This window comes from Talpa europaea (genome assembly GCF_964194135.1).
Source record: "Talpa europaea genome assembly, chromosome: 1".
NCBI lineage: Eukaryota > Metazoa > Chordata > Mammalia > Eulipotyphla > Talpidae > Talpa > Talpa europaea.
This window is the reverse complement of record NC_140073.1, coordinates 144262614-144333693: the sequence shown is the minus strand read 5'-3', so window position 1 is coordinate 144333693 and position 71080 is coordinate 144262614. Positions and strand designations below refer to the sequence as shown.

Here is a 71080-nt window from a genome sequence, read left to right as displayed (position 1 = left end):
CTGGTGAATCCTCTCACCCTGGCCCTGCACCTCTGGCCTGTACCCCAGTTCTTGTATGCATAAATAAATAAATCTTTTAAAAATGAATATACTTTTACTATAATTATTTTGAACAAGTTGTTATCTGTTTGATCAGTTCAGAAAAAAAAGAAAATTTTTATGTTACTTACATTCCTTCCTTTTCCAATGCCCTTCCTTTCTTTATGTAGATCTAAGTTCTTGATCTAATTACTTTCTTTTTCTCTAAAGGCCTTCTTTTAACATTTCTTGCAAGACAAGTGTCTTGGCAACAAATTCTTTCAGTTTTTGTTTGTTTGAGAAAATCTTTGTTTCTCCTTCATTTTTGAAGGATAATTTTACAATGTGCAGAATTCTAGATTTTTTTTTTTCAGTCAACACTTTAAATATTTCACTCCATTCTCTTCTTTCTTACGTAGTTTTTGGAGAGCAGTTGGATGTAATTCTTATGTTTGCTCCCCTATAGTTTGGATTTTTTTCTTTTCCTTGGATTCCTTGTGATTTGAAAATAATATTCCTAGGTATAGTGGGGGTTTTGGTATTTATCCTGCTTGGTGTTCTCATAGCTTTCTGGATTTGTGGTTTCATGTATGACATTAACTTGGCATAATTTCAGTCATTATTTCTTCAAATATTTCTTTTGTTCCATTGTATTTTTCTCCCCCCCCCCTGCAATCCTTATTATGTATATGTTATACCTTTTGTAGTTTTTCTATAGTTCTCATTTGGTCCATTTTGTTTGTTTGTTTTTTCAGTTTTGGGAGTTTCTGTTGAGCTATCCTCAAGTTCAGAGTCTTTCTTCAGTCTACATATAAGCCTATCAAAAGTATTTGTTCTTGTTACAATTTTTTTTTTATCTTTAGCATTTCTGTTTGGTTCGCTTTTAGAATTTCCATCACTTTGCTTACATTGTCCATCTATTTTTTCATGCTGTATATTTTATCTTTTAGAGTTCCTAACATTTTAATAATAGTTGATTTTAATTACTGATCTCATAATTCCATATTCCTGCCAGATCCAAATCTGATTCTGATGTTTAGAATACATGGGATGTAATTATAGTTAAGTGTTTTAATGTCCTTTCTGCTAATTCTAACAGAAAACAAGTAGCAAGTTGATAACCAACCATATCAAAAACTGCATTAACAGTAACTGAATTAATTATTGATAAATGGCAGAGGCTGTCAGTTTGTATTAAAAAAAAGACCCTCCTAAGAGAAACACACTTTAAATATAAATATAAAATAGGTAGAAATGAAAGGATTAAATATATGGATCATGCTAACACCTTTTAAAAGCCAGAATGGCTATATTAATATCACAAATTTTCAGAGGGAAAAAATAGCCAGAAATAAAGGAGGCCATTTTATTATAATAGGAGGACCAGTTTATCGTAATAATTTAATAATACTAAGCATTTATGCACCTAAAAACAGAACTCCAAGATCCATAATGCAAACACTTGTAAGAGTGCAAGGAGTAATCCACAGTTATATTCAGACTTCAATATCCTTCTATCAATAATTGATAGAACAAGTAAACAGAAACTCTTATGGATAGAGAAGATATGACAAACACTATCAACCAACTTTTATAACCTCCTGTTATTTATAGGAAACTCATTTTACCAACTAAAAAAAGCACAGCCTTAGAGTTAAAGGCTGGAAGACAATCCTACAAGCAAATGGCAATTAAAAAAAAAACTTTAGGAGGGGCCTCCTTGGTGGCACAGGGGTTAAATTCTCAGTGCTATCAAGCTATCACCAGCCACTGAAGTATGAATTCTGAGTTCTATCCCTGGCCAAGGAGCTGACCCACATGGCACAGCAGAGCTCTCCTGTCTCTCCTGCTGCTCCCCTCAGCAGTGCATTCAGTCAGTCTACCTATTCTGCTCCCCACTCTGTCTCTGGTGGAGGGAATCCTCTCACTTGCCCTCACCACACCTCTGGCCTACACCCCAGTTATTGTATGCATAAATATATAAAATCTTTTTTTAAAATTCAGGAATAACTATACTTATATTAGATAAAACAGACTTCCAATTTAAAATGGTGTTAAAAGATAAAGACAGATATTACATTATGATTTAAGGTCCTAATACAAGAAGGAAAAATACCCATATGTGCACCAAACTCATGGGGAACCAAGAGACATAAGACAATTACTAACAGAACTAAAGATATATATTAACAACAGCACAGTAATACAGGGGGTTTTAATATCACACAATAGCTCTGGACAGATGACCAGGACAGATAATAAATAAGGAAACAGTAGCCTTAAGTGAAGAATTAGACCAAAGAGACTTAACATATCTACAGAAAACTCCCCCCAAAATGACTGAATACAAGTTTTTCTCAAGTGCATATGGAACAGTTTCAAGATTAGATAATATCTTGGGACACAAATCAATTGTCAATAAAATTTCAAAGACTGAAATCATATCAAGTGCTCTTTCTGACCATAAAGCTAGAAATCAACTATAAAAAATAAAACAGGAAAATTATAAATGCATGCAAACTAAACCATATGGTGCTTAACAACTATTGGGTAAGAGAGAAATAAAAAATACTTTGAGATGAATGAAAATGAGAATACAAGTTATCAGAATCATGGGATACAACAAAAGCAATCTCAAGAAGGAAGATAATTGCAGTACAGGCCCACATTAAGAAGTAAGAAAAATCCCAAATAAACAACATAACACCAAACCTAAAGCAACTTGAAAAAGAGGGACAAACAAGACCCAAAGTTAGCAGAAAGAAGGAAATAATAAAAATAATAGCAGAAATAAATGAAATAGATATCAAAAAAACTATACAAAAGATCAATGAGATTAAGAGTGGTTCTTTGAGAAGATAAAATAGATAAACCTCTAGCTAGACTAACAATGAAAAGAAAAGAGAAAACAATAAAATGAATCAGAAATGATCACATGTGGCACAGGAATACAAAGGATCATGAGATTACAGTGAACAATTACAGATAACTAAATTTAATAACCTTGAAGAAATGGATACATTTCTAGATCAACATAGTTTACCAACACTAAGTCAGGAAGAAACAGAAGTGCTAAAAAAAAAACTGATCACAGGTGTGAAAATTGAAATAGGGAAAAAAAAAAAAAAAACTTCCCCCCAAACAAAAACCCAGCTTGCACCTACTTGGAGCTTCTAAGTTTTGTCCTACTTAAGAGTTTCATAAATAAATTTTTTCCTTTAAAAAAAAAGGACAAAACAAAAAGTCCAGGAAGATGGCTTTACAAACTAATTCTATCAAATTGTTTTAAAGGAGAATTCATACCCATTTTGCTTAAATTATTTCTAAAAATCCAAGAAGAAGGGCCTCCCCTGGTGGCGCAGCGGTTCGATCCCCGGCTGCTCCCCAGCCACCGGAGGAGGGTCCCACTTGGCGCACAGACCTCTCCTGTGGCCCGCTGCTCCCCTCAGCAGTGTACTTCGTTCCTTCTGCCTGCTCTGCTCCCCACTCTGGCTCTGGTGAATTCTCTCACCCTCCCGCGCTTCTGACTATACCCAGTGCTTATATAAATAAATAAATAAATATTTAAAAAAAAATCCAAGAAGGAATGCTCCATAATACATTTCACAGTACCAATATGATCTTAATACTGAAACCAGGTAAAGACAGCACAAGGAAAGACCAATACCCCTCATGAACACCGATGCAAAGATATTCAACAAAGCACTGGCCCATCAAATTAAACACTATATCAGAGGATTACACAAAATGATCAAAAGGAATTTCTACCAGGGATGCAAGGATATTTTAATATATGTATCAATCAATGTAATACATAATATCAACAAAAGTATAGATAAAAACCTAAGGCGATTTTGAAGAGATGCAAAGAAAGCATTTCATAAGATAGTGCACCCATTTATGGTAAAAATTCTACACAAAATGGGAATAAAAGGAAACAACTGCAATATAAAAAAAGGCCATATATTACAAACCAACATTCAACCTACTACTTAATGGTAAAAAACTGAAAGCATTCCCTTTAAGGTCAGGAACAAGACAAGGATGCCCACTGTCACCACTTCTGTTTTAGAGATTTTAGACAAAAACAGGAAATAAAGGAAATCTAAGTCAGAAAAGACGTAAAACTATCACTATTCGGGCCTCCCTGGTGGCGCAGGCGGTTGAGCACAGCGCTGTGAGCTGTCCGCAGCCTCTGCAGTGCCTGTTCGATCCCCGCCGGCCTCAGAGCAACCCACATGGCGAGCAGACCTCTCCAGCTGCTCCCCTCAGCAGTGTGTTTCGTCAGTCTGCTTGTTCTGTTCCCAGCTCTGTTTCTGGTGAATCCTCTCACCCTCCCGCGCATCTAGCCTGTACCCCGGCTCTTGTATAAATAAAATAAATCTTCAAAAAAAAAAAAAACTATCGGTATTCTCGGACAATATAATACCATATATAGAAAACCCTAAGCACTTTAGTAAGGGAGATGCAGGTCACAACCATATTAGAAACAATAAATAAATATAGCAAATTGGCATAGCACAAAAAATACTCAAAATCTATTGAATTTTTATGTACAAACACCAAATGAGAATAAAAGAGAAATTAAGAAAATATTCATTATTGCTTCAAAAAGAATCAAATATATCACAATTAACCTAACCAAGGATGTAAAGGACCTATACAATGAAAACTACAAGATATCATTAAAAGATTTAGATAGTGACGTAAGGAAATGGAAAGATATATTGTGCTCATAGATGGAGAACCAATATAATAAAAAAGATTATTCTACCTAAAATACATAATAGCAATATATATAATGCAATTTTTAAAAAAGATTTATTTATTTATGCAAGCACTGGGTACAGTCAGAAGCGCAGGAGGGTGAGAGATTTCACCAGAGCCAGAGCGGGGAGCAGAGCAGGCAGAAGGACCGAAGTGCACTGCTGAGGGGAGCAGCAGACGGCAGGAGAGGTCTGCACTACATATGGGACCCTCGCCTGGTGGCCGGGGATCGAACCGGCGCTGCAGAGGCTGCAGGCAGCTTCGCAACCCAGTGCTCAACCACTGCGCCACCAGGGAGACCCTATAATGCAATTTTTTAAAGATTTTTTTTATTTATTTATGCATACGAGAACTGAGGTACAGGCCAGAGGTGTGGGGGGTGAGAGGATTCACCAGAGACAGAGTGGGGAGCAGAACAGGAAGACTGACTGAAATACACTGCTGAGGGGAGCAGTGGGCGAGACAGGAGAGATCTGCTGTGCCATGTGGGTCACCTCTCTGGCCGGGATAGGGGATCGAATTCCTGCTGCAGTGGCTGTTGATAGCTTTATAGTGCTGCGTCTTAACCCCTTTCGCCACCAGGGAGGCCCTATATAATGCGATTTTCATCAAAATACTAACAATATTTTTCAAAGAAACTAAACAAAAAATGTTGAAATTGACATGGAATCATAAACGCTCTCAAATGTAATGGAGGCATTATGTTACCTGACTAAACCATACTATAAAACAGCAGTAACTGAAACAATATGGTATTAGCATAAACATAAATACATGGGTCAATGGAACAGAATCAAATTTTTACATAGTGAATTAAAAAGACATCATACTGAATGGGAGAAAATATTTACACATTGCTAGACCAACAAGGGGCTAATATCCAAAATAACATTTAAAAAAAAACTTACACAATTGCACAATAAGAAAACAACCCAAGTAATAAAGCAGATATGAACAGACAGTCCACCAAAGAATCTCCAGAAAGCCAAAAGACACATGGAAAAATGTTCGTCATCACTTTTAATAAGGGAGATGCAGGTCAAAACCACAATGAGGGGCCTCCCCGGTGGCGCAGCGGTTGAGCACTGGGTTGCGAGGCTGCAGCACCGGTTTGATCCCCAGTTGCTCCCCAGCCACCGGAGGAGGCTACCCGCTCTGGCTCTGGTGAATTCTCTCACCCTGCCGCGCTTCTGACTGTACCCAGTGCATGTATAAATAAATAAATAAATCTTTTAAAAAAAAAAACCCACAATGAGATACCATCTCACATCTGTGAGAATGATACCTATTTAAAAAAAAAAAACCGTAATAACAAGTGCTGGTGAGGATGGGGAGAAAGAGGAAAGCTAGTACACTGTTTTGGGCAGTAACATAAACTGGTGGGACTATCTTGGAAAACTATCTGCATTTACATTAAAAGATTAAACAGCAAATACTGTGTGACTCAGCATTGCCACTCGTTTACATCTATTCAAAAAACTTGAAACCACCAACTCAAAAACCTATATGGTCTACAATGTTTATTGTAACACTGTTTACAAAAGCTAGGATGTGGAAGCAACTTAAGTGCACAGTAATAGAAGATTGGATCAAGAAGATGTGGTAGGGCCTCCCCTGGTGGCCCAGCGTTTGAGCACTGGGCTGCGAGGCTGCCTGCAGCCTCTGCAGCGTGGGTTCGATCCCCAGCTGCCAGCGAGGGTCCCACCAAAAAAAAAAAAAAAAAAAAAAGGTGGTATATCCACACTATGGAATATTATTCAGTGACAAGAAATAAACAAAATGCTGCCAGTTACAGCAAAATGGAAGGAGCCTGAGGGAATTGTCTGTGTCAATCAAGTCAGAATGACAAAGACAAATATTGGACATTTACATAATGGATGACTTGACAAGGTAAAATACTTATAAAAACTATCAGTCGGGCCTCCCCGGTGGCGCAGCGGTTGAGTGCTGGGTTGCGAAGCTGCCCGCAGCCTGTGCAGCGCCGGTTCGATCCCCGGCTGATCCCTGGCCACAAGAGGAGGGTCCCACATGGCGCGCAGACCTCTGCTGCCCGCTGCTCCCCTCAGCAGTGTACTTCGGTCCTTCTGCCTGCTCTGCTCCCCGCTCTGGCTCTGGTGAATTCTCTCACCCTCCCGCGCTTCTGACTGTACCCAGTGCTTGTATAAATAAATAAATAAATCTTTAAAAAAAAAAAACTATCAGTCAATAATAAATGAAGTGCAGTTTTTGAGGTAAAGAAGAGGGAAGGGGAGAGAGTGCCAAAAGGAATAAAGGATGGAAGTAGGAAAAAAACAAAGGATAAAAGTAATGAAGTACTGATACATACGACACCGTGGCATAACCTTGGATAAGGTATTTTCATGGATAAACCTTGAAAATGTAATGCTGAGTGAAAGAAGATAGTCACAAAAGACCACATGATGTATGATTCCATTTATGAGAAATTCCAGAATTAGCAAATTGTAGAGAGAGAAAGCAGTTTGGTTACCTAGGTCTGGGGAGCTTGGAGGGCCAGGACTACTAATGGATACAAGGTGTCTTTCTGGGGTGATGAAAATGTTCTAAGATTGATTATGGTGATGGTTGCATAACTTTGAATGTACTAAATTGAATTGTATACTTTAAATGGATGAATTTTATGGTATGTGAATTATACCTCAATAAAGCTGTTTTCAATGAATAAATAAATAGAAACAAAGACCTTTTTCTTTAAAAAAAGTGGGGGAGGACATTCCAAAAACAGTCACTAGAAGGTGAGCTCCAGAATGGCAGCTTTGTTAACTATTGTGTCCCTAGCAATGTCTGCAAAATAATGAGTAATATCGGATATATTATATGTAAAAATATAATGTCACATTATAAATTAATGACTACAACATATAACTATAATATATAAAATGTGTATTATGTAGATAACATATATAACTATAACCTAATGGATGAAGGTTATGTGCAAAAGTTTTGTAGTCAGGACAAGAGCATGGCCCACTGGCTAAATGAAAGATCAGTGTTTCTGGAGTGCACTGGGTCTGACTCTGCAAATCAGAGATTTCCATCTTAATCCTAAAAGCAATGGGGAGGCCACTAACAGATTTTAAGTGGAGGTGAATCAGATTAACATTTGAAAAGTCCACTGGTAGCAGGGGAGAGTCAATTAAGACAAGGACTGAAAAGTTAGATTTAGCAACACAAAAAGTTGTTAGTGACCTTGAACAAACTTGGTCCAGGTAGAGAGATGGGGTGACTAATTTTGGGAACTGAAAAGGAAGTAGAGCTGGCAAAATTATACTACACTTGGTATGGCCTCTCCATATTCCCAAGTCTCCAGGGAAACCGACCAAAAATACACTTGGCTTGAGAATTAACAAGACATGTTTGCATGCATATTCACACACAGCCGGTTCAACAGTTGAGTCTGTTTTTGTTCAAGGATTCCACACTTCTCACCCTGATACAGAGGGAGGACAATGGCTGGAGTTATTCCTTAGTTCTCTCCCATCAGATGCTAAAGCTCTTTTATCCCTCCCCTCTTTTGGGGGGAGAATAGAAGGAGGCTGAATTATCTGAGATTTAGGGACACTTCAGAAACATAACTTGCTCCCTTTTAGCTTAACAAGCTCTCTCATTTGGACCATACACAACCTAGAACTTAAAGCCAGGCTAAGTAGACACACTCAGGTCCTACTCACTGAAGACTGAAAGTGAAAGACTTTGGAATAGGGTGAGACCAGATGTCTGAACTGAGAACCAAAATTGATGAATTCTAGTTCCAGTTCTTCCAGTCACAGTAGCAAAGCCTTGGGAAAGCAGTCTAACCTATTTAGGCTTCCATCATCTCATCTCAAAAATTAATAAACACAAACTCTGCCCTGATCAGGCTGGTTATGATATAGGGCAGCAAAGGGCACTAAAACTGGCCAAGGACATTGCCCAAATAGTTTACCAGTTACTGTCTGAGTTCTTTACCCTCATGTACAACTGCAAGACTACTCAGGTTCAGAGAACAATAATGGGATTTATTTAACAAACAAGAGTCACTGAGGCCACAAATGGCCGTTTACCTCACCTGAAGCAGTATCCAATGTTTTAAAGTCCTAAACACAAAGTCTCCCAAGATGGCGTCTTCCTAAGATGTGGTACATACACACAATGGAATATTACTCAGCAATCAAAAAAGATAAACTCATGCAGTTTGCAGCAACATGGATGGAGCTAGAAGGGATCATGCTCAGCAAAATAAGTCAGAAAGAAAAAGAAAAATACCGGATGGTCTCACTCATAGCAGGAATTTAGAATAAGGGACCAGGAAAAAGACTAATTAATACAAAGTGAAAATCAAAATCAACAAGCAACTATAAACCAGAGACACACTACGGCGGGATGGGGAGGAGGGAAGGGGAGAGGAAGGACTAGGGTCAAAATAAGGGGGGGTGCAATTGTATGGGGAATATAACCAAAATGAAAATGCATACATTTAAAAAAATTAAAAAAAAGAAAATGCATACATTGTGCAAAAATGAAAAATGATGTAAGAATTATTTAAAAAAAAAAAAAAAAGATGGCGTCTTCCTGCCATTAGGGGCCTGCCACTAGGAGTATGGGGCGGCCAGACTATAGGACGGGATCCAACTCACAAAGATAGCAGAAGACACAACAGGAGATGCTCACCGGAGCTGCTGAGATGCCCCAGCACAGCACCAGACAAATGACACTCAAAATAGCATCTGCAGCAGCCAAAGGACTGGACAAACGGCCCACACTCATGCAGCTCAGGGAGGCTCCTGGGTCTTCCCCTTTTTCCTTCCAGGCTACAACAGCAAAGCTGGGAACAATTTCAATTGCTTGGTTACCTGCAAAGCCTCTGAACTTTTCTTCTCTGAAGCTGGCTGCTGGAAGCCTCTCCATATCCTTCAAAGGCTCACAACAGCCTTCTGGAAGATTGGCATGGTATAGGGGCAGGAATGGCTGACCCCGGAGTCGCTGAAGATCCAACATCGCTGAAATTCCGAACACTGAACGCTTGGGGGCTGCTTTTGCAGTCCCTTATATTTCTTATCAATCTGCACCCCCACTGATACTTTGTTCCTGTATGGCCTGGGGCTATCCATCCCCACCGGCATTCCCCTTGAAGGGGCAACACCTGTTAACAGTCTTTGGCTTCAGCCCCCTCTAACAGTTAGAAGACAATTATGGGAGGACACATTAGATTTGTGCAGAGCTAATGTTTTTATCATTTCATGGGACCCCTTTAAGATAAAATTATAAACACAAAATTATGTACAAATGTGAATATGTATTTATAATGAGAAATGACATAGAATGACTAAGTTTTAAGTTGATACCCCCCATAAAAACACCAAAATTTTAAAAAATAACATACTTGTTAAATTAACTACCTGGCATTCCACTATCACTTTTTTCATTATGCATTTTGTCTGAATATTTTAAGATTTATTTTTATTGATTTATGCACATAAGAATTGTGGTATAGGGCAGAGGTGTGGGACAGTGAGGGGGTGTGTGTGAGAGATTTCACCAGAGACAGAGTGGGGACCAGAACAGATGGATCTACTGAAATATACTGCTGAGGGGAACAGTGGGCGAGACAGGAGAGGTCTGCTGTGCCATGTAGGTTGCTCCCTGGCCATGGATTGAGCTCATACCTCAGTGGCCAGCAATTGCTTGATAGGTTGATACCCCTGAGACTTTAACCCCTGCGCCACCAGGGAGGCCCTTTGTCTGAATATTCTTTAAAGGTCTCAAAGACAACAATTTTGTAATATTTTCTATGGAGAGAACAGAAAGATAATTCAATTTTTCCTTCCTAATAGTTGATCAAAATTTGTTCATTATTATTTTCAATTTAGAAAAGATTCTTTCCACTTCCCAACTCATTTTGTCAAATTTGGGGAAACACTAAGCGTGGTTGGTTTTTTTTTTTTTTTTTTTAGATTTATTTATTTATTTATACAAGCACTGGGTACGGTCAGAAGTGCGGGAGGGTGACAGAATTCACCAGAGCCAGAGTGGGGAACAGAACAGGCAGACCTACGAAATACACTGCTGAGGGCAGCAGTGGGCGCAGCAGGAGAGGTCTGCGAGTCATGTGGGACCCTCGCCGGTGGCCGGGGATCAAATCGGCACTGCAGAGGCTGCGGGCAGCCTCACAGCCCAGCGCTCAACAGCTGCGCCACCAGGGGAGGCCCCACTAAGGGTGTTTTATGAACTGTAAGATTTCAAGCAATTTCACATTTTCTTCTGCAGTGATTCATCTTTTCTATCGCCTCATTCATCTGCCATGAATTCATCTGCTCAATTCACCATTCTCCAGCCAAAGGACCTCTGGCACCTTCAGGTCAATCAGCTTGTAATTTAACCCAGTGGGGACCACTACTTCTAGAAGCCACTCCTACACTGAGAAGGCTAGCAATAACATACTTATACACGCAAACCATAGAAATACATCTTAATTAACTCAAATAAAAGGGGTTAAGTCTCAGCACTATGAAGCTATTGGCAGCCACTGCAGCACGAGTTAAATCCCCAGCCAGGGAGCTGACCCACATGGTGCACAGATGTGGGTCTCACTGCTTTCTCCTGTCGCACTTCAGTTCCCCTGAGCAGTGTATTTCGGTGCATCCGCCTGTTCTGCTCCCCACTCTGTCTCTGGTGAATCCTCTCACCTCTCCGCACCTTTGGCCTACAGTCCAGCTCTTGTATGCACAAATAAAGTTTTAAAAACAACAACAACAACAAAGAAGAGCATTCCTGAGCATTTAGATGCCTAAAGCCACAGCTACTTCAAGGGAAGTCACCTTGGAAGACAGTGGTCTGAACAGCTTTTCATTAAGATATCTTGGTTTTGCTATTTTTTTTTAATTATTTTTATTTATACAAGAACTGGGGTACAGGCCAGAGGCACGGGAGGGTGAGAGGATTCACCAGAGACGGAGCCGGGAGCAGCACAGGCAGACTGCCAGAAACACACTGCTGAGGGGAGGGCGGGTAGGCAGGAGAGGTCTGCCGCGCCATGTGGGTATCTCTGCAGCCGGCCTGGACTCGATCCCGCGCTGCGGAGGCTGCGGAGGCTGCGGAGGCTGCGGACAGCTTCGCAGCGCTGCTCTCAACCCGCTGCGCCACCGGGGATGCCCGGTTTTGCTAATTTTATAAAAATATGGTGGCGTGATCTCGTTGCTGAGGCCCCTTCCGCGGTCATGGAGGGAGTCTGGGCGAGAGGAGGCCGGGAGGTGAAGCTTCCCTGGGGTCGAGGCAAATCCCACCTGGCCGGAAGGGCCGCGGCTCGCGGTGGGCCGAGACGGGCGGACAAAGGGGAGGCCTCGCCGGGGGGCCGGGGGGCCGGGCGCGCGCCGGGCCCTCGCAGCCGCCCGAGGAAGCCGCCGCGGCCTCTCCCGGGGAAACCTGCGCGGAGGCCGCCGCTGGCCCTCCCGCCCGCCCGCTCCCGCGGCCCCCGCGCCCCCCGCGCCCTCCCCCGGGGCACAGCGACCGCCACCCCCTCCCCTCCGCGCGCCCCGGTCTGGGGTTTCAAAGGGCGCGCGCCCTCGGAGCCCGCCCCCCACTTCCGCCCGGGAGGCCCGTCCGTCCCGCCGGCTCTCGCGATATCCTCCCCGCGCCCGCCCTGACCCCGGCGGCCGCGCCCGCGGGTGCGCTGGGGTCGGCCGCGCGGCTGCTCCTTTGCACCCCGCTCTTCGCCCCGCCGCTTTTCTGGCAGCGCGGGTGCGGCTGTTAAGAGCCGGGAGACTCTTGTCACCCCACCGGGCGCTAGTGGGCCAGACCCGGAGCCCGAGGGCGGACGGCCGCCCTCCACCCGGCGTCCTTGCTGGGCTGGCCCCGTGGGGGCGCGGGGGGCGCGGGGGGCGCGGGGGGGGGGGTGGCCAGGAGGACTCGGAAATGGTAATGACCGCTTGTTCTCGCACCTCTGGGTGCCGGACACCGCACTCTGCTCACGTCGATTTATTTAAGCCTCGCAGTGACACCGAGAGCAAGGCGTGGGGGTTCTGCTTTTGTAACCTCGTTATGCATGTGGGGAGACCCCGACTCAAGAGGGAAGGAACCGGCCAAGAGTCCGAGAGGATAAAACCAACCCTCGACTCCAGCTCTGAGGCCTCATTACTGTGGTAGAGCAATTTCCCAACAGATTCCTCCACTCCCTCTGTCCCTAGAGGACAATGTTGCTCAGTGGAAAATATTCTGGCTTTTGGGTTCACACAGACTCAGGTTCATGTGAAAATCCAGACGTTGTCTGTGCTGTGTGATCTTGAGCAACTTGCTTCACCTCTCCGAGACTATTCAACTGACAGCCGAGGATAATACTTGGGATTATGATCAGCAGTGAATGTATATTCGGTGCCTACTCCAAAATAAGCACTCAATAAATGGAAACTACTGCTATTAATAATCTTCTTATCCCCTTACAGATTGCAGTGTTCAGTGTGTAGGAGGTGCTTAATAAAACATACGTGAGTGAGTGAATGAATGGAGGAGAAATGTGTCCAGACACCAGAAGGTGGTTGCTCCAACTAATCTCTTATCCCCTTCCCTGGTGTGGCGGCACTGCCCAAATGAGTGTGTGTTTTAACTTACCGAAGAAACATACAGAAAAGTGCACACATCTTAAGTGCACTTAAGGTTTTATAAAATGAACATACTGGTGTGATTAGCCTCCCGAAGAAAAAGCAAAATATTACCAGCCCCCCCAGAATCCTTCTGTATTTCCCTTTAGTTGCTGCCTCCCCTGCTGGGGAAACCACTATCCTGCCTTCTAAGAACATGAGTTAGTTCTGTCTGGTTTTGTAGAGGATGCAACTAGAATCCCAGCATGTGCTCTTCTGTAGCTGCCCAGATCTTGTTTCCTCACCTTCAGTGGGCATCTAAGAAGCCAGATAAGGCTGCCTCCTACCTGTTCAGAGCTTCTGCCTGCTCACGGGCCTATGGAGCCCTGTACCAGTCGCCCCTCTGTATGCCTCACCTCTCTGAAGTTAAGAAAGAATCTTCCGCTTCTTTTCAGCTCTTTCCTAGGAGATCCCATGGTTAGAGAAGGGTGACTCCTGACATGCTATTACAGTCCAGACCATTCTTTCTCCTAGGAGGAGACAGGCCCAAGGAGAGTGTGAGGTGGGATGTGGTGAGCCACAAGAAGGCCTTGCCCAGCCTCACACTATTCCGAATAGCACTCCTCCCTTTGCTCTGTCCACTGAGCCCCTTCCCCCTCCATCAAAACCGCTCATTCAGGGCCATGTGTTCTGGGGGCTCTGCTGTTCCTCCCTACAGCCTGCCACCCACCACAGTTCTGCCCCACTGGACATGTCTGTTCTTGCCCAAACCCCAATTGCTTCTACCTAAGAACATGCCTTTCAGGTCAAGGGACTTTTTGGGTGTTCCGCCTGGAGGGGGCAGTGTTGTGCCATTCCAGGAGGCAGCCCCGTGCCTGGCTTAGTGAAGAAGCCCCATTACACAGATAATATCATCAAACCCATGTTACATATGAGCGTAAGGCTCAGAGAAGTTGAAGGCATTTGTTCAAAATCATATAGTTTATAAGCGACAAGAATTAGATCTCAGAGTGCCATTGGATGTGGGTCTAGAAGGCTGGTTATTTCCTAAAGACCACCACTCAAAGAGACTTGAATGGACAAGATCCATAAATATTTTACATATTTTTTAATCAGGTCCTCAAAACAATTCCAGGAGATAGTTGTTTTTATTTCCATACAGCATGTGCAGAAACTGATGTCTAGAAAAATCATTTTGCCCAAGGTCACAAGGATAGCAAGAAACCAACTTAGGATTCAACCCCTCCCATCCCACAGCCTTACCCAAGGCCCTGCTTATCTGAATTGTGCCACACTAAGTGGAGGGATTTTAGCAAGTGCAGATGTGGGTGGACACATAGTAGAACAGGACAGTGGGGGAAATAGAACAGAAAATAGAACATGTACCACTGAGGGGTTGTCTCCATTCTCTATGACTGAAATGAACACCTGAAAATGCAGTGTCTTGAAATAACAATTTATTACTTCTCACCGTCCAGTGGATTGGCTACACTCAGCAAGGCAGTCTTCACCTGTGGTGGCTCATAGTGTCAAGTGGGGGTACAGTTGGAGACCTCTAAATGCTCAACTGAGCTGAATATCCAAGATGACTTTCTATTTTATATTTTCTCAAAGTGACTTTTTTAAAAAAAGATTTATTTATGCATACAAGAGCTGGGGTACAGGCCAGAAGTGTGGGGTGGTGACAGGATTCACCAGAGACAGACTGTAGAATAGAACAGGCAAATTGACTGAAATACACTGCTGAGGGGATCAGCGGGCAAGGCAGGAGAAGTCTGCTGCGCTATGCTAATTGCTCCCTGGCCACGGAGGATCAAACTCATGCTGCCAGAGGCTTCGAATTGCTTTATAGTGCTGTGCTTAACCCCTTGTGCCACCAGGGAGGCTCTCAAGGTGACCATTTAAAATCACATACCTGATGCTTCACCTTATTGGCTGGAACATTTTGGAAACTGACCAGGCATTTCTCTCCCTCCACACAGACATTCCATGTGACTTGCTTAGGTTTCCTGTTAACATAGTGGTATCAGTGTAGAAAACTTCTGCTTGGTGGTTGACTTACCCCAAGAGCTGACACAGAGGCTGCAAGACTTCTTTTCTTTTGTAATTGTATTATTTTTATTGAGGTAGCAGTGGTTTGCCACATTGCATATGATTTGGAAGTATAGGCTCACACCTCTTCAGATGTATAACACTACACCCACCACCCAAACACCCATAATCCTCCATCATAGTCCATCTCCTCTCTTTGCTTCCCTACCCCTCCCCACCCTTCCCCTTTGGCAGCTTCAATTTTACAATCAGATTTCTAGAGTTTGGTTGGTCTTGAGTCTCTGTTCCTTTGTTTTGTTTCTCTGTATTCCACATATGAGTGAGATTGTCTTTCTCTTTCTGACTTATTTTGCTTAGTACAATGCCCTCCCCATTCCATTCACATTGTTGCAAATGGCAAGAGTTCATCTTTTTTGTTTTTATAGCTGAGTAGTAGTATTCCATAGTGTATGTATACCTACCATGTCTTCTTACTCCACTTACCTGTTGTTGGGTACCTAGGTTGTTTCCATAACTTGGTTATTATAAACATATGAACACAGAAGTATATCTATCCTTTCAAAATAGTGTGTTTGTGTCCTTAGAGTAGATACCATAGAGTAGGATTGCTGGATCATAAGACAGATATACTTTTAATCTTTTTTTTAAAAGATTTATTTATTTATTTATACAAGCACTGGGTACAGTCAGAGGCGCGGGAGGGTGAGAGAATTCACCAGAGCCAGAGCGGGGAGCAGAACAGGCAGACTGACGAAGTACATTGCTGAGGGGAGCAGCGGGCAGCAGGAGAGGTCTGCACTCCATGTGGGACCCTCAAGGATGGAACCGGCACTGCAGAGGCTGCGGGCAGCTTCTCAAGCCAGCGCTCAACCGCTGCACCACCAGGGAGGCCCTACTTTTAATCTTTTGAGAAGCCTCCATATTGTTTTCAATTAAGTGTCAGACCATTCTACATTCCCACCAACTATGTACCTTTTTCTCCACAATCTCCAACACTTGTTGTTAAGGGGTTTGTTTGTTTGTTTGTTTGTTTGTTTTTTACAATGACCATCCTCACAGGAGTGAGATGCTACCTCTTTGTGGTTTTGATTTTCATTTCCCTGATGAGAAGTGACGAACATTTTTTTTCACGTGCCTATTGTCCATCTATCTGTATGTCCTTTTTGGAGCAGTGTCTTTTTAACTCTCTTGCCCATTTTTTAATTGTTTTTTTTTTCTTGTTGAGTTATCTGAGCCTATTGAAGATCTTGGATACTAGCCTACTATTGGATGTATTATGTGTAAATATTTTTTCCCACTCTATACAGGGGTTTTCATTTTTATGATAGTTTATTTCATTGTGCAGAAACTTTTTAGTTTGATATAGTCCCTTTTATTCATTTTTCTTTTTATTTCCCTTGCTATTGAAGTTGAATCCCCAAAGACATCATTGAAACAAATGTTATGGAGTGTTTTGCCTAATTTTTCTTCTATGTATTTTATGGCTTCAGCTCTTACATCCAAGTCTTTAATCCATCTTGAGTTAATTTTTATATGTGGTGTGGAATTGTGGTCTAGTTTTATTCCTTACATGTGGTTGTCCAGTTTTCCCAACACTATTTGTTAAAGAGACATTCCTCACTTTATACATAAATTAATTGTCCATACAAATGTAAGTTTATTTCTGGGCTCTCAATTTTATTCAGCTGATCAGTGTATATGTTTTTAGTTCAATACCGTACTGTTTTGATTACGCTAATAGCTTTGTAGTATAATTTGAAGTCTGGCATTATGATACCGCTGTTCCTTTTTTGTCAGGGTTGCTTTGGCAATTCAGGGTCTTTTATAGTTCCATGTGAATTTCAGCAATTTTTCCTCTATTTCTTCAATTTTTCCTCTATTTCTTTGAAGAATGCCATTGAAATTTTGATAAAGATTACACTGAATCCGTGTACTGCTTCAGGTAAGATGGCTATTTTGACAACATTAATTCTTCCAATCCATGAGCAAGGAATATCTTTCCATTTCTTTGTATTGTGTTCTATTTCTTTTACTAGCTTCTTATAGCTTTCATATACAAGTCTCTTTCACCTCCATTGTTAAGTTTATTCTTAGATATGTAATTTTTGACACAATTGTAAATGGGATTGTTTTCTTTCTTTCTCTTGTAATTTTCTATTTGCATATAAGAATGCAACATATTTTTGTAAATTGATTTTGTAGCCTGCCACTTTGCTGTACTAATTTTTTTCTAATAGTTTATTAGTTTCCACTTCAGTGTTCTTCATGTATATTATCATGTCATCTGCAAATAATGGTAGATTTACTTCTTCCTCCCCAATTTTTATTCCTTTTATATCTTTCTCTTGCCTAATTACTCTAGCTGGAACTTCCAATACTATGTTGAAAAGTAGTGGTGAAAGTGGACATCATGGGCCTCCCTGGTGGCGCAAGGTTTAAAGCCTCAGCACAGTCAAGCTATGGGGTGGACTTGAGTTCTATCCCAGCCAGGTAGTTAACCCACATGGCACAGCATACCTCTCCTGTCTCTTCCTGCTGCTCCCCTCAGCAGTGCATTTCAGTAGATCCGCCTGTTCTGCTCCCCACTCTGTCTCTGGTGAACCCTCTCACCCCCCACACCTCTGGCCTACACCCCAGTTCTTCTATGCATAAACAAATAAATATTTTTTTTTAAAGAAAGTGGACATTCTTGTCTTGTACCTGATCCTAGAGGAAGATCTTTTAGTTTTAAACTAGTGTATTATTAGTTGTGGACTTCTCATATATGGCCTTTATTCTATTGTGATATGTTCCTTCTATTCTCATTTTTTCAGTTTCTATCATAAATTGATGTTGAATCTTGCCAAATGCTTTCTCTGAATCTATTGATATGATCATGATTTTTTTTCTTTTGTTAGTATGATGAAGTATATTGATTGATTTGTGAATGTTGAATCATCCTTACTGCAAGACTTCTTATGACCTCCTTTTGGAAATCACCAGCATCACTGCCACAGTATGCATGAATGCAGATGAATTACAGGGTCAGTTCAGATTTAAGGAGAGGGAGAGAAAATACATAGATTTAAATATCAGGAAACAGTGTTTAATGGGGACATTTTTTTTTGAGACCAGTTCCTATAAGGGGCCAAAGCAGGGATAATCAACTCAGGAAACTGCATTACAGCCATATTTAAGTGGAACTCGGTGTACTGCTGAGAAAAACTGGAGGTAACAGTTTGTGGCAGATGGCAGAGGACTTTAGTGTCATGCTCAGGACCCTGCATGTGGGTATATGTTTGTCTTTTTCCTGTGTTGAAGGGTTCTCCTTACTGGATAGCTTAGTGGGAGCTCAGATACTTGCTCCCTTGACCTCTGGCAGAAGAAAACAGAACTATGACCCCAACTCAGTGATACCAGTCAGAACTCTGAATCTTCTGCTAGAGACCCAAGAAAGTAGAGGAGTATTTGTAACTCATCCTAGATGAAGCAACAGCCAGTTCTCAGGGGGGTGGTGACTGTGTGATGGAGCCCAGGGGCAGCAGCTCCCTAATCAGTCTGCTCCTAGGGCAAGGCCTGGCTTCTCTGTTCCTGCCTGTTTCCTAAGCCATATTTTTGAGTCTTCCCGTCAATTTTGTGAGCTACCTGCTCTTATTCCGTTAAACTGCTCTTCTACTTCAGTGAAACAGCATTCATTTCTGTTGCTTGCAATAAAGTACCCTAATTGGAGGCCTCCCTGGTGGTGCAAGGGTTAAAGTCTCAGCATATCAAGCTATCACAGGCCACTGCAGCATGAGTTTTATCCCATGCAAGGCACAGCAGACCTCTCCTATCTTACCTGCTACTCCCCTCAGCAGTGTATTTCAGTAGATCCGCCTGTTCTGCTCCCCACTCTGTCTCTGGTGAATCCTCTCACCCTCCAACCTCTGGCCTACACCCCATTTCTTGTGTGCATAAATAAATTTAAAAAATAACCCTAATTGGCACAAAAACCCATTGAAAGCTTCAGCCAGAGGAAATGACACAACCAGAGCACTTTTTGGGAGAAATAAATATAAAAAACCTGATAGATGGGTTGAAGGGGAAAACCAGTATGACAGCAGTCAGTTAGTGATGTTTGAAGTGTGTGATGAGCTGTAATATTAACAAAGCCCGTGGAATAGGAGAGTGGGAAGATTTGGGCCATTGATTAAATATGGACCAGAGAAGGGAAAGTCCAAGCTGACAGGAATTTTGAATCTTAGTAACTAGGAAAATGATGATGTTGCAAAGAAAACTAAGCAAGTCAGAGAGAACTATTTTGGAAGAGGAAATCATTCATTTATTTATTCAACAAACACTAAATGTCTGCTCCATGCCTGGCATTGAGAAGACAGCAGTGACCAAAAACACCCATCATAATAAAACAGCCTGAATAAAGCTTTAGTTTGTGGGCCTCCCCTGATGGCACAGCAGTGGAGCGCTGGGCTACGAAGCTGCCTGCAGCCTCTGCAGCGCCGGTTTGATCCCTGGCTGCCGGTGAGGGTCCCACGTGGCGCGCAGACCTCTCCTGCTGCCCGCTGCTCCCCTCAGCAGTGTACTTCGTCAGTCTGCCTGTTCTGTTCCCCACTCTGGCTCTGGTGAATTCTCTCACCCTCCTGCACTTCTGACTGTACCCAGTGCTTGTATAAATAAATAAATAAATCTTAAAAAAAATTTTTTAAATAAAAAAAAAATAAAGCTTTAATTTGTGGTGCCACAAACACAGCACAACGTGTCTTGATAACAGCCAGAACTTCAAAAAAGATCCCAAGAAGGAAGGCTGGGCTTAAAGACAGATAGGCAGTCATTTCCAAAGACATTTATATATTGATTCATTCATTTATTTTTTTTTTATTTTTTTTTATAGAGGCATGCTTTATTTATTTGTTTGCTGGTTTGTTTGTTTGTTTTGTTTATACATGCACTGGGTACAGTCAGAAGCGCGGGAGGGTGAGAGAATTCACCAGAGCCAGAGCGGGGAGCAGAGCAGGCAGAAGGACCAAAGTACACTGCTGAGGGGAGCAGCGGGCAGCAGGAGAGGTCTGTGTGCCATGCGGGACCCTCCTCCGGTGGCCCGGGAGCAGCCGGGGATTGAACCGGCGCCGCAGAGGCCGCGGGCAGCTTCGCAACCCAGCGCTCAACCGCTGCACCACCGGGGAGGCCCTCATTCATTTATTTTTATCCAGTATTTAAGTACAGTTGACCTTTGAACAACAAACAGCAAGGGTTAGGGGCTCTGACCCCCTAAGCAGATGAATAATTTTTGACTCCTCCCAAACTTAACTACTAACAGCCTGTTGTTGACCAGATCCTTGTCATGTAGAGGGTAATAAAGTCTATTAACATGTATTTTATATGTTGTATTATTATATACTCCTGCATTAAGTAAGCTTAAAAAAAGAAAGTGTCGGGCCTCGCTGGTGGCTCAAGGGGTTAAGCACAGCACTATGAAACTATCCACAGCCTCTGATCCCCTGATGCCCAGGGAGTTGACCTACATGGCACAGCAGACCTCTCCTGTCTTGCCCGCTGCTCCCCTCAGCAGTGTATTTCAGTCAGTTTGCCTGTTCTGCTCCCACTCTGCCCTGGTGAATCCTCTCACCCCCTGAACCTTTGGCCTACACCCCAGCTCTTGTATGCATAAATAAATAAAATAAATCTTAAAAAAAGGTCAAGAGTAGTGCAAGGATGAGAAAATACATTTTCAGAACTGTATTGTACTTACGGGTACCATAGTTTATATCTGTCCTACCTACATCAATATTATCTTATATGATACAAAATACCATATATGTTGTAGGCATTACTAACACTAGACATCAAATATGAAAGGATAATGTGAAAAAAGAAATTTATATTTATTTACAGGTATCATGATTCACTCATTGATAATATTTATTGGAAAAAATCAACGTAAAAGTGGAATCATGACGTTCAAAACCATTTTATCCAGCATGCTCAGCACCGTTCTTACCATAGAAATATAGCAAAAAGAAAGAAAGAGAGAAAAGAGTCTCAGCTTTCATGGAGTTTCCATTACAGAGTCAGAGGCAGACAGTAAACAAATACATAAATCTATCAAACATGTGATGGAACTATGACAAAAAATTTAAAAGGTAAAGATAGGGGCCTCCCCAGTGGCGCAGCGGTTGAGCGCTGGGTTGCGAAGCTGCGCGCGGCCTCTGCGGCGCCGGTTCGATCCCCGGCTGCTCCCCGGCCACCAGAGGAGGGTCCCACATGGCGTGCAGACCTCTCCTGCTGCCCGCTGCTCCCCTCAGCAGTGTACTTCGGTCCTTCTGCCTGCTCTTCTCCCCGCTCTGGCTCTGGTGAATTCTCTCACCCTCCCGCGTTTCTGACTGTACCCAGTGCATGTATAAACAAAACAAACAAACAAACCAGCAAACAAATAAATAAAGCATGCCTCTATAAAAAAAATAAATAAATAAAATAAAATAAAATAAAATAAAAAAAAAAAGGTAAAGATAAGAGGAGGTTGTCATTTTAGATTGGATGTTCTGTGAAGACCCCGTTTGTAAAGATATATTTGAGGACCTCCCCTGGTGGCGCAGCGGTTGAGCGCTGGGTTGCGAGGCCGCCAGCTAGGGTCCCACAAAAAAAAAAAAAAAAAAAGATATATTTGAATGAAATCCTCAATAAAGAGAGGCAACACCCATGTGGTTATCTAGAGGAAACCCATGTTAGATAGAGGGAATAATGAGTGCAAAGGCCTGAGGCAGGCAGGACAATTTAGTTTGTTCAAAGAATTGCTAGGAGGCCAGTGTGTCTGAAGCAAAATGGATGAGGTTGGGAAAAAGAGGCGAAGTGAAGGTGGAAGCTGGAACTAGATCTCATTGGTGCTTCTAAGTCATTGTTAAGTACTTCGACTCTTATTCTGAGAGAGATCAAAAGACTGTAGAATTTTGAGCAGAGAAGACATGCTACATACTAACACTTTCTTAATGAGTTAAACGTTTCTTTTTTTTTTTTTAATAGAGGCATGCTTTATTTATTTATTTGTTTGTTTGTTTGTTTTGTTTATACATGCACTGGGTACAGTCAGAAGCGTGGGAGGGTGAGAGAATTCACCAGAGCCAGAGCGGGGAGCAGAGCAGGCAGAAGGACCCAAGTACACTGCTGAGGGGAGCAGCGGGCGGCAGGAGAGGTCTGCGCGCCATGTGGGACCCTCCTCAGGTGGCCGGGGAGCAGCCGGGGATCGAACCAGCGCCGCAGAGGCTGCGGGCAGCTTCGCAACCCAGCGCTCAACCGCTGCGCCACCGGGGAGGCCCTACATACTAACACTTTCTAATGAATCACTCTGTACAGAAAGGAGTGGGGGAAAGGCAGAAGCAAGGAGACCATTTTTTTTTAAAGATTTATTATTTATGTATACAAGCACTGGGTAGAGTCAGAAGCACGGGAGGGTGAAAGAATTCACCAGAGCCAGAGCTGGGAGCAGAACAGGCAGACTGACAAAGTACACTGCTGAGGGGAGCAGCGGGCGGCAAGAGAGGTCTGTCGCGCCATGTGGGACCCTTGCCGGATGGCTGGGGATCAAACCAGCGCAGCAGAGGCTGCGGGCAGCTTCGCAACCCAGCGCTCAACCGCTGCGCTGCCACCGGGGAGGCCTAAAGGAGACAAATTTGGAGACAACTGCTATCACTCAAGGCAAAGAGCCAAGGTATCTTGGGCCAGGGGGCAATGATGAGAGGTAACATGTGATCAGGCTCTCGTAAACTAAAGGAGAACCCGCAGGATCTTCTGATGGGTTGAATATGAGGTGTCGAAGAAATAAAGGAAGCTGAATCCAGAGTTTTCAAGAGGAATAGCTAAAGAGCAGTTGCCACTTATTGACTACAGAGGATTGAGAATTATATCTAATGCTTCAAGAGTTAGCAAACTTGTTTTCAATCTTCTTGCCTGCCTGTCCTTCTTGCTAAATAATGTAGTTCAAAATCTGTGCTGTGGGGCAAAGCACCTTGAGGTACCTTGGAAGCATCCAAGGTGAGGGGCAGAGGGACATTGGGCTGGCACAGGTTACAAAGAGCAAGGTGCGAGAAGATGATGTCTGCAAGGGAAACAGAGGAGGGGACAGCAGGGGCATAGGTAACTTACAAAGGGGTTAATACAGTAAGAAGGAAATTACAAAAATAGAAGGGGAGAAAATTAGAATAAATCCTGCGATACTAGATTGGAACTGAAGGCATTATGTGAACTCATGATTTTCTGCACAGAGATTGAAAGATGATAGAGAAATCAATAGATGACAGCTGATATAAAGATATAAAAGTGTGTATCATCATACAAACATTTCCTAGCACTCTCCACTGAGAGACCAAAAAAGCAGTGACACTCTAAGAACAAAGAGCACACCTAGCACCCAGATCCTGACTTATAAATAGCAATCTCCATTAAAAGAAACAAAGGTCCCATAGAGAAATGGATGATTCAAGAGTTGGAGCAGAGAGTATAAGGAACTCAGAGAGAGAACTTGGAACATCTTGTGTCAGAAGTAAAGAAGGACGTACTCAAAGAATTATGGTGTAAAAAGCCAGCAGGGCAACTGGCCAAATGTACTGACCATCAAAATAAATAATGAAGCAATGAGTAAAGCACTCACATCTCTAGTGTCACTGCCACAGATGCATAACCCAAATCTAGCCATGAGGACAGCAGATAAGCCGAAATTGAGGGATAGTCCACAATATAATAGACCTATACTTTCTAACTTGTCCTGTTATGAAAAGAAAGGAAACATCAGGAATTGTCTCAAACTGAAGGAGACTCATTGCAATGAATAATTCTGGACAGGACCCTTTCATTCATTAGATCAACTGATGAAAGTCCAATAAGATCTGAGGTCTAGGTTGTGTTAATGCATTAATGTTCATTTCCTGCTTGTGAGCATTGTGCTTTGTTATACAGGAAAATGCCCCTATTTCTAAGAAATATACATGGAGGTTTCAAGAGTAATGAGGCATCATGTTGGAACCCTACTCTCAAATGGTTCAGGAAAGAAGGAGCTGGCAGGGCAACATCAAACACCTGCAACAAAGGGTCAAATATGTCTAAGGAGAAGACAATTAATGATGTGCAGTGTTGCAGAGAGAATGAAAATGATCAAAACTGAGAAAAAAAGATAGAAAACTTTTAAAAAATATATATTATTAATCACAACACCATCTTTTTTTTAAGAATTTTTTTAAGATTTATTTATGCATGCAAGAACTATTTATTTATGCATGCAAGAACAGGCCAGAGGTCCGGGGGCGTGAGAGGACTCACCAGAGACAGAGTGGGGAACAGAACAGGCAGACTGACTAAAATACACTACTGAGGGGAGCAGTGGGTGAGCCAAGAGGTCTGCTGCGCCATGTGGGTAGCTCCCTGGCTGGCCAGGGATGGAACTCGTGCTGCAGAGGCTGCGGATAGCTTCACAGTGCTGTGCTTAAGCCTTTGTGCCACCAGGGAGGCCCTCAACAGCACCTTTATACCTCTGCTCTCCCGTGGAGGATGAGTCAGCTATTGCATTCACAATGCTGGATGTGCATGTGGATTTGAGTCTCTTCTAACAACTTCTCCGCTTCCCTGGCCACTGAGAGTTGGAGACTGGACTCTCACTACATAACACTGAGATTTTAAGAAGCAAATCCTGATGACATAATCATATCAGTTGTTGTCAGGAGGCCAGGTCTCGCTAATTCCTAATTTTTAAGGGGTTCTTTCTTAAATTAAATATATTCTGATGATGTAATTCGATGCTCACATTTGGGTCAAATTCTGGAGATAGAATCATTACCGGAATCCAAGTCATACGTGTTCATTATAGACAAGCAAAAAAAAGTATATAAAAGAACAAGTTTTAAACCACCTATATTCCCATCATCCAAAAATAAATTAACATTTTGCTACCTAATTTAGACTTTTAAAATGCAAATCACATCTATAAATTTTTGTTGCAATAAGGGAGGGTTCCTGTCCTGTGCTATTTTATATCTTGCACACACGCACACACATACTGTCTCAGTCACTGTACTTCAACCACCTCATTTTTAAGGACACTGTGAAGAATTCTGTCGAGCAGATGGGCAGTGAGTTACGTAACCATGTTCTCCTTTTCGGACTTTTCCTTTGGGTGCGGAAAGATCTCGCTGAAGAACGTGCCCACAAAGCCCAACACTACTAGAGAAGATGGGAATTGGGGGGACAGCTAGGTTGCCCAAGATTTTAAGCACACAGGGATGGGGGAAAGAGGATCAGGGAGGCCCCAATCGGCGGAACACAAGGGGCCTAAAGTGTCAGGTGTGGGCGCTACGCGAGGCAGTGGGCGAGCTGTGTCCAAGGGCAAGGGGCGCCAAGTGGGTGGAACCCGAAACCCACAAAACTGGGAAGACACACAGGCCGGGGGCGGGCGAGCCAGGCCTGCAAATTGGCGTGCTGCCGCTCCTCGCCAACAGAGGGCGCTGCATCCACAGCCGTCTGCAGTGGGCGGATCCCAGCTGTCCGCCAGATGTGGCCCGCTGGACCGCGGGAGACGGAGCAAACCCGCAGGCGGGAAGAGAGCGAAGAAGAGATGGCAGGCGGCAAGGGTGGTGGCAGAATACCTCACCGTCGCTACTCTAAGGGCTCCCGGATTGCCTTTCCTGGTGGGCCGAAGAGGGAGCCTCCCGCCTAGAGGGGGCGCCGTTTTCTGACTCCCACAAAAGTGAGGGACAGGCCGGCAGCGGCCCTGGGGTTTGCTCAGCAAGGCAGACCCGGGTCCATAGGGCTGGGGTGCTGGGTCAGGAGAGACACACGCGACTCTGCGCGGGAAAGAGCCGTCCGTGAGGGGTTCGAGCCTGAGCCGTCGAGTTCACACACACAGAGATCCTCCCTGTGCTGCCTGCCTGGGTGCAGTGTGCAGCGAGGGGGGAGAAACTGAGGCACAGAAGGACGCAGTGCTTAGCAGATCCTTCCCCAAGTTGTCTGGAGCGAGCAAGAGGGTGGAAAACCAAAGCTCCAATTAAGAGCCCTGGGCCGGGGACACCCCCAGAGACCCCAACCGCTTGACCTGCTGGCTCTGCCCGCCCCCGGCCGCCTCCGGGACTCGGGGGTAATCAGCTGCTGCCGCTGCTGTAATTGGCGGTGCAGGCCCTGCTTGGCAGAGGACCGGCGGGCGGCGCAGGGGCAGGGCAAGGGGCTTAATTGCAGGGCTTCGGGTGGCAGTCTGGACTGCAGCTCCCCTCGGGGGGCAGGGGACGGACCCTGAGCTCGGCGAGCCGTCCCCGGAGGGAAGGAAAAGCCCTTCGGGTCGGTAGTCTGGGGTCGGGAGCTGGGGGCTGGAGGGGTGAACCCCGGCCAGAGTGCGGGAGGTGGAACGTCTCCCGAGAGCCAAGCAGGGGGCAGATTCCAAACTCCCCACCCCAACCCCAGAAGTCTCGGTTCTGCATGTCCGAGACTCCTCCCTCGCCCTGACCCTCCCCTCTTCCCTTTCTGCCGCCCCCGTGCCCCCCCTTCTCGTATCCCCAGGGCGCTCCCACCCTGGGGAAGAATGTGCCCTTCTTGCGCACCCTTGCCATGGCAACGGCACACCCCCACCCCCGCGCACCGCAGCGGCGGGGCCTGGCCCCGCGGGCGGCGAGAAAAGGGGGGGGGCGCCTCCCAGCCCTGCGGACACACCTCTACAGCCCTGGTTACCACAGCAACCGGGGGCGTTTCTAAGTGCGCAGCCGCGAAGTGGCAAAGGGCTCCCCTCACGATCCTTCACGCGTCTAATCCACCGCAGAGGACCCTGGCTCCAGGGGGAGATTGCCACCCGCCCCCCAACTTCAAGGACAAGGTCCAGGGAGGGTTCATGGGGGCGTCCCAGCTTCCCTGCACCACAAACCTAGGAACACAGACAGCCGGAGGGCCCCAGCGAATCTGGAACCTGGAAAGGGATCCCCCTGTCGCCAGGCCGTCCACCTCCCCCGGCAGAGCCCCAGGGGGGCGCTGGCAGCAGGAAGCCGGGCCGGGCCCCGGAGGCGCACAGGCCCCACAGCCGCGCGGTGATTACAGGGACCTGTCCCTCCCGCCCCCGGCTCCCACTCTCATTAAGTCATTTTTTCCCCTGTTGGAAAGTCCCCGTGCCTTGAGCACAGGGGTTGGGGCGACCGCAGGCAGCTGCCGGCAACCACATGAGAAGGGGGGGGTAGGGGGATGAGGGAGGACACGACTGGAGCCTGGCCGAGCTCCAGAGTGGAAGGCCCCCTGCTGGGGGGAGCCTGGGGGCGCGCTCGCTCGAGGGAAGGCGGGAAGGCCCCTGACCTTGCTTCTCACCCACAGGGCCCTCCTGCGGCGCCCAAGACCTTCACCTCGGCCTCTTTCCTCCTCTCTCTGCCCCCCTGGGATCACTGAAAAGCAGGATGTCTGTGTTCTGATCCCCACCGCAGTCTGGCTGCCTCCTCCTGACCCCTAACCCCGCAGCGCTGCCGGCTCATCTGCCCACCGCCTTCATGTTGTCAGGCCCCTCCCTTCCTTCCTGCCGTCCAGGCCCCACCGGACCCCACTATTCTCCCTCCTGCGGGAGGGGTCCCAGTGACGCAGGTGAAAGGTGTGGGGGCCAGGCAGGGTTCCCTTGCCTCCGAATCATGTCTGGCCCACCTTCTCTCCGCATTTCCAAATCTCAGCCCTGGTCCTCTCCACGCTGGCGGCAAGTTCTTCCTCCACCTCTCCCTTCCCACTTTAGCTTGGCGGGTGTCCCCTATTTGCAAACAGCACCCTGATTCCTGTCCTTCAACCAGTGCGCTGCAGCCCAGTGGCTCTGGGGTGGCCTTTCTCCACCCTTCATGACCTCTACATCTCTCTTTAGGGCCCTTACCAAGTTCACACACCCCTTTTCAGTGGTGGGGTCCAGCTTTGGTCCCCAGTCTCTAGTCAGCGCTGGGCCAGAGGGAGCATGGGGGTAGATCCGACTTTTTCCTCTCTGCCTTCACAGTTCAGGCTAGCGTGCAGCAGACCGGCATGGCTTGACTGGATTGGAGATGTCCCCTCCCCCCAACCTGATGTCCAGCCTCCTGCCCCACCTCATTGCCCACCCCTCCCTCTGGAGGCCATTTGCGCTGCAGTGTTACTGCTCTTACCTCATTATCCCAAAACTGATCCTATATCTCTCGTCTTTCAGTCTCTCCTGCCCCCAACGCTGTTCTTAAACTTGGAAGGCAGAGGAGGGAGAGTTCACAACTAACGCTATAATGGGCACTGCTGGGGGTGGCAGTGCCCCCCACGCCTCCATTTCTGCCCTACACATCGCTTCCCTCCTCCTCCCTGGGATGGGAGGGGGAAGGGGGCTGGAGCCCAGCCCCCACAGCTCTCTCCTAGGTGAACAAGAGGAAAGGAATGAGGCAGGTGTGTCTGGCTGCTCCTGCCTACCCCTCCTCCCGGGGGACTCTCACCAGCCTGCCTTTGGGGCTGTCTTTTGGGGGATGGGGAAAGAAACTGTCCTCCAAGGAAGGCCCCACCGCTGGGATGCTGGCAATTGGAGTGGTTAGCTGTGGGGGCAGATCTCCCAGCTGGTGGGCTGATAGTGTATCATCCAGAAGCCTCCTATCACTGTTACCCCTACCCAGGGGTAGGAAGACATGGGACAAGGGTAGGGCAATGTGGGGGATTTGTGTAAGTGGGCAATTGTGGAAAGGAATATGACTTAGTCGTCTCCTGGTTCATCAAGAAGGGTGCCATTCTGGGGTAAACTGAGTCAGACAACAGAGTCCACAACTCTGAGCAGCAGCAGGAGGCCTGGATGAAGTAGGTGAAGTGTTCTTTCCCCAGATCCTGACCTCACCTTCTCTACCGCCCTCCTCCTTGAGGGTCTGTTCCAGAAAAACATCAGATCTGAGCGCCAAGGAGAATGTAAGACTGGCCCAAACTGCCAGCTCAGCAATGTTCTTGTGGGGGTACAGAGGGGAGGGGTGGCTTATTAATCTGCTAAGGGGCACCAAGAGCTGGGGGCTGGGGGCGTAAGAGGCCCAGGAAGAATGTCCCCCACCCCTACCCTTACATACCCCGCCTCCCCTGCCTGGACTCAGAGAGACCAGAATCCAGACAGTGAGTCTCCTGGCCCTCCCCCGCCACCCTCCTCCCTGGCCGCACCTCCTAGCCCCACCTGCTCCCCGGGGCGCTGGGCTGGCTGGGTTGAGCTGGGTCTTGCCCAGGATTACTCCTCTCAGAGTGCCTCCTGTCTCTGCTGACGGGCGCTGCTGGGCACCTTCACTCGTCCTGGCTTGTGGCAGAGGGCTCAGTCACAAGGCAGATGGCTAGAGCTCTGGCATCAAGGGTCTCCCCTGATCCAGCGCTTTGTCGACATCCCTGCTGTGTCCCTCCAGTCCAGGATTATCTCTCTCTTTTTTTGGAAGACAGCTTTAGTCTCCCAACTGCCCCCCTGCTGTCAACTTCTTTCCCCCTACATTCAGTTTCCCAAAGGGGACCATATATAGGGGAATCAGACCATGACATTTGCCTGCTCAAGGCTCCTTGAAGATTCCTGGCCACCTTAAATAAAATCCCATTTTCTTACCTTGGCCTAGAAGGACAGATGATGTGGCCTGACCTCCCCCCCCCCTTCTCCCCAGGAACTCCCCTTATAATTTGCCCCTTGATTTCATTCCAACCCCACTGGCCTCTCTAGGAAAAGACCTTTTCCAGCCTCAGAGTTTCTGCCTTCACAAGACTTCAGCCTGGAAAACCCTCGCCCTCAATGTGGTTCAACTCTCCTTGTGCTCTCAGGACGTCTCACAACTCAGAAAACTTCCCAGCCAGTGGCTTTACTTAAAGGCCCCACTCCCCTCCTTCAACTTCATAGCACATAACATTGTCTGAAATGATTTGTTTTGTATGTTTTCTAGTTTATTGTCCATCTCCCCCAGCCAGAATGTAAACTCCAAGAGAGCAGGTCTGTGCCTCTTATTCACATCTTATTCCCAGCACCCCTCATTCCCCGCAGAGTGCCAGGTCACAAAGAGTGCAAAATAAATATTTGTTAAATGAAAGATGAGGGGCAGAGACCAGTGAGGGGAGCATGTCTGGGGTCTCATTGCTTCTGCTGCATTATGTCCATTTCCTTTTTAAATTCCTCCTCCCCCTGCCCATCAGCTTCCCATCATTCTCTCCCACTCCAGGGCCTGGGTGAAGGGTTGGAAGGAAACAGGCCTTCCTGGCAAGCCCAGCCCACAAGGAGCTGTCTGAGCTTGGGGCAGGGGGTCTGCAGAAGTGAGTGGTGGGGTCCAGGCAGGTCTGGGCTGTCCCGTGATTGCAGACTTGACGACCCTCAGGCCTGGGAAGTTCCTACAAGATCCTGTGGTCCGAGCTCCTCTCCTGGAGCCTTAGGGACACCGCCCTGCCCAGACCGCCCGGGGAGGGCAGGCTCAGGGAGGCGCCCGCTCACTTGCAGACGCTGACCCACTCGGTGATGCGGCACTCCTCGCAGACCACGAAGCAGCACCAGTGAAAGCGACAGTGGCAGCGCTCGCTGCGCGTCTGCCGCAGGATGTTGTGGCCGCGGCCGCAGCACATGCTGCCGCAGCCGTCGGGGCCCGCGCTGCTCTTGTTGCACAGGCGGCCCACGGTGCCCGCCGAGTCCAGGCGCGGCTCGCGCTCGCAGAAGTCCGGCGACTTCTCGAAGTAGACCAGGTCGGCGGGGCTGGCGCGGCGGCGCGGCCCGGGGACGCCGGGCGCCGGCGAGGGCGCCCCCGCGGGGCCCGGCTCCAGCTGGCCGCCGTTGCGGTTGTGCGGCCGGATGAGCGTGGCGCGGTGGAAGCGGCCGCGCAGCAGCGCCCCCACCGCGCGGAACTCCGGCGTCACCTGCCAGCAGGTCTTGAGCTGGCAGCTGCCAGACGTGCCGTGGCACTTGCACTTCCGCCGCATGTTCTCCATCACCGCCTGCAGAGGGAGGGACCGTGAGGGGTGCGGGCCGCGGCCAAGCCTCCTCCCAAGGCAGGCGCCCGCCAGTGCAGAAGCTCAGAGGCTTGGGGAACCGACTCCCCCCTGAGCAGAGGCAAAAGTTGAGGCCCAAGCCGGGCCCTACAGCTCCTGGGCCGGAGAGTTCGGAGAACTCTGCCTGCTTTCCTGCGGCTCCCCATCTACCTCCCACCAGGCCAGGCCTGGGGGGGAATTCCCTCTCTCCTGAGCCCCTCCTCTCCAGCCGCCTTTTCCAGCAGCTGCAGGGGGCCCTTGAGGCTGGAGGCTCTTGCTTCCTGAGGGGGATCCCAGATCCTCAGGGAAATTCCCTCTCCTTCCATCCCTCAGGTGGGGGTCAGGAGCAGGGGGGAGCCAACCCCACTACATCCCAGTCCCAAAGCCTCTGGCCTTACTCCAGGCTGTGAATGGGGGCTCTGGGAATTCTGAAAAAGCCTCTTTCCTCCTAAGACCTTGCAGCTCATTGCAAGGAGCCTGGAGGGGGCAGAAGCTGAGGAGACTCCCTCCTCCCCCCTTTATACTGACAGGGGTTTATTCTGCTTCGTGTGAGAGTCACAGTTCCTCCTAGGAAAAGGTGAGCCCCAGCAGGGCCAAAGGCTCTACCTGCACACAGAAGGAAAATGGAACCCAGCGAGCCAGACCCCAGTCTAATGAGGTGGAGATAGTTCCCCAGGCCTCCAAGGGAGGGAGGTAGTTGCAGGAACACAGCCCACCCAGCGCCAGCTCTCAGTGGGTTCTAGCTCTCCTCCCAAAGAACCCTTGGCCTTATCTTCACCGGAGACTCCAGCAGAAGTTCGCCACATTCTCCTTTCCCCTACTCTATTCCAGAAAACACCACTGTGAGGAAGATGATCTGGGGCCCTCCTACTTGAGCTGCAGGGCCACAGGAGAGGGACCCTGCCCCTCACATCTTAAAGGGCTCCACAGCTGGTATGTGCAGCCTGCGGTGTCAGCACCACGTGGGAACCAGCTCAAGGCCGCCCCTGGCCAACAGCTCCACAACATCTGCTTCCCACAGGCAGTAGCCATTAATTAACCAGTTTAATGAGGAGGAGGCACTGTTGGTTCAGGCTGGGATAGTATCGAAGCTTGGGAAAAGAGCTACATGGACAGGGCAGGGCTGGGTGGAAGCTGGACCTGACCTAAGGGTGGAAATGCCTCAGTTTCCTTCATCTCTAAGTCAGGATGGGAAGAGGTGAATTAGCTCAGAATCTCTGCGGAAGAAGGTGAAACAGCCTGAACTGACCAGCCTGCACTGAAACAGCCTGAATTGACCAGCCTGCACTGAAACAGCCTGAACTTGACTAGCCTGAACTGAAGCAGCCTGAATTGACCAGGAGAAAGGGGAGAGAGGTGGAGAAGGTGCCAGCCAGGGTGAGGGAAAGCAGGAAGAGGGCCTGAGCAGGCTGCACAGAGCCAAGTGAAGGGATGGGGCGAACAGCCAGGGAAGGAAGATGCGGAGCTGCCATTAGACTGAGGAGGTACCTTAGCGCCTGCCTGCACTTAGCATAGCTTATACAGTAGAGCAGAAAAGCAGGCTCTGGAGCTCAACCTCCTGGGGACACATCCAGCTTCTACCATTGTCTCGCTAGTTGTATCACCTTGGGTGGGCTTCCTTTAGCCTCAGTTTCCACATCTGAACATGAGCTTTATTTGTAACACCTGAAGACATAGTTGTAAGGAATAAATAGGCTAATATGCAGTAAAGTGCTCCAGAAGAGAGTGCCTGACTCACATCAAGCATTCACTAAGTGCAGGCTGTTATTTCTTTCTTCTCCTTTTTTTTTTTTTTTAAATGAATGGCTTTTGAGGTAGTATGAATCTTTGAGGGTATGGGAGAAATTGGGAGGCTACTATGACATAGTTCCCACAATGGACCCCAGGAACCACCCCTTTCATTTTGCCCAGAAAGGCTGAGAGGGCTGGGCTGGCAGCACAGAATCCTGGAACATGAACACTGGGTTGGGGGGCGGTGTTAATGGATGATTCAATTCAACCACCTTGCTTTATAGGGGAGGAGACAGAGTAGCCAGTCCCACTAAGCCCCTCAGGAGTGACTGACAGGCTGCTGTTCTCGCCACTGCCCAAGGAGGAAGTGGGAGGCACAGATTGCTCCACAGAAAGTGAGATAATACAGGGCAGGGGTTCCTTCATCCTGCATATCCAGGTCCACTGCCAGGCCTGGCGCACAGAAAGAATTCAGCACAATTTTCCTGACTGAATTAGGAGGGAGCAATGAGGAAGCTGCTGAGTTACAGAAGTGGTGTGGTCGCCAAGAGGAAAGATGGGCTAGGCGAGGGGAACAGCCTTAGGCAGAGGGATTTGGGGCAGGCCTAGGGGTGAAGGACTCTCACCTGCCTCCCAACTCGGTTGTTGTGGAGCCTCATGCGCGCATGGATGTCTCTGTGAGGCTCCCGGGAGTCCAGAAAGTCCTTAGAGAAGCGCTCCCCGAAGCCCACGTCGGGGCTGCAGCCGCCCCATTCCCAGGAGTCCTGCAGGCCAGGGCTGGCCGGGGGCAGAGCTGGGTGCTCCGGGACCCCGTGGCTGAGGCCCTTACCGCGCTGCAGCGCGTCCAACTGCAGGCGGTGCAGCTTTCTACGAAAGGCTTCCTCATCGCCTCTCCTGGAGGCATCGCAGCCGCAGGCCCTCAGTTTGCCCAAGGCGCACGCATTGGACACTGCGTGCACCACGCCCGCCGCAGCGATTGCGTAGGCGAAGGCACTCTCTCGGAAACCTGCGGACAGATTCAAGAAAAGGCTCTCAGGGCGCTCCGCGACCCTTCCCCTCTGCACACCACGCCCCGTCTTTTCACCACAGGAGGTCCAGTGTTGGGGGAAGGGTTCGCATCAGGGCACAGAGCAAAAGCGGAGCAGAAATCATACCAGGAGTTCTGCACACAAGATGGGGTGGAAGGCTATCTCCCACCTGCCCTCTCCTTTTTTGCCCTCCCTTCCCCATTTCATTAACATCACTCTTAGCAAGCTCAGAATTTATGCATCTTGCGTCTTTCCTGTTGGACAGAAAGAAACTGATCACATTCTTTATAAGATTGAAGGCTTAATCTCTCCTCTCGCATATATTTGCAATTTAAAAATAGACCTGCATCTGTAAAACTAGAATCAAGCACAAAAGAAAACTGGAAAACTTCAAGGTGGACGTTAAACAACACTCTTCTTTCTGAATAAGCATTGGATCTATGAAGAAATTAAGGCAGAAATTTTAAAATACCTGGAGACAAACAGAAATGAAGATACAAGTTATCAGAACCTATGGGTTGCAACAAAGGCAATACTCACAGGGAAGTTAATTGCAATACAGGTCTACATTAGGAAGTAAAAATCTCAAAATAAATAAGTTAACCTTACAACTAAAGCAACTTGAAAAAGAAAAATAAGCAAAGCCTAAAGTTAGTAGAAGACAGGAAAGAATAAAAATTAGAATGGAAATAAATGAAAATATAAAATAAAATAAGACCAAAGAAGGCAAAATGTAGCCTAAATTACCGATGATGAAATTCCAGGTCCCAGAAAGTGTTAATGGGCAAAAAGGGAAGTATGAGGAGATGGTCTCTCCTTAAAAGCTCTCTGCCCTATGATTACCTACCTGGGATGCCCCCTTGTTCTGCGTCCAAAAAAAGGATCAACTAGGGGCAAGTTCTGGTACAATCCTCAAACCACTCTCTGGCCCAGGCAGACTCTGGGCAGTGGGAGAAATCAAGGGCAATAGTAGCCACCATGGGCCTTCCCTGGTGGTGCAAGGGGTTAAGATGCAACCTATGAAGCTATCCTCAGCCTCTGCAGCACAAGTTCAATCCCTAGCCAGGGAGCTACCCACATGGCACAGCAGACCTCTTCTGTCTTGCCCGCTGCTCCCCTCAGCAGTGTATTGCACTCAGTCTGCCTGTTCTGCTCCCCACTCTGTCTCTAGTGAATCCTCTCACCTCCTACACCTCTGGCCTGTACCCCAGTTCTTGTATGATAAATAAATAAAATCTTTTTTTAAAAATTAGCCACTATGTGAGAAGGAGAATCCACCTGTGTCACGGCACCTTGTGGGAAGCCCAGAATCTGACTAGAGGTGGCTTGGGGAAGGCCAGAGATTCAGGGGATATAGAAATCCTGGGTCCCTCCAGCCCAGCATCAAAGGAGGATATACACTCAGAGGCCTCCCAGAACCCAGAGTCACCTAGGACTGGACAGAGACCCTAGGCCAATCCTACTCTTAAGGCTTACCTAACTCTGTATCACAGGCCTCTGTGTTCTCCCTACCCAGCTTCCCCTGCTCCCCACCCCCGTCCCAAATGTTTTGTGGTTAAGAGTACGAACTCTGGAGCCAGATTGCCTGGATTCAAATCCTGGCTCTTCCACTGACCTACTGTTTATAGTTATGTCACATTGGACCAGTGACTTGAGCTCTCTGTGCCTCGGTTTTTTCATGTGTAAAAAGAGGCAATCATTATCCTCCTTGATGTCATTCCAAAAATTAAAGGCGTTAGTAAATTTAAAATGCTTAGAATAATACCTTATTCACAGTAAGTACTCCACAAACACTAGCTATTATTGAGATGTTCTTCCGGTTGTCTGACCTCACACACCACTGTTGCAGTTTCAGCCCATTACTTCTTGTTACCCCAATCAGGGATCAAACTCTGCAGCTCCTGACCCGCTCTGGAAGAAATCATCTGGGCTACCAGAAGCACCTCAAGCAGATGGTCCCTCTCTCTCTTTTTACTGCTCAAGGCATCTTTTCCAGCTAAACAGGAGGTAATGGGGATTGGGCTAGAACCTTCAAAAGGAATGCTGGGAGTCGGTGGGAGCTGCAGAGGAGTAGGCCCTGCTCTGGGAGGTGGGGCTTAAGGGAAAGGAGGGCAGACCCAAGTCATTGGGGAGCACACCCTATATTTATTCCTTGCCTTTTATCTGTAGAACTCAGCTCTTCTCTTATTGCTGGGGGAGTCATCAGCCCACTCCTAGGGCAGATGGGAATACTCAGACCTCCAGAAGCAGTCCAGGCCTCAGAAATCACCCCTTAATGCTCGCGCGTGCGCCCGCGCACACACACACACACACACACACACGCACACACTCACAAAATTTGCAAAAGGAGGAAGCCCAAGTTCACAGGGGTTATAGAGAAGGACCCAGCCCCAGTGTTCATGGCTCCCAGACCTGGCAACTTTCTGCTGAAGGACATTTGGCTTTTGGGACGTCCTGCTGCTGACAAAGAAGCCTATGTACCCCAGTTCTCAGTTCCCATGGCCCCATCTATGTTTGTCATCAGGAAAGAGCAAGAAGCTGGTCCAGGGGAACCTATTGGAGAAAACCATCTTCCATCCAGGCTCTGTTATATTCAAGGTGGGTCTGGAGCAATCTGCAGAAATGTAGCCCACAACTTGCAGACACCCCTATCTACCCAAAGTAGCCAAATACCAGCCCATGGCCTCTGGCAGCTGTCACAGCCACGTGTAGGGGTGACCAGGCAGGGCTTGTGTGGTCACTTTCTGATCCAAGCATCCAGGCCTCAGAGAAGGCCAGCCCATTGGGTCTGCCCCCAACTCCCATTCAGGGCCCCAGTTTCGGTCCTGGCCCCGACTGTCTGGGGCAGACGCAGGCACTGTGCCATCTGGCCAGCTGGAGGGGGAGAGGGGTGGGGCCATGGCCAGCTGGGCTGCCCGGAGCATGGGGGGTGTGCTCGTTAAGACGCACAATTAGCCGCCCTGCCTTTGATCTGGGACAGGGACTGCCAGCATCTAAGTGGAGTCAGCTGCTGCTACAGGCCGCAGCCAACGGCTAGGAAGGGGCTGGGGGAGGAGGTTTGGAGGGCAGGAGTGTGGAGGAGAGAGGATTCAGAGGCAGTGGGAACTAGGAGGAGTTAGAGCACTTGAGCCCCGCCCACTCACCCCTTCTAGTCAAAGAGGGGTGAGGTCTGGTCTCCATTCCCTCCGTGCAAATATTCTATGAGTGTTCTTGTGCCTGGGCTGAGAGGGGCAGAGCTGTGTGCATGTGGGAACATTTAGGGGTGACATTGAATGTGGCCACACATTTGCACAAACACGGGCAGAGGTTTGTGTAACGTTTGTGAGTGTGTGTATGTAAGTCAGTTTCATTTTTGGGCATTCTTCCCCATTGCACCAGCTCACCTCTGGACACAAATAAGATCATGGTGGCCTTGCAGCTTGAGAGGCAGCATGGCAGGGGGTTGAGTACAGTTTCTAAAGTCAGCCGGACAATGTTTGGTTTCCGGTTCTACAGCTCACTTAAAAGCTGTGAGACCAATGGCAAGTTATCTAACCTCTCTTAGCTTTATTTGTAAAAGGAGGGTAATAGGATCTACTAAATGGAGATTGAGAATATTAAAATACAAAGAAAGTGTTTTAGAACAGTGTCTGACATACAGCAAGGACTTCGAATGACTTGACTAATTTATTGGGTGACCTCAGGTGATCCTGGGATGTGGTTGCCTGTGCCTCTGCCTCCCCAGCTGAGTGTCACCACATTCCCTAAGTTTAGAGACCCAGGCATGAAACCAAGACTCCCCAGAGGATGAATATTAAAGGGAGTTAGGGGAAGACAGAGCCAGGGCCTTGGAGAGCAGAGGCTGGATGCTCATTGCTGACTTGCCCTGGGCTGTGAGCCTGGCTTGTTCAGGGCCTCAGGCCCCTCACTGCATCCGTTCCCAATGGTCTGGGCCGTGGAGGAAGCCAGTACTTAATCTATGTGGTGGCTCCTAGCACCAGCGTGTGATTCTACTCCCCTCCTTTCCATCAAGCCTCTCCTTGACCTCTCAGCTCCTTTCACTCCCGTGCCCAAGTCCAGCCCAAAGCAGCCCCTTTCTCAAATCCAGTCCTAACTGCGAGCTGGACCGGTTCTCCTGTGCTCACAATGAAAAACCTCCCTCTAGCAGCTGTTTTCCCAGCACCCACCTCCCCAGGCACCAACCATGTGGGTCCTCAGAACCCAAAGCTAGGGATCGCAGTCCCTTAGCACGTTGGTCAGGGTTACCCCTCAGCCAGGTAAAGTGGTCAGTCTGGGCTGGGGGCCCTTTGATGGGGTTTCCTCCTGACTTTCTAACTCCTTGTAGATCCCTCTCATAGTCACTCTCCCTAGGCTGCAGCACCCCCTCCTGCCCTCCCTCCAGATAAAGCCCTTTTGTATGCTTGGCCTTCCCAAGCTTTCCATCCAAGGGCTCAGTCACCTCTCCTCTTCCTCCTACATGAGAACCCCATTCCTTCAGTCCAGCCCATCTCAGGAAGAAGTCGGGATCATTCGATGACAGTGTCAGCATTAAGATGCAAGGCCCAAGGGACCACCTCCTCCCGGCTGTGCCTGAATTTTAAACAAGGCAGAATGCATCTTTAAAAGAACACCATTGCAACTGGGGCTAAAAGAGGAGACAGCACCCCGATACTCCACTCGGGGGAAACTGAGCTAGCCGGACTCCACACGTTGGTCAAGCCACAGAAGAGAGACTGGGAGAAGGACCCAGGGCAGGGGCTGGCTGCCCCATGAGTACCAAGAGGAGCCCCTTGGATTCCACTTAGCTCGTCCCCGAGGTGATGGGCCAAGACCAGTCAGAAATGACCCAGGGAAGGCGAGCGAGATGTGGAGCGAGGGAGGGGCACAACGGTGGCCCCCGAGGTGTGTCTGTCTGTCCATAGGTGTGTGTGAATTTCTTTCCAGCAGCCCAGAGTCCCCTCCGGGGAGAGAGGCAGGAGAGGTAGAAACGCAGTGCCACAACGGGGCGGACGGAAGCCACCGATCTAGGGGGCCACTGGAGGCCAACGGAGGGAGTCCAGCCCCTTGCCGGGAGCCCAGAAGCCGCTATCTGGCCCCCTCCCCTCGCAGGGCACCGCCCCGCCCTGGCTAGCCCTGGCAAGCCTACCCCTCCGCCCCTAACCTCTCCCCCAACCCCGCGGTCCCCCCAGCTCACCTCCTGCTTATTAAACTGCAGGTGAACCCGGGAGCGCCTGGCGCGGCGCCAACCCCGCGCAGTTGCCCGGCTCAGAACCATCCCCCGGCTCCCAGGCCCCTCGCCCTGCACTCGCGGCCGGCTGAAGCCCCCGGACGCCTGGCTCCCCTCGTCCAGAGGGGCGTGAGGACCGGAGGGGAAGAGCGGACGCCGAGGCCGGCCGGGAGGGAGGTGGCGAGCTTGCTGGCCAAGCCCTGCTCCCCCGGAGCGGCAGGCGCGGGGACCTGAGCCTACCGAGGCCCCTGCCGGCCGAACCCCAAGCGAAGGCGACGGCGTCCTCGCCGCGGGGGTCTAGCGCGCGAGGGAGATCGGGGTTCGGGGCAGTGCGGTCACCTAGAGACCCCGAGGGGGAGCGGCCGTGGGTGGGCGAGCGCAGGCCGGGCCCCGCCGGGGCTGTGCCGGGCGAGCGCGGGTGCCCCGGCGCGGGCGGCGGGGAGCGCGGGCGGGGCGCGGGGCGCGCGCGCTAGGCCGGCCAGCCCGGGGTCCCCGGCCCGAGGGCCTGGGGGGGGGCGGCCGCGGGGCGGGCGGGAGCGCGGGCGGGGGGGGGCGCCCTCGGGAGCGCGGCGCGGCTGGGGCTGGGAGCCGTCTGCGCGGCCCGCGGGGATTAGTTCGCGGCTGCATGCCGCCACACGCGGCGGGCTGGGCTCGGCCGGGTAGAAACAGCGCCCCGGGCGCGCGGGGGAGGGAGACGGGAGAGCGCGCGGGGGCGGGGCGGGCGGCCCGGGGCTGAGCTGGGGGAGCCAGGGATGGCCCCTGACTTGGGGGGCCCAAGGGATGCAAGGAGTGGCTCTGGTGAAAAGGGAAAGAGGAGGTTTCCTGAGTTCTTTCCGAAGTTGGGGTGCATTGAAGTAGGACTCCCCTGAGCCCCCAGTCCCAAGGCCACAAGGAATTAGGGACACCCCTCCTCCTGCACTGTCAACTGAGAATTGGACAGGTTCCAAGGAGCCAGGTCTCCACACTGCCCCGCACGGGGGTCCCTGCACTGTCCTGCTGAGGCGCGGGGAGACAGCCAGCCATCCCTGTCTCCAGAAGAGGTCGTGCCACCCAAGAGGCAAGGCCGCCTTCTTTCCCAAAAGACCTGAGGCAAGGCCTCAGAACCCAGAGGAGGAGGTGGGTGTGAGCAGAAGCGAGCTACACAACCTCCTGCCACCTCCAGCCCAAGCCACGCTAGGGATTGCTGGGCTGGACCCTGGGTCACCCAGAGTCAGGGAGCGAGGACAAGGAGTGGGCTGTGGCTTCTCTGAGCCACGAGGGGAAGAGGATTGGCAGGGCTGTCAGGCCTGCTGGGCGGGAGGCAGGCAACACCCAGTGCCTCTGATTCAGAGAGGGTTTTGGGGGTGGCAAGGATGATACAGAGGCTGGTGGTGTACCCCGTCAGGAAGAGCCTCTGGGGAAGTAGGGATGGTTTACCTGCCAGGCCTTTCTCATTTACACTTTCAGCACAAATCCCCAGGCCCTCTTCATGCTGATTCTGGGTGCTTTGTTACAGGCTCTCCATCCTAAATACTATTTACTAGGGTGGAGGGGAAATCGAGGCAGATGACTGATCTGAATATTTCCTGGGCCTGGGATAGAGTGTCCATGACAGGGTCAGGTCACCCAGGAACTCAGTTCTCAGACATGGAACACACCATCCTCAACCCACACTCCCCATTCTGGAGCCACCTCCTCCTCGTTGTCCATTTCTGTGCCAGCCCCTACCCCCTCCAACTTCCTAAAACCAAAATGAGGCAGGAGAGCAGCATGGCTGGCAGATGGGCACCTGGGGAGGTCGCCAGCTTGTGGGAGTGGGCTGAGGATGACTGGCAAATAGGTTCTGGAGTAGAGGTGCTGGAAGGGGTGGGCAGAGAAGTAAGGATAAGGGGCAGCTACCTCTGCTGAAGATGGGACTCTCGTAGGGGATCTTGTTTCTAGTCTCGAGGCTAGAGCAGTTCCAGCGCTGGTCCCGGAACTGGTGCTGGCACTCGTGGATGGCAATCTGGATGCCCTGGATGGCTGAGGCAGCCACGTCAGGGTGGCGAACACACACCTCCATCTGCCGTCTGCTCAGGCCAGGCAATGTCAGACACACCGTGTTGGCGTTGAGCACGGGCTCTGGGGGGAGGCGGAAGCCTAGAATGTCGTTGGGTGCTGACCTGCAGGACAGTGGGATGGGGCAGAGTGAGTGGTCTGAGGGGCTAGGAAGGCCCCATCTAACAATATGCACTCTGTCCCACTGGCCATAATCCCACTCAGTTCTGACCTCTGCTTTTGAAGAAGCTTCCACCCATCACTCTACCCCTAAAGCATTCTTTTCCCCTTGACCCTCCAATACAACCCACCAGCTGCACACCCACACAGGTAAACATGTGTGAATGCACACATATCCGGTATGCCTGTGCTCACAGGATTTCATAAGTACACCCCCAGGCATGGATTCTCACATTCAGCATTCCCCAGGAGACCACTACCAAAAGCATGCTTCAGACAGTCACACTTCTGCACATAGTATGGTGGACACACACACACACTCACACAGGAACACTTGCACACATGACCACTTCCTCTAACATACTTACATGCACATGCACATACACAAACACACACACATGTTCATCTTAACATACACTGCCCCATCAGCTCTCACAGTCACACATGTGCATACACAGGCTACTGTTCACAACATAGCTTGCTGGATTCACCCTTACACACACATACATATGCATGTGTGTGCACACGCATGCGCACATACATATATACGCACACAGAGAACACTTCCAGCTGCAGTCTCTCATTGACACCCCCCCCACTACTCCCTTCCAGTCCCCAACCTTTGCCCCTGCCTGAGGGTGATCTCCAAGGTGGAGCAGGGCAATTCGGGCTTATTCCTGGGGTGGGGATATATTTCCCCAGTATGGTGGGGAGTCCAGGTTGGCACTTGCTTCCCCCCAACATGCACCTCCCCTATGAGTAGCCTTCACTCTCCTGGGCACTGCCCTGTCTCCCTGGACTGCCCCTATTACGGTCACCAGCTCAAACCCTCCTGGGAGGCCACTGTCTTTTATTGGGCACCGGCACTTTCCTGCCGCACTACCCCCCTTCCTTACGGGGCCTCTCTTCCCAGCAGGAGCGCCAGAGGCCCCTGTGTCTGGGGGTCCCAGCTCTCCAGGAGGCGGGGCGTAAGGTGAGGGCTCACCTGGGCAAGGCAGCAGCCAGCAGCAGTAGGAAGAGCAGGAGAGCGCAGAGCGCGGGCCGCGGCTGGGGCCAAAGTCGGAGCCGCAGCCTGGGGCAAGGGTGGGTGCTGCCCATGGCGCAAGGGCTGTGACCAGCCGGGGAATGGGGGGCTCACAGCCCGGCGGGACCGGCGAGCCAGGGGCGGCGGCGCATGATCCGCGGGGGTCGGGGCAGCTGCGACAAACCACTCCGACTCGGGTCACAGCTCCGCGAGCAGACGGCGCCCGCCTCCCCGCTCCATGGGGCAGCGCCCCCGGGCACCGCCCTCGGGGGGGGGGAGCGGGCGGGCGCGCACCGGGCACCTCCTGGCACAGGGGTCCGGGGAATTTCCCGAGGCCCCCCTGTGACAACTCCCGGTGCCTCTTGAGGGTAAGGGGGGCCCGGAGGTGCGGCGGGCTGGGGACGCGAGGCTGGGGTGCTGGGGAGCCCCCCAGAGCAGCGCCGCGAGCCTGCGCTTCCGAGGGAGGGCGTGCGAGGCGGGCGGGGAGGGAGGGGGGGCGGCGCTGTCTGTGCCCGGCCCCACCGCCCGGAGAGTGAGTGACTGTCCCAGCTCCGGGAGCTCCGCCGCCTCCCCCCCCCCCCCCAAGTCTCAGGGCTCTACCCCACGTGACGTCACGGCGCGGGGAGGGGGTGGGGGTGCGGTGGAGGCGCTTTACGCGTCCAGAGGCCGCTTTGCCTGTTCCGGACCCGCGGCGCGAGCGGGCCTCCTGGAGGGGTGGTGGAGGAGAGGCGCTGGGGTCGTGCAGCGCGAGCAAAGGGAGGTGCGCTGCTTGGGGAGCGCTGGGGGTGGGGATGTGGGGGGAAGGTGTGCCTGAATGAGACTCAGCTGCTGGGGAGCGGTCCCCCAATACACACACACACCTGCAGGGCCTGCAGGGGAGGAGCTGGCCCCTCCATTAGCCCCATCCCCACTCCAGGAGGGACTTCCCGGGTCTGGCTGGTGCAGGTGTGGGGTCCTGCAGAGGACTGGCAGCCTCTGGATCGTGCTCTCCTCTGCGTGACCTTAAACAGGTGCCTGCAGCTCACTGAGTCACCTCTGCCCCCTTTGGGAAATGAGATTAATAAGGTCTACCTCCTCTGGCCAGTGAACCAGTGAAGGCAAAATGCAGGGACGCCAGTAAATGTTTGTCTGGGAGTAGATCCCCCTGGGTTGGATGGAAATATTGGAGAATCTTTTAATCTTAAAAGTGTGCTTTGAGTTCATCCTATTTTGTACCCTTTTATTTCACAAGAAAATACTGAGGCTCAGAGAGGGTCATGACTTACACAAGGTCACACAGCAAGTTAGTGGAAGAACTGGACGAGATTCCAGTTCTCTTGATTTAGCATAGCAGCGGCAGCCCCAACTCTGAGTGAGTACTATTTGCTTGAACCCCTCCACAGAATCTCTGGTCTTGCCCTGGCCCTGCCACCTGTACTTGATCCTCCAGGAGCTCCCCAACATCAGCCTCCTGGTGCATGTCCATACCTCTCTGGGATCCCTTCCTGTGCTCTCACACCAACTGGATACTAGGCTTGCCTCAATATGGGGTGCTGGACGCAGGCAGGGGCTTGACCCTGACAGTGAATCCACCCTCTGTGACTTTGACATGCCCTCTTGGCGATGGGCAAAGCCTGCCATTCTGGGCACACACCTCCCTCCCAATTTCACTGCCCCTCTATCTGAAGACAGCCCCGCCTGGTTCAAGGACAGAACTTCTGGAGCTCTGGGCCCCAAGACAAAGGGGCCCATTCCTGGAATTGTCCATCCCTGGGGTATTGGAGGAGAGGGGTGGGGCCTTCCTTGTCCCCAGACTGTCAGGTGGTGAGGACCGCCTGAGCAACAGCAGGCTGATGGCATACTCCCCCTTCTTCCCCCATCTTTGCCGGCAGCCACCACTGCAGCTGTCAGGAATTAAGGGCTTGAGGCTGCTGGGGGTGGGGGTGGGGCCATAGGGGGTGCAGTCTGGCTGGATGGCAGGAAAACAGCCAGGGGCAGGAAGCAGTCTACGTCAGTCAGAGCCTCGTTTGACCCCAGCAGCCCCCTGCCCTTCCCATCCCCCCACCCCCCTCCCTTCCGTACTGCTGCAGGGACAGGGATTGCTTGGGACAAGAGTTTGGAACCATACTCAATACAGGAAGGAGGTGTGAGCCAGGGTGGGAGAGAGCACCAGCTGGGACAAGCCAGACTGGAGAGAGTCAAGTTCTCATTGACTGTTGGGGAAACTGAGCCCCAGAAAGGATTAGGAACAGGCCCAAAATGATGCAGGGACTGGGCTTCTAATCCAGGTAGCAGGCCTGTTTACCTCATGCCTCCCATGCCTAGTGCTCTCCCTAGTATTTCCCCCACCAGAAGCATCCCCTGAGGTAGGCCATTGTGGGAATTACTGATCCTGGGCCCTCTGCAGCTGAATCAGCCTTTTCAGGGGCCAGGCCTGGAGGCCTGCTTTTCTAACTAGTATCCCAAGTAATCTTCATGAGGACCCTACTTGGAAAATGCTGCAGACTTGGGTTAGTGGCTGAATTTGTATCCTTTCTGACTAGGTAGGGGCTCTTCTCCCCCACCTGCCACCGTTCATGAAAAACGTCGCAATAGACTTGCGACGGGGGCAACCCCTATCGACAACCTCCAGGCCCCGCCCTGGCCCTACCCTGGGCTCTGGCCCTGAGCCCAGCCCCGGCCTGAGACCACAATTACAGGGGCCACTGGGGTGGAGGGAGCACCTCCAATGAAAGGCAGTTCGGAGAATGGTTCCAGCTGTGCAGTCTGGAGGAGCATGCAGGGAAGGGCCAGGGAAGCCACCAGGATGAGAACAGGTGGGACCCTGATGGCCCCGGTCCAGCAGAGGCCTGTCTCAGTCCTGATGCTCTACTGGAGAAGCCTGTGTTGGTGAAGAAGAGAGAAAAGGAGGTCTGATTGATAGGGGGACTCTTAGTGTTACTGTCCAGGCCTCAGGGGCCACTGTCCCTCAGCAACATAAGGGAATAGCCCAGTGCTTCAAGCTTCCAAATTCCTAATGTTTGGATAGTGAAGGGAAGGGCCAATGTCTCCCGAGCCCTTGGCCTCAGGCTGATCCTGGGCCTTCCAGCTGGCCTACTCGCCCATCTGGCAGTGTTCCTGGATGTTCCTGATGTGGTCACACACACATCTGGGGTGCCTCTGTACTCTTCTCCCATCTCCCCAGTTCCACATGGTCCCCCACCAATCAGCCAGTGGGGGGCCTTGATGGCCCAGACCATGCCTGGGGCTGAGCAGCTGGGTGAACAAGGATGGGGGAGAGGGGTGTGTGAAGGAGCATTTCTGAGCTCTGCTCCCAGCCCCTTTCCCAGGCAGGAGCACAGAGCCATCTCTGAGCTAATGAGGATCAGGCAGTGTTCAAAAATGGTGCCTCCTGCACCATCACAAAGGCAGTGCCCAGATGCTTGCTGGCTTCATCGTTTAAGACAGACCGCTAACATGGGACTCATAGTTTGATTGCAACACACTCTTACAATGTTCTGAAAAGAGGGGCTAGCAGATACCCCCACCCCATGATGGCGCATCTGAGGCTTAGAGGTCGAGCTAGCAAACTCAGCCATTTTTTTTTTTGTCACTGTATTACACTACTTTCAATGAGTTCCTTTTAATCTGGGATGCTGTCAGTTCATGCCACGGCCTCATTTCCCCTCTCTGGTATCATGAAGGATGCCCAGTATCACCCACCCCATACTATCTTCCCAGATCAGGCTGTAGAGACTGGGAGGCAGGCATCCAGCCCCAATCTGGACCATTGCAGAGGTCCCAGACAGTCTGGAACCCTAGCAGCTTGGTCCAAGATGTCCATGAGTCTCCTTGCTTCTTTTTGAGCTACCCTCTCCTGCCTACCACTCTGTTTCCCAGATGTCTTGCAGTGCCTGTCATTCCCCTTAATAGGAAATTTGGCTCTGTGCACCCCCTGGTGGTCTCTGGGGGAAGTGCATGAGAGTAAAAGCGCCCAGAGGTATTGTACCCAGGCCAGAGCTCTGGGGAAGGCAGAGCTTTGATTGTGAACTCAGCCCTTTCAGAGGTTAATTTTTCCTCCATGTGGCTCATGGTCCCAGTTTGATTCTCTCTCCCCTTGATAATTACCCAATAGGGGCCTCCCTGGTGGCGTAGGTGGTTGAGCGCCACACTGTGAGGCTGTCGGCAGTCTCTGCAGCACGGGTTCGATCCCAGCCGGCCGGCGAGAATCCCACATGGCGAAGCAGACTTCTCCTGTCATGCCCGCTGCTCCCCTCAGCAGTGTGTTTCGGTCAGTCTGCCTGTTCTGCGCCCCGCTCTGTCTCTGGTGAATCTTCTTACCCTCCCACACATCTGTCCTGTACCACGGTTCTTGTATAAAAATAAATAAATCTTTAAAAAATATTACCCAACATCCCTTGTTTAGAGAGGCTCTTCATCCAAATTCTCCGTGACATATCTGAAGCCCAGGCAGCCAACCTACGGGACCCAGGAGGAAGCAGGAAGGAAAACATAGGCAGCTCTTCCTTCCATCTGCAGCCTGATACCCCTTTCCACATATGCCTTGTTCTGGGGCCCCACTGTGATCCTTGAGGGCCTAACCAGGAGAGGCCATGAAGGTGGATGCAGAGGAATTGTGGCAGGAAGACAGAGGCACAGGAAACCACGGTTAGGGTCTGCCACATCCAAGATGAGTTCTGGGCCTCCCTGTGGCACAAGGGGTTAAGACACAACCTATGAAGCTGTCTGCAGCCACTGCAGAATGAGTTTGATCCCCAGCCAGGGAGCTACCCACATGGTGCGGCAGACCTCTCCTGTCTCACCCGCTGCTCCCCTCAGCAGTGTATTTCAGTCAGTCTGCCTGTTCTGTGCCCCACTCTGTCTCTGGTGAATCCTCTCAACCCACACCTCTGGCCTGTGCCCCAGTTCTTGTATGCATAAATAAATAAATATTTTAAAAAAAACAAAATGAGTTCCCCTTCCTTCTGTTTCATTTGAAGAACTCTGTTCTCCCTGTGCCCCCAATCCCCTGTGTTCCCCAGTCATGGTAGTAAATCTCCATGGAAATTGTTATTGTTTCTGGGACAGGTGAGTGACCCAAGCTGACCCAATAAAGGTCTTTCTTGGGAATTCTACCAAGGTCTTTATTTTTTTAATCATCAGCACTAAGAATGTCAGCATTGGACTGCCAGCAGGAGAGCATGAAGACAGTTTAAAAAAAAAGAGGCAGACATAAGCAAGAACAATAAGTGTGGGGGTGGAGGACAAGGGACAGAGATGAGAAAAACAGAGATAGACTGGGTGGGAGTCATGATATCATGACATCATTTGAACCCCAGGATTCAGCCACGGCTAAGGTTACTTTCCCTTAGATATCCCAGGTATGCAACCCATTCGTGAATTCCCTTTGGCCTAAGCTAGTTTGAAAGGTCTGTCCTATACTTGCAAAGCATCAGTTCTATCCTCATTCTCACAGTAACCATCATTCATTAAACATAAATTTGACATAAATCATTATGTGTCAAATACTGTGCTAAGTGCTTTTCATATCTGAGAAAAACTCCTCCCCACAATGCTGCAGGACGTGGATGGATTACAATGGCTTCAAATTCTCTGCCATTCCTCCCATTGGGAGGTGGTCTGTTTCTCCTCCCCTTGAATTTTGGCTGGTTCTGTGACTTGTGTTGAACAAGTGAAATGACAGCAGTGTTGTGTAACCTCCAAGTCTGTACCTACGGGGAGACTTGCAGTGTTTGCCTTCAAACTTCGATAAAGTGTTTGGCACACTCTATTTTGAAAGCCAACCTTGTGTAAGATATTTGATATCCCTGAGGCCACCATGCAGTGAGGAAGTCCACGCTGGCCGCATGGAGAGAAGGCCACTGGGTAAGCTCTGAAGCAGTAGACATAGGAGTAAATCTTCTTGGACTGTCCAGCCCAGCCCAGCCCAGCCCACCGGTGAATGACCACAGCCAATAGTTCCTCCGCAGGGAGGAGAACCACCCAGAGAAGTTCCAACAAATTCCTAACCTCGAGGATAATGGGAAGTAGTGACTTGGTGTCATTACATAGCAATGAATAACTGAAATAGGATGCTATTCCCATTGGCTAGGCAAAGCCTGAACATGGCCTAAATTATTGACTTCTAAGCAGCAGCATCAATTTCAAATCCGAGTGTCTAAATGAAAAGACCACACTTTGCCCTACCTACCTTGGTGGGGATAGGACGCCACTCCCCATTCCAGTATTTGTACTGTGGGGAAGTTGGGGGCTTTGGCTATGCCCTCCCCCATTCTCTCTGGAGGAAGAAGGCAGCATGAAGTTCAGCTCTGGAGCACTCAGAACCCCAAAGGCTTCCGGAGATGAACCAGAAGGAAGGAACCATGGTGGGAGTTCTAGGGAAACCTCAGGGCGGACTTGCTTCAACAACCCTTCTGACTGTGACTAGAATCACTGTCTGGGCAAACTTTGCAATGTTAATGGGGATGCAGTTAGTTTTGATGGCAGCCAAGTCTGGTGTTACTAAAGACATTTTCTCATCACATTCTAGTTTATAAAGTGCTTTAATTTTATGGGCCTGGGTAGCCTTAAAAGTCTACCCTCTAATTCCCCAGGGTCACAGAAACCAAAGGCCTCAAGCTCCCTGAGCCAAGGGCTAGTAAGAGCTAAATAAACCACCAGGAGCTCTGGCCTTTTGTTCTGGATTCTCTCTGCCGGCACCTTTAAAGAGGGGCTGCGAGTTCTCTCCCATTTTACAGACCCAGGTCCTAGATGTGTGACAACAGTCAACAAGAAGGGAGAGGCTAGGTTCCTCACCAGAGCATCCAGGAGAGTCCAGGAGAATCCAGGAGGGGAGAAGAGATAGGGGCCCAGTGTGATGATCCCTGAGATGATATCTCTACAGAAACCATCTCATTTTTTAATACTCCATCCACATGAGGCCCCCGGCAGCCTGCAGGAGACCAGCCCCTCTCCCAAACTGCGGGCCCAGTCCTATGGGTTTAAATATCTTTATTGATACTAAACTCACCCACCCATCTCATGGCCAGCAGTTCTGACGAGCCCAACAATCAGAGGCCTAGAGACTGGCTCTTTGGTTTCCATCTGGGCATCTGGGGGCGAAGAAGGGACTGGGAAGCTGTGTAGTCTTCCCCACAAGTCCCCAGAGTGCCTCTCGGGGTTCCCTCTGGTGCCCTGGGCCTTCAGGGGCGGGCTTGCGTCTCAAGCACCCCCCCCACCTGTTTCCAGAGGCCTGGGAGATGGGCTGTCGCAGCGGGAAGCTGGGGCGGGGATAGCGCCCCCTGCTGGAGCGCAGAGGCTCTGCAGGGCCCTGGAGGCGGCTGTGCGCAGCTTGGAGAGCCGGGCAGCATCAGAGGCAGAGGCTGAGCTCCTTGCGCACGCGGCAGCGGTGGCACTGCACTACGCAGCACCAGTGGAAGCGGCACAGGCAGTTCTCCTCCAGCTGCACGCTCTCCTGGCGGTGCCCGCGGCCGCAGCACAGCAGGTCGCAGCCGCTCAGGTCCGGGGCGCTGCTGTTGCAGGCGCGGCCGCGCGTGCCAGGTGACCCCGTGCGCCGGTTGGGGGCGCAGAAGTCGGGCGAGTCTGCGGCATAGAGTAAGTCAGCGTGGCCTGGCGGCTTGAGAGTGCGCACCGCGGGCAGCAGAGCCTTGCCGTCGTTGGTGCCCATGACACGCGAGGCGCCATGGAAGCGCTCGAGCAGCCGCGCGCCCACCTCCCGGAACGGGGGCAACTTCTGCCAGCAGGTGCGCAGCGCGCAGGAGCCAGACAGCCCGTGGCACTTGCACTCGGTGCGTGTGTGACTCCGGACGGCCTGCGGGGGCAGAGGAGCGGGCAGATGGGGACAGATGGGGGGCGCGGGAGAAGGGAGATGGAAGGGAAGCGCAGAACCTTCTCCGACCCCACCCCAGCCCCGCGCAGGAAAAGGGGAAGGCAAGGCGGGAAGAGGAATCAGTAGCACAGCAGAGCGCGGAGGAAAAAAGGAGGGAAGGAAGTGGGAATCGGGGGACAAAAGAGAAATCGGAGATTCCAGGATCCAAAGCCAGGAATGGGGTGAGAGGGCAGAATGAACAACAGGGGGTGAAAGTCTCCCTGGAGTTGGGGGTGGAGCAGAGATGGCGGCTCTGGAAAGCCCTGTTTCTCCTTCCAAACTGATCCCTTCATTTCTGCACCTTAAGGCCTCAAGCAGGGTTGAACAGAGACCCAGAGACAGCGGCCCCGGAGTGTCCCCAGCCCTCTCTGACAAACTGTGGACTTATGCAGGCGTTTCTCAGTGGACCCCCTGAAATCCCCCAGCCCTATGCCTCAGGTCTGAACCCTAGAAGGCACTGTGTGTGTGTGTATGTGTGTGTGTGTGTGTGTCTGTCTGTCCCTAGAGCACCCTGGAACTGAGGCTTAGGGTGCTGAAGGACCCACTGTGAATGCACACTGAGACGGGAAGTCAGGAATCCTGCCCATTATTTGTGTCTGAACTGGGGTCTGAGAGTCACAACCCCACTAGAGATTTATGGGTCATATTACCCAGGAGGATCGTCTCCCAAATCTCAGGGTCGAGGGGCAAACCTGATCTATAGACAGGTTTGTGTGTGCTCCTCCCAGACTCCTCTGGGGGCCCCACTCCAGGTTCCAACCTGGAACCTTCGGGCCCTCCTCATTGCAGAAGGAATGGGGAGCCTGCCAGCATTCTAGCTAGGGCCTGGGCTGGGGTTGATGGGCAGGCAGTTGGCAATTGCCCAAATACAGTCATAGCTTTCCTGGCCTAGTCTGGCCCCCTCCTACTTCCTACTTCATTCCTTCCCAAGCCCCTTGCTCCACGGGCATGTTCTAGCCCCTTTCCAGGCCTTCTGCACTGCTTCAGACCCCATACCTTTACCCCAGTTTCCATCCTTTCTTTCATGCCCAGACTTTGTCTCCCCTCTCTGCCCTTGTCCTGGCAGCCATACCTCTGCCTACACCAAGGTTTACACCACCTGTGCTGTCTCAGGGGTGTGCCCTCCCTGCCTTGGATCCCTAAAGGCCCTGGGTCCTGTTCCCTAGGTGTGCCTTCCCCACCCTGTCTGCGTACCCTCCCCACCCCAGCGCCGCCCTGGTCTAAGCTGGCCTCCTCGCTTCCCACATGCCTGCCCTCACCCTGTCAGTAGTCCCAGTGCCTCCCTCTGCCCGCCAGCTCCCGCATTAACGAACTGGTGCACACCCTCACTCACACCGTCATTTCCTCACCCGTCCACCATGCACTACATGCACACCACTCCCACATTAGCACACTCACACATTTGCACACATGCTCACACATTTCTGCCTGTGCTCACCAGCCGGCCAGCCTCGTTGTTATGCAGTTGCACCAAAGCACGGATGTCTCCGCGTCCCCGCTTGTGCCGGGCGTCCATGAAGAGTCTAGACTTCTCATCCCCGAAGTCCACGTCGTCACCACAGCCTCCCCACTCCCATGCGGCGCTGCCATCTGAGGAACTGGTGAGGCCTGGGGGCCCAGGGGTGCCTGGCAAGCCCGGGGGTCGAGGTGGGGCCCGCCCGCGGGGCGCCTGACAGCCACACTGCAGCAACTCACCCATGGAGCAGGCCTGCGTGACAGCGTGGCTGGCGCCCGCAGCCGTGATGGCAAACACGAAGGCTGTCTCCCGGATGTCTGCAGGTGCAGGGAGGGTCGTCAGCATCAGGACCAAAGCTGGGTCCTGGGCTCTGCGGTGGGCGAGGTGGTGCGGCGTGGGGCTGGGAGGGTCAACAGGGTCGGGGCCGTGCACCCATAGACGGGTGGGGGAAGTGGGACTTAGGCAGCACCCCCAAACCACACCCTCTCTTCTGACCCCCCAAGGAAAGGAAAGCAGAGCCCTCTGGGTCTCTTCCCCAACGGACCCTGTTGCAGGATGCGCCCAAAGGCCTTGCTGTGGCTGGAGCAGTTCCATCGGCGGAAGCGGAACTGGAACTGGCACTCTCGAACCCCCAGTCGGGCGCCTCGGGCTAGCTCAGCCACCACTTCCGGTTCAGCTTGGCATAGCTCAGCCTGCCGCCCTGCCAGCCGCCGGGCCTTCCTGCAGATGCTGGTCGGGTCCATGACCAAGGGGCTGCCCACAGCCCTGGGAAGGAAAGAACAGCAGGTCAGGGGTGTAACTTAAAGGGCTTAGGGGGATGGGAGAGGGAGATCAGGCCCATCAGACCCACAGACAGGAGCTGGGACTTGCCTCTTCTCCCACCTCAACCCCAACCTAGATTGAAATTGGCCTGTCTAGTTCTCTTACCATCCTGTGTCTGGGTCCCCTCTTAACTAGGTTCCAGACTGAAATTGCTACTGAACAAGGATTCAGTCCCAGCCTTCTATGCACATACATCTTCATTACTAAATCCTCAAAGGAATTTAAGTCAAGGTGAGGGCAGCCGTCACAAGTAGGCCAAGGTTAAAATTCAACAGGCCTGGCCCAAAGGGGACACAAGGAAGAAATTAACAGAAGGAAAATCAAGAATGCTGCCAAAAGCACTATTTACAATAGCTAAGCTATGGAAACAACCCAAATGCCCAAAAAGAGATGACTGGATCAAGAAGATGTGGTCCATATACACCATGGAATATTACTCAGCATTCAAAAAAGATAAACCCATGCCATTTGCAGCAACATGGATGGCGCTGGAAGGGATCATGCTCAGCGAAATAAGCCAGAAAGAAAAGAAAAATACCGGATGGTCTCACTCATAGCAGGAATCTAGAAAACCTAAATAAGGGACCAGGAAAATGAATAACTATAATAAAGTAAAAATCAACAAGCAACAAGCAACTATAAACCAGAGACACACTACAGTGGAGAAGGGAGTAGGATCAAAACAAGGGTGGTGGGAATTTTATAGGGACTATAACCAAGATGAAAATGCATACATTGTACAAAAATGAAAAATGATATAAAAAATATACAAAAAAAATTTACTAAAAAAAAAAAAGAATGCTGCTAAAGAAAAGGAAATATATGGAGGTACCAAAGAAAAGTACACAGTAACAGAAGAGGACCACAAGCCAAATATGTGCCCTCTGAACTACCCTGATGCTAGAAAGGCAGGAGCAATCCCAGGGCTCTAGAAACTCACTGGGTGTTAGAATGGCCAGGGAATAGAGCCTCTGAAGACTCATACCTCCTCTCTACCCCAAGTTTCTCCTTCTGTAAAATGGGAAGGTTGTGCTGATCTCTGAGGTGGCCCCTCGCACCCTGATAGCTTCTGTTTCCCCACATTGGAGCAGGAGGAAGGAGCTAGGAACACAGTCTCTGAAGCATCATTGTGAGGTAGGTGACAGTGACCCTTCTCCTGTTCCCAGATCTGTGGCCCTTCCAGAGCAAGATGGTGGCAAGCCCAGCCCTGGGCTTGGGGTGACACAACTGATTGGGGGGAGGAGGCACCGTCTGGCTTGGTGGTAAAGACTTCCTAGGAAGCTTCACATGCTTTCAGAAACCCCCATTCCCAGGCTTCATCCACCATTTGGTTTCCATGCACCAGATCCCTGAAGGTTTGCTCAGCTAGAGAGTCACACCCGAGTGGAACCCTTTTCATCAGCTTAGCTGAAATCCCTGTCTTGTAGGAATGAGTGATGAGAACACTTGGGAGCTGAGGGTCATTTGAGACCACTCAGAAACCACTCACAAGAGGGCAGAAAAAGACGCTGGAAGGGGGAAAGTGGCAACGGGGAATGCCCTGGGAAGCGGTGACAGGTGGGTACCAAAGGTCAAGGTGGCCTACTTTTCAGTTTAGGGTTAGTGCACATCTGCCCCACTGTCCCCATCTGCTCCACAAGTACAGGCTGCTCAGGCATGTTCTGACCCCACAACAAGGAGATGGATGGGCTTACACAGCAGCAAGAGGGACTTAGGTCTTCAGGTAGAGAGAGCGCCCCGACAGCTGGGGCATGAGGTGGTCCACGCACAACGCCCGCCCGGATCAGGTCGGTATCATTATCCCTCCCCAAGCAGGCGGGAGCCAAGATTTTCTTCTAGGTAGAGACACAGTCCAGCCCTTCTGCCTCCCTGCTTAGGACCTGCTGTCACTGCATTCCACCCGGGGAGGGCAGCCCCAACATTTTCCCACGCTAGAGAAGGGATGGCTGGAGCAGAGGGGAGTGGGCCAGACCAGGGCAGCCTGGCTATCTCCCAGTAACCTTCAGGAGTTGACCAGCGTGCCCTCTCCCCACGCCACCCCCCATCCACTTACAAAATGGACTTGAGGCCATGTCCAGCGTGCTTGTTCAAGGTCAGTAAATAAAGCCACAAACACCTTGGAGAGTTAGCACTGCCATTTCCTTTGTCTTCCCAGCAGAGTTTTAGGTGCCTAATCCATATTTCCCCCTAATTTTATTACAAAAGTTTGCATATTATGATCAACAAATTGAATATTACAATGAAGACCATCTAATATACGGTATTAGAATTCACACCATCAAATGCATGTTTGGAATGAATGAACGGCATGATCTTAAGGAGAAGGCCCTCACTGGCGCCCAGGCCCTCCGTACCACATGTGATTTCATGACTACTAATTAGCTTCCTTAAACATTTTATTTCCCCATCACTACCACGGCAGGGAAGCAGGCCTCTTCACAGCTGTCCAGCTCCTCTCCTGCCACCTCCACATCTAGGCTCTGCCCAGGACTGTGGGACTCTGCAAACTCCTGTCCCCACCCCTTCTCATGCCACTAAGCTCCCCAGTTCCCCCTCCCCAGCACTGCCCTCTGCTAACTCCCTACTTTCCCAAGGTTGACTGCCTTATCTCCCCAAGGTTATTCTGCCCCCATCCCTCTCCTGTCCCTCCTGCTACCCCAAGAAAGCAGGAGAGGTGGGGTATGCAGGAGAAAGGCAAAAACCCCTTGACCTTGTCTGCTTCCCAGGGGCTAGAGATAGGAGAGGAATCGGGGGAGCATGAAGGGGCAGGGCCCCTCAGGAGGTGTGGCCGGACCTCCACAGGATGGAGGGGCTGCCCCAGAGCCAGTTCCTGGTTGGAGTCTGGCTCCCCAGGCTGGCGTACTGCCTGGGAACTAGGCTTGTTTACAAACTGATCAGAAGGAGGGATGGGCAGTAGTAGCGACCAGGATCCCAAGGGACCAGCTTGCTCCCTGCCCTCCTGTCCTGGCTCCCATCCTCAAGTCAATGGAAAGAAAACTCCAGAAGGGGAGTGGGGGTTGGGGGGTGTGGGCTAAGCCTTGCTTCTGTGCCCTGCTCTCTGTCCGAGCTGGGTGGGATGAGCTGCTCTGGTAGGTCAGTGTCCCTCTGGGGGACTTCAGAAAAACAAGGAGTTAGCACAAGAAGCTCACATAGTCCGCTGACACTAGCAGTCGGCTCCACATGGGGAAATCACTCCCCTTGTCTCTTTCTTTTGCCCCTCCTTCCTTTCCTTCTGCTTCTTGAGGGAATGAGCTCTGCTCATGGGCCTCCAAGGCAGTATTGGCAAGGGGTCAGCCCAGAGAGGATGTGTCCCTTTGGGCGCATCTGTCTGTTTGTTTTTGCTGGGGGGTTGTGGGAGCACCGTGCCGGCAGAAAATATATAATATGTGGGATCTGAGCTCCTAGTCAAATAGCCATTCCTGCATAGAAAAACTGAGAGAGGGGCCTCCCTGGTGGCACAATGAGTTAAGACTCAGCACTATGAAGCTATCTGCAGCCACTGCAGCAAGAGTTTGATCCCCGGCCAGGGAGTTACCTACACGGTGCAGCAGACCTCTCCTGTCTTGCCTGCTGCTCCCCTCAGCAGTGAATTTCGATCAGTCTGCCTGTTCTGTTCCCCACTCTGTCACTGGTGAATCCTCTCACACACACCCCCCCACAACTCTGGCCTGTACCCCAGTTATTGTATGCATAAATAAATAAATCTTTAAAAAAGAAAAACTGAAAGAGGCTAGCCCCAAAGGAAGTCAGTATGCAGTCAGGGAACAAGCCTCAGGTTGGCCATTCTAACTGCCTTGGCCTGGCATCAAGACCTTCCCAGGGACCCTAGTTGGGAAAATCAATAGCTGATTGCGGAGGCATCAGGGGCCAGCAGACTCTTTCTAGCAACATCTGAGGCTCCAAGCCCTGGAGGCCCTGGGGTTCAGGCCAAACCTACCTTTCTGTCCCTGATTTCAGAGGGCTAAAGAACGCCATGGATCATCTCGTTCACTTCACCCCCATAATACAGATGAGCAATGAGAAGGGAAGTGACTGGCCCTGGCCACTCAGGGGAGGGATCCCCAAGGCAAGGAATTTAGGTGAATATTTTAAAACCAAAGGGGCTGGAGGAAAAGGAGGTCAGAGGGGTCAGACAACTTAGGTGGCTTTGCACACTACCTCCACAACACCTCACTCCCAGCAGGGTTGGCTATCTGCGTCCATTCCTGATACCACTGCTGAATTTATGGTTTCAGAGCCACCCTCTCCCCACCCCTTAACTATTAAAATCTTATTTGGCATCTTGCCAAATGCACCTCAGGCCCCCCCCCTTGCCCTGAGGAGTTGCCCCAGGCCTCACTGACCCCCCCCCACCTCACCCCAGGTCCTTGTTATCCACATAATGATTTTATCATGTTTTCTTGTCTTATCTCTGCCATTCGATAGCAAACTCATAAAGACAAGGATCTCATGTGAAAGCTTCATGTCATTAGCAGAGCCACGCAAGGCCTTGGGGAGCTGCTGGACGTAGGTTTAGAGCCAGGCTTTGCCACGTGTGTGTTCTCCGATGCTGACAAGGCTCCAGCATGTGGCGTGGCACGTAGTGTTTGCTGATGGGCTGATGAGACCTAACCTTCTGAGCCTCAGTTCCTGCAGCCACAAAGTGGAAACAAATCAAAATACCTGCCTACCCCAGGGTACCTATAAAAGAGCCTGTCAGAGAATAAGCCCCAGTAAGCGTCTTCGTCCTCTCATTCACATGGTGCTTCCTCTCTTGGGTCTGCACAGCACAGGGTGAATCTCGAAGGAGGACAGGCAGATTGTGGCTTCCTGAAAACGCTTTCGCCCACTCTCTGCCCTTACTGCTCAGCCTGGAGCCCAGTGTCTCCTCCTCCTATATCAGCCCTGCCTGGACCAGAGGCCCCTCCAGGACCCCTCCCTTTCTCCCGCAAACACTCTGGGTGGATTATTGAGACCCAGGGGAATCTCAGACTCTTGATGCCCAGTGTCCTCAGACGGGTCCCCTCGCCAGCCCTCCCTCATTCTCCTGCACTCACCTCCAGGGTCCCTTGTCTGACCCCTACCTCCCAGGAGCCAGCAGAGGGAGCCCTGAGCCCTGGGGCTGTGGGTGGGGGCTGCACAGGGGTGGGGGAGGTGGGTGGTGGAGAAGGGGCAGAAAAATGTTGCCTGACGGCTGCTGAGGCGGCTGGGCCCGGGCCTGTGCCCGCCCGCCTGTCCTGTCCTGCTCTGTCTAACTCGGTAATTACTGCTCCCCCTCCCCCAGTCCCTACCCCCACCCCAACCACCACATCAAAGTCAGTGATGCCCCAGCTCCATTAACCCCTGCCTCTCCACCGCCCACCAGCCACCCATTCTGCCCCTCCCCCACGGGCCCAACTTGGTCCCTCTCTGCCCCCCGCAGGACAGGGCTCTTCCCACCTCCTCACACTTGTCCCCTTCTCACAGCTCCTGGAAAGGCAGGGCTTTCCCTTACCTGATGGGCTTCATCACACAAGAGTGCTCCCTGTTGGTCAGGGCTGAGGGGGGCTAGGAATGGACACAGCGATCCTTCATGGGCGCCCCCTAAGAGAATGTCCTGTGCCTTCTGCTCTCCCACACGGAGGTGGGAGCAGCCGTGTGAGGGAGGGCCTGGGAGGGCAGGAGGGGCTGTGGCTGGCCCGGTACCCCAGCCCTCACTGCACACAAGGACAGGTCCTCAGCAGGGGGTGGACTGCCAGGCCTGAGTCCTCAGCTACCTGTGCTCTGGGTGGCCTTGGGCAAGTCACCTCCTGTCCCTGGATTTTGCTGGACTTGTCACCGTAAATGAGAAGGTTGACCCAGATGATCTCTATGTCCTTTCCAGATCTAATTTCTGGATTAAATGGAGGGCTCAGAGTTGGATGGCCCAGTCCAAGGCGGCCAGGTGGCAAACAGAAGAACCCTCCTTGACCTTTCCCTCTCTTCGTTCCTCCTCAGGGAGTCTGGGGATGCACGCAGGGTCCTGCCCCAGGCAGGCGGGAGGGGGCAGGCTAGAGGGCACTCTTCCTCAGTCCCCAGGGATGGCTTCTGTGTTCCCTGAGCACCTCCTGCTCTGCCTGGCTGGGTGCCCTGCTGCCAGCCTGACTGAGGCCTGGCTGCCTGCCCCGCCCTCGCCTCATCCCTTCCACAGCTGCATTTCTCCATCAAAGTACACATTCTGGAATCCCCCTTGCTGGGCCCTGGTGATCAAACCTCCCACAGATCTCCCCCCACCAACTTCTGGCTTCCAGTGAGAACAGGGCAGGAGGGGCTGCAGGGAAATGTCACAGTGCCAGTGCTGTGGTGGGCTTGGGGCGGCTCCGGCCCAGATCAGGCCAGCCTCCTTTCACCCCTGCCATTTTCTGCTCACAGTCCCATTGTTTCCCTCCAGGGGAAGCTACCAAGGCAGGAGGTTTGCAGGGGGGCACTGGGTGTCCACCTCATCCCACCCTGAGCTTGTCAGGCACCAGCAACAGGACTGCCATGAAGGGCCAGGGCCTCCAGATAAAGCTAAGAGGGGAAAGGGTTTCCAGGCCCAGCCTGGAGTGGGGGTCATAGCTGGAAACCTGGAGTATCAGGAAGAAGCATGGGCCCTTTCCCTGCCTCTGTCTGCACCCACACATGAGGCTGCCCTAGGTCTGGGGGGAGGAGACTTTCAAAAGGCAAGATGAGATGGGGAAGAGAGTGAGACTGAGTGGTGATTTTCCTACTGGAACAAGGGAAAAGTTCCAGTAAAACCCTTCATAGTACATACAAAACAACCAGAGGACAGAGGAAGAGGGAAAAAAGGAGACTGATTTGGCCTTTCTGTGAGAGTGAGCTGTTTTCTACATCTACTGGCTGAAGGTATAAATAACAATGGGTCAGACTTTGAGAAGAACTTGCTGGGAGGTGGAGGGAGGGTGGGAGCAGAGTGGAAGGGGTAGGAGTTGGGGACCAGGAAGCTATAGCTCCTCCCTTCTCTTTCTCACTCTCAAGACCAGCTCTGTCAGGGCCAGAGCATAGGCTGAATGTCCTGGAGGCTATGGGCTGGACGAGATGACCTCCAGAGAGCCTGGCCAATGTCCTGGAATCTGGGATTCTGTGATTCACAAAGATATGATTACAGATGGGGGAGAGACAGACAGAGAGGCTGGAGGCAGAGTTTAGAAAGCATGCATTGCATGGTGGGAGAAGGGGGAGAGAGGGAGAAGGTGGAAGAGAAACATCTTTGGAACCTGGATCCTGAGGCTATTCCAGGGCCCGGGCCACTGCCCTCTAGGCACCTTCTTTCCTAACCAGGACAGTTCTCACTCAGAGCTCCTGGGTCCTCTCTGCTCCCAGCCTGACTGCTGCTAGAAAGTCAGAGGAGATGACAGTGTGTTCTGCAGGTCCAGCTGCTCTCCTGTCCACCACTGGAGCATTGGCCTGGCCAGCAGAATATCTGAGAACAGGGAGAAGATCAGCAAGCAGGTACAAGATAGCAGAGAACAACCTGGAAGTTCCTGGCCCCAAAATATTCCTAACTGAAAGGTGTGTGTGTGTGTGTGTGTGTGTGTGTGTGTGTGTAGAAGTGGCAGGGACCTCAGGCCACCTAGGATGCTGGGTCTGAACCACCAGCCCAAACTTGATCATGGAAGGCAATGGTGGGGTGGGTGGGGACAGGAGTGCAAGCGGAGTCAAAAAGCCTCAAAAAGGGAATCTGGGCTCAGACCAAAGGAATGAAGTGTCAGAAACAGAGTAGAGTGAAGCAGCCAAGGCAGGTGGGAGAGGCAGGTTCTCTCATAACATCTGAGGGAGGCAGTCACTGCACACCTTATCACCCCAGCCCCTCACTCTTCACCCCGCTCCCCCTGCAGCTGTGGCAGTGAAGGCCTCTGTGTTCTCCCACACCTGCCCTCCTCCCCGCCGCCCCTGCTCCCCAGCTTCAGGGTCAGTCTCCAAGGGACCAGGCTTGGCTCCCACCCAACGGCCCCTCCTTCACACAGGGACCTCCTCCCCTCAAGGATACAAACCCCATAATCAACCAATTCAGCACCATTCTACACAACTGTCCCCAGCACATTCAGTCTCCAGGGCCCCCAAAGCCAGTGTTCTGCCTTCCAAGAGCAGAGAAGAGACCCAAGAGGAGACTGTTGTCAGTAAAAGGAAGTAACTGGCATCCGTGCCCACCGCGGGGGTACAGTGGGGACAGAGAAGCCAAGGAGGGAAGACAGAGGCACCACTTCGCGAGCAGAGTGGTATTTCAACCCGAAGGATGTGAACCATTGAATGGAAAGGCAGGAGGGGAAGGGCAGTGCCCAGCAGAGAGAGACCCTGTCCCCACACCTCGGGAAAGAGCAAAGTTAGTAAAGGTGTGTTTAGAGAACAAGAGGGAGATCCCTTTACAAAGTTTTGCCGGGGACCCTAGATTTTAAATTTTAAATTAATTTCCCTTTCTCCCATGAGGACTCCCCAGGAGGATGCAGGGGTGCGCAGGAGCAGATTTACATTGACTGAGAATCCCCAATGTCCTCTCACTTCATAGGTCACCCTACCTCACCCTCCTACCCAGCCTGCCGGGGGGGGGGCACTGCCTCCCCATTTTACAGCTGAGACATTGTGGGGGCGAAGAGAAGTGACTGGCCCAAGGTCACAGGTTCAACAAAAGGTGCAGAATCAATCTCGGATCTATTTCCCAGTTTCTACTGCGTTATGCCAAACCAGGGTCAAAGGACGATAGTCCCGAGCCGAGACCTAGGTCGTCCGCGACCGGCCCCGCACTGACACCGAGCGGGGGGCTGGTCTCCCCGCTTCGCGGCGGCGGTGGGGGGGGCCGGGCGCCCCTGCGCGGGCATCCTGCTCGCGCGTCCCCGCAGGAGAGGCATCTGCCGGCCCCACCCCTGCTTCCAAATCCGGAGGCGGGGGCGGAGCGGAGGGCAGAGCGTCCAGCCAATGGCATGGCGATATGCAAATAGACACAGCCCTGGCTTCTCAGGATTGGCTGGCGCGTCCGCGGTGTCGTCCAAGTCCCTCCTCTCCGAACACCCACCTATTCCGGGCGGGTTCGCAGCCCGTGGGACCCGGACGCCAGAAATCTCGGGGGTCCGGGTTTCTGAGCAGTCCCGACCCGACGCTCCACTTCCCGGTCTCTGCCCAGCCCCCGACACGCAACGTTTCTGCGACCTCTGCCGCCTCGATGTCTGCTCCGGCTGGGGCCGGGTCCCGAGGCCGGGTCTGGGGAGCGTCCTCATGGTTTGCCGGGCCAGGCCCGCCTTCCCCTCGGGGGTCCCCGGGCCCCCTGAACGGCACACTTTCCACCCGTACCCCCATGTGGAAGGGATGGGCCCCGGAGTCCTCCCACTGCCTTTCCTCTGGTTTGTCCGGGGGGAGCAGTAGAGAGAGCCGGGGCCTGACTCGGTGTCCCTTCCGCGCCAGCTCCCGCCCTCCCGCCCACTCTGCGGGACTCGGGGGCCGTCGGGGCGCGGCGCGGGGGGAAGAAGCGGCCGTCGGGCTTCCCTGCCGGGGCTCCCGCCTCGCCCCTCTCGCCAGCTCCTGCCCGGCCCCTAAGTCCAGGGCCCCCGGCACACGTCCTTCTTCCCCTCTCGGACGGCAGGTCCCCGGTCCCCTGGTTTCTCCTCAGCGCCCCCCCCCCGCGTTCCTGGGGCGCTCGCAGCCGGGCGGGCGGGGCGGCCGGGCGGGGAGACGCTCCGCGGGCGCGGGCTGCAGCGCGCGAGCTGCGGGCCGGCGTCCCGGGCAGAGGCAGCAGCGGCGGCGGCACGCGCGCCCCCGGCCCCGGCCCCCCGACGCGCCGCGTCCCGCGCGCCCGGAGCCCAGCAGCGGCCGGAGCGGGCTCCGCGCCCCGAGCGGCCCGGCCCCCCCGCCCCGCGCGCCCGGAGCGGCGCCGCGACGGCCCGCGGCACTCACCACCACAGCCCGCCGACGTGCGCCGGGCCCAGGAGCAGCAGCAGCAGCAGCGCGCGGCTGGCGGGCGCGGGCGGCCGCATCGTGAGCCGCGCGGGCGGGCGGGCGCGCGCCGGGCCGAGGCTGCAGGGCCGACCGGGGCGCGGGGCCCGGCTTCAGCGCGCGCGCGGCGGCGGCCGGGAGGCGACGGCTCCGGCGGCGGCGGGGGGGCCCATCCCGGGCGAGGAGGGGCGCGGCGGAGGCGGAGAGCGGACGGGGCCGCCAGCGCCTGTGTCTCCCGCCGAGCTCGCTCGGGAGAAGAAATCAGAGCCGGGGGCGGGGGCGGGAGGGGAGCGGGCCGGCGGGGGCGGGGGGCAGGGGGGCCGTGGGGGTGGCAGTTGCGACAGTCAGGCGCGGGGCTCTCGGGAGGGAGCCGTGCGCCCCGGGGCGGCGGGCGCGCAGCTCCGCGAGGGCGGGGGCGAGGTCCCGGGGCGGGGCCGGGCGCGCTCGGGGCTGCGGACCCGCCCGCCTCGCCCCCTCACCTCGCCGCCCGCCGACGGGAGCCCCCGGCCGCCGCCCGAAGTGCGGGGCAAGAAGGGGCGGGGAGGGAGGGGCGAGGGGCGCGGAGGGGGGAGGAAGAGGAGCTGAGGAATGGGGGACGGGCTGGAAAGGAGACGTTTGACAGGTTTGTTGACTGTAAAGAGAGAAAACTTCCCAGGAATGAGGGAGTTTGGGGTGGGGGTGCGGAGGGAGACGCTCGAGAGGGGGCCGGGGAGGAAGCCGGTCCGGGACTCTGGGTGCTCTCGAGAGGGCGTCGCGCCCTTCGGCCCGACGCAGACCCTGATGGGGTCGCCTCTCACCCGGCCCCGCCTTCGAGCCTCGCGCCCCTTCCTCGGCCTTTCCCTGTGGAAGGAGCGAGACCCCGGCCTCCGCTCGAGCTCCCCAGCCACCCGCCTCCTCAGGCCGCCGTCGTGGAGGGGTGCGGAGGGGCGGTTAGACGGCAAGAGCTGCCCCTCGACGGGCCGCGCGCTCGCGCTCGGCGGGGGAAGGAGCGATGGGGCGAAGGCTGGAGGCTTCCCGGAGAGCGAAGGGTCGGAACTCGCCGCAGCCGGGCCTCGCGCGTCCGTCCGTCCGCGGGTCCCGGCCTCGCGTAGTTCCACCAGCTTGACCCGGGGCAGAAGGGGTGGGAGAGCCAGCTGCAGGTGAGATGGCGTTTATCTGATTCTCTAATGCCACAAAAATGTCTTTGATGCCCCTGGCCCCCTCCCCACGGGGGGGAGGGGAGATCAAAGGCCCCGTGGGGAGGAGGGACAGCTCCATTCATCACACCAAGCGGCCTGGCAGCCGCTGCAAGCTGCAACCCCAGCTCCTGGCCTCTACCTCTGGCCCACGTGCCCCAGGGTGCCGAGGGACAGGTGGCACAGGAGGCTCGAGTGGCCAGCCACCCTCAAGGGTGTCCTGGGGTGGAAGCACAGAGCGAGGACCACTAGCCCGTGTGGCAGAAACTCGGGGCGCCCAGGGGAAAGCTCCTGGTGTTTCAGAGTGGGAAGAGTAGCTTCACTCTCTAACTGCAAGTACTCTCCCCACACCCGGGGAACGGAGAGAAGGCAAGGTCCTGGGTCTCCCAAAGAGTGGGGATAAGGGGACCAAGAGGGAGGCCAAAGGCATGCAACAAAAGAGCACAGATGCCTGTCCCAGGGGCGCAGGCAGAGCTGGGAAAGGAAGGGCGGGCACGTGGAGAAGACAAATGGAGACACCCTGGCCTATGGAGGCCCCAGGTGCACTGCAAGCCTGCCCCCCCCCCCCCAAGCTGCCCGCCCGTTCCTGGTTGCAGATAGTCTAATCCCTGTTCCTGGTGCAGATAGTCCTGGTGAGGGGACTAGGGCTGGCTAGGGGAGGAGAAGGGACCCTGGGGGCTGGGGAGGAGGGAGGGCTTGTGTCGGGGTTAGATAGTGGGAGAGGGCATGGCCCAAGTGCTGCCCTCTTCCACTTTCGCTTTGGATAGCATCCGAATGCCACACAAAGCCCCTGCACCTATTAATTCTGTACCCAGCTTCTGTTTCTGTAGGGCAATGCCAACTCTGGACACTGCACACTCAAGCAGATACCCTAAGTTGGGCACACGCTCGGATGAGATGGTGCTGGACAGGCACTTGGAGAGCTCTGGGGTCCCTGGAGACGGCAGGTGGCCAATAACCAGCCCCTTGGGAACCACTGCCTGGGTTTCCAAACCCCCTGCCCGCCCCTGCCCCCACCCTGCTACTGTTATTGCAGATTATGAAATGCTCTCCCTATCCTGCATTCTTCTCCGAGGCAAGAATTTTAATGTATTTGTCTTTGTCATCAGGGGACCAGGGCTCTGGGACCGCCCTGCCTCTGCCTGAGGAGGGAGCGCCCCAAATCCAGGCCCTGCTGCCTCCAGACCCCAGCCTCTCTCCATCACCACCCCCTCATGCCCTAGTCCTGCCCCTTGCCTCCCCCTCCTAAGACATAGTCTCTCTGTGGGGTGGATAAAAATGATGTTATTGAAACAACAGAATTGGGAGCAGTGGCAGGGAGCAGGGATCAGCTCAGGAAACTGGGGTGTTTGCCAAGAAGCCTTCTCCCCCGCAGGCGGCCTTTCTGCCCCCACCCCCCACCTTTCCTACAAACACACACAGATCGCCCCACCCCTCCTGCAGTATTCTCTCTGGCCAGATCTTGCAGAATATTTGGCCATCCCTGGACTCCACAAGCCCTCACCCTGTCCCCGCCATCCAGAGTCCTGTCCCAGAATCAGTCAGACCAGTAGTGCCTGTAGAAGCAGGGGGGCAGGAGGGAGTAGAAGGTTGGGGTCCATGATGAGCAGACCTCCTGAACCCTAATGTGCAGGACCTCTGTTCCAAGGGCAACCTTGTCTCTGCTCACTCCCCCTTGCATTCTCTGTACTTCCATCTGGGAGTTGGCTGGCATCTGGGCAGACCCAGAGCATGACTTGTGCCCTTAAGGCCTACAAGCCTTCAGCATGATGAGTTCAGATGTTCCGAGGCTTCAGTCCATTATTACCTTGGAAGGCTTTCCAGAAAGCAGGACTGGGGGACCTATGAGAAGGACAGATCGAGATGTGAGCACATGCAGGCTCTCACACCCACAGACACACAGCTAGATATAGGTCTCCAGATAACTCACGGACACCCCAGGACACCTTCCTTCCCTACGCAATGCGGGATGACTTTCACCCACTGGTACAGATGGACCCACAGATGGGCTGACTCAAGCTGAGACACATGCCTGCCTGCCTGGAGATCTCTCTCTCACACACACATACACACGCTCACCACCTCTGCACAGACATGCATGTAGGGGAATGTTCACGAGGGACTGGAATGGGAGCACAGCAGCTCCGAAATGGGCAGCCAGAATAGGGTGGCCCTCCCCGACCCTGCTCGCTCTCCTCTGAGCACTGATCTCCTCCACATCTTCCTCCCCTGCTCTGCCTTTACACCCTTTCTAGGCCCTCGTGCAAAGGAGCCAGAGAAGGAGAGCAGTGGAAATCTGGTTGTGGGGCTGGAGAGGAAGGAGGGGCAGAGGTGGGGACTGTGGAGGGGGAGAGAGGCAGCTGGAGGTAGATAACATCAGAATTGCTGCAGGCAAAAGCAGAGCCCTCTCTCTGTCAGATTCCCTCTCGAGCTGTCTCTCGGTGTGTCTTTTCACGTCTCTCCCATCTCCATAATTTGGTCTCTATTTGTGTCTGTCTCTAAATCACTTTCGCTGTTTCTTTGTTTCTCAGAACGACCGAAGCTGCAGGAGCCCAGGAATTTGGGCCTGTGACCCTTCCCCTCCCAATAACCTCCCTCCCTCCCTCTCTCCCGACTTCCCTCCCTCCTCTTTCCCCTGCAATGGGACCAAACTCTCATTCCTTTAGGGTGGTGACAGGACTCGAAAATTCCTAAAGGCCCCGGGTCTCTGGGTCCCAGGAGAACAGAGAGGAGAGGCCAATCCTCTAGAGAGAGGGAGGGAAGGAGAGAGACACAGGGATTTTCCTCTCCCTTCTGTATCCCAGATCCCTCTCCTCCAGCTTTTCCCAGCCCACCTGAAATCCCCAGGATGTGCCTTCCCAGCGAGTGCAGGAATTCAGATGCCTGGTTCCAGCTTTAACCAGGCTTATTCCTGCCTGACAGGCCAAGTTTCCTCGGAGACTCCCTCTGGGCCTTTGTCCAAGGGAACCCCCCCACCCTGGGCCCCGTTCCCCACAGAGCCCACCTGCCTCTCATCTTCCACATGTCTCACCCCTATCCATGCCCCCAACCTTCCAATCACCCCATCAGTCAAAGGGAGAAAGAGGTGGGGGGAGGAAGGGTGCTTGCAGGACGGGGAGGGGGAGCAGCAACTGAGAAGGAGGGGCTGCTGCTGGCCCACCAGGACGGGACTGGGGGAAACCAGGGAACATTTGTTTCCACTTTGCTCAGCCCAGTACCCTCAAAGGGAGCCAGTGGACCTAGAAGTCTCTCCAGCCCTCACGGTCCATGCCTGGTTCCTGAGTTATATAGACTGTGGGCTGGGCAGAGGGACCCTGGCATGGCCTTGGGGGTTCTGGTTCTGGAAGGATGTCTATTCTCACAATTCTTGCCTCCCTACGTGACGCTACCCATCCCACAGCTTCATCTCTCACATCTGAGGGAATCAGGGCCCTTCAATCCTGCTCATCAGCCCCAGATTCCCTGCTAATTATGCTGATGTCTGTCATCTGTCTTTCCCTGGGCAGCAGTCAGCAATTATTTAATCAATCACCTACTATGTGCCAGGCACCCAGCTAGACTGTGGAGAAACAAAGGCAAACAAAAGCAGACATAACCTCCACTCTCATGGAGTTGCTGGTCATTAATCACATCCTCTCACAAACGACGGGAAACCGCAACCTTGACCTGTGCTGTGGAAGCAAAGGGAGGGGCCTGTGAGAGGCTCAGGCAGGGAAATCGGCCACCACTTGTCAGGGAGGGTGGAGAAGGCTTCCCTGAGGAGAGACCACGCCAACTGAGCTGGTCAGCGATGAGGCCAGAGGGGCTAGGGGGGCGCAAACCAAGTCACGTCTTACAGACGTGGAAGGAAATTATGTTTTTTGTTTTTTACAAAAGAACATAATTGGGAATTCTAAGGACAAAGAGGGAATTCTTACAATTCTGCTGCAGGAGGGAAGAAAAAGAGTTGGAGGGGATTTAATCTCTAGATTAAAGAAGACCCAACAGACATGCAAAGAAAAAAAAAATTGAACAGGCGAAGCTGAACAGTTGTATTTGGGGAGGCATGCTTGGATGACAAAGAAAAATAAGCAGATGTTTGCCATAAAAGTCAGGAGAGTTGCCCTGGGGGTGGGGGCAGGCGGACTTGTTTTGAGGGGCACGTGGAACAGCATGGCTGGCAAGGACCTGCCTCTTTTCATGACAGTTGGTTTCAAGGGTGTTCAATGGTACATTCCTTCTACGTTCTTTTCTGTTCATTACCTTTACAACAAGGTAGCTTTGGTTGTTGTTTGTTTGTTTGTTTTTAACAGCGGGAAAGCACTGTGGAGATTCTCTGGGACAAGTCAGGTCCACATTCAGAAGCCACAGCTCGGGCCACAGTGTGAAAGGGGAACTGAGAGGAGCCAGAACGGCCTCAGGAGGACTAGTTTACAGGCTCTGTGATGGCCTCGGTGAAAACATGTCGTAGCTTTGCCTTGGGTGAATGTTCAAAGACGTGGACAGAAGACAGTTCTGACCAGTGAGGAGGAAACAGGCTGGAGTGGACTTGGGGAGAGGTTGGAAATGGGGGTGAGGAAGCAGGCGATGGTGAGGAGGCCTGACAACACGGACGGTGGTGTGTCCATCCACTCAGCTGCGGACACTCGAAGGGGACCAGCTTCAGGAGAGGGTGGGGGAGTTTTTGACATGAATTAAAGACGATTCCAAAACTTTCATGAGAAGATGTCGACTAGGCAGTTGGATGTGTGGGTCTGGAGCGCAGAGCCCAGGCCTGGGCTGAGTCATCTTGGTGTAGGGTATAATTAAGCCAGGAGCACAGCCGACATTGCCCAGGGGAAGGAGAGTGAGTGAGGCCTTGCTGAAGTGTCTGGTGGCTGGATGAAGGGGAAGAGGCTGCAGAGGAGACTGAGGAGGGGCCACAGGGGCAGGAGGGAAAAGAGCATGGTGGTTTCTGGAGGCACTTGGAGAAGAGCGCCTGGGCAGCTGTATCAGCCACTCTCTGAGAACCAGGCGGAGGAGGGTGGGGGCGGAAATGTGCCCTCAGAGCACAGAGGAAAACCACTGGATCAGTTAAACCTCAGGCTAATTTTGCCAAAGCACACATAGAACCCTGGCATTTTCCTGGTCTAAGGCTTCCGTCGGCACACCTTCACTTATAAAATCAAGTCCCAACTTCTAAGCTTGGCACTCAGGCCGCACCACAATTTGTCCCTGTGTCTGTCCTCCAGCTACATCTACCTTTTTTTCTCCAGCAGAGCTCCAGGCTCACAGAGGCTCCTGGTCAGGCCCCCAACCTTGCCCCCACACCTTCCCCCTCCATGCTGCTCAGCCCCAGGTCTGAGTGAACCCAGGTCAGCCCCCAGGGACTTTGTACTCCTGCACACCTGTGGTTGCAGGTAATCACCCCCATTCCCAAGAACACATCGTACTTTGAGCCTGTTTCAGAAGAACTGCATTTTTTTTTAAGATTTATTTATTTGTGAATACAAGAACTGGGGGACAGGCCAGAGGCATTGGTGGGTGAGAGGATTCACCAGAGACAGAGCGGGGAACAGAACAGGCAGATTGACTGAAATACACCGCTGAGGGGAGCAGCGGGAGAGTCAGGAGAGGTCTGCCAAGCCATGTGGGAATCTCCCTGGCTGGCAGGGAATCGAAGCCACGCTGCAGAGGCTGTGGATATCTTGGTAGGTCATGTCTTAACCTCTTGCACCACCAGAATTGCATTTAAATGGCAAGTATTTAGAGTTGATTTCCGACCCCCCTCCCCCAACTTGCTTATGAGTTTTTGGAGGGTTTAAACTTCTCTGGCCAGTGGGGGACATTCCACAATTTGGGGTTCTGTTGAAAGATGCACTTCAGGGCCAGACTGACTCAGCAGCATGATGTCACCTCCTCACCAATACCGGGTCAGGTGGGAAATTGGGGCTCCAGGGGCCATCACAGGATTTCTTAACGTCTCCTCTGCGGGTGCACACACACAGCCCACTACTACCGACGGGCCCCTTCTCAGGGAGCCAGAGCACAGAGTCACAGCGCCATCTCCTGGCAAGGTGGGGCACTGCTCCTTAAGGAGAATATTTATGAAAGGTCGTCTCCATGATAGAAAAGTGCAAACTAAAAATCAGAACCAGGAAGGACACCAACTATTAAATAGCAAAATAATAGAAGGTTTAAAATTTAAAAACTGGCATAGGTGGGTGGGGAAAACCCTATGTATTGCCGGTGGAGCCATAAATTTGATCATACTCTCCAGAGAGCACGCCAACCAAACCAGTCATATCTGCTTCATGATCTCACTTCACCGGGGAGATGCCCAATGTAAGTTATTGAGGAGAAAATAAAGAACCTACTCTACGTATGCAAATATAATTATAAGTATACTTTCTATGTAAATGAAGTGCTGGGATCAGGAGCAATGCTATGGAGCCACAGGGTTCAGCCAACTATGATTTGACTACACAGTGGAATATGATGCAGGCATTGAAATGATATAAATGGTCCTTGAATTGAGACAAAGGAAAATTCTATAAAATAATTTCAAGTGACAAAAGATCACCCAAAATATTATTTTCATAGTAAAATCTATGGGGTAGAAACAATGTGAACAACAATAAAGATCACAAGATTTAAAATCTTATAGTTGGTGTTATTCAGTGGTGAAGAATCACTTTGAGTTTTTTACTCTTTGATTTATTTATGTTTCAGTCAAAACTTGTTTTTATTATAGAGGCTTAAACTATTCAGTGAAAAAAAGTAAGAAGGGACCCAATCAGGAAAATATCCAAAGACCGTGGGGCTGAGGAATTTCCCCTAGAGACAGTCAGGACCAGAGGCCTTCCCTGAGGCTTTTGTCCAAAGTGCTCTCCACAGCCCAGCATGAGTCTTGTGCAGGTACTATGTGCTCAATAAATGACTGTGCAGCCACTAACTTAAAAAAAATGCAGTGTTTGAAAAATCTGCTAGCTTCCTCATTGCCGTTCTTCCAAGAACCTTCCTCAATATTGCGGCTGTGCTTACATCTTTAAGTTATTGGCCATTTCTATGAGGCAGCTCATGCAGGGGCGTCCCTGAACGCACAGCCTAACCTTCCTACTCCCTTCGGTGCCTCCACCAGGGATGACTCTTGGGTTGGTGGGAAGGGAGGTCCTGACAAGCTGGGTGGTCCTCACATCGTGGATTCATCATAGCCAACATGATTTCATCAAAACTGGCTACATGTTTCCTGTGTCCTGGTCACGTGCCATGAGTGTATCACAGACTGGCTTCTCCAGAAGCAGGGGCTCAGATAGAGTTTGGGGTGTGAGGCAGTTTTCTTGGGATCCAACATACTTATGACAGGAAGGGGACAGAAGCAGAAGG

At 51.8% G+C, this 71080-nt stretch overlaps 2 protein-coding genes across 2 annotated transcripts; both read right to left on the bottom strand.

The window, feature by feature from the left end:
- Positions 1–30800: 30800 nt before the first annotated feature.
- WNT10A (Wnt family member 10A) lies at positions 30801–42590 on the bottom strand (the record flags this gene model as incomplete). The annotated part of the gene is made up of 4 exons (XM_084246623.1): positions 30801–31298; positions 33689–34068; positions 41175–41437; positions 42478–42590. The coding sequence occupies 4 exons, from the start codon at positions 42588–42590 to the stop codon at positions 30801–30803; spliced, it is 1254 nt and encodes a 417-aa protein (XP_084102749.1).
- A 7253-nt stretch (positions 42591–49843) lies between these two features.
- On the bottom strand, positions 49844–62602 carry WNT6 (Wnt family member 6; the record flags this gene model as incomplete). The annotated part of the gene is made up of 4 exons (XM_084240006.1): positions 49844–50305; positions 51801–52135; positions 52363–52583; positions 62523–62602. 4 exons carry the CDS (start codon positions 62600–62602, stop codon positions 49844–49846), a joined length of 1098 nt encoding a protein of 365 aa, XP_084096132.1.
- Positions 62603–71080: the final 8478 nt, after the last annotated feature.